At 39.5% G+C, this 60,250-nt stretch overlaps 2 protein-coding genes across 2 annotated transcripts; both read right to left on the reverse strand.

The window, feature by feature from the left end:
- Positions 1-18,738: 18,738 nt before the first annotated feature.
- Positions 18,739-36,461, reverse strand: LOC108680344 (integrin alpha-PS2-like; the record flags this gene model as incomplete). The annotated part of the gene is made up of 4 exons (XM_018169147.2): positions 35,898-36,461; positions 26,273-26,400; positions 19,979-20,056; positions 18,739-18,839 (listed from the first exon to the last, which is right to left on the reverse strand). Coding segments are annotated over exons 1-4 (498 nt in total), but the record flags the coding sequence as incomplete, so codon positions are not given.
- A 4,577-nt stretch (positions 36,462-41,038) lies between these two features.
- LOC108680343 (rRNA-processing protein FYV7) lies at positions 41,039-45,849 on the reverse strand. Its single transcript, XM_018169145.2, has 5 exons — positions 45,727-45,849; positions 43,218-43,388; positions 42,849-42,953; positions 41,744-41,852; positions 41,039-41,407 (listed from the first exon to the last, which is right to left on the reverse strand). The coding sequence occupies exons 2-5, from the start codon at positions 43,294-43,296 to the stop codon at positions 41,155-41,157; spliced, it is 546 nt and encodes a 181-aa protein (XP_018024634.1). The 5' UTR covers positions 43,297-43,388; positions 45,727-45,849; the 3' UTR covers positions 41,039-41,154.
- Positions 45,850-60,250: the final 14,401 nt, after the last annotated feature.

The following is a 60,250-nucleotide window of genomic DNA, read 5'->3' on the forward strand; positions in this document are numbered from 1 at the left end:
GTGACACGGTGTTTCTTTTCACGTGCCGATCGGCCACTGAAACGCCGGTACACTGTTAGAAAAAACGGTGAAAAAACGGTCCCACCGGCATCCTACCATGGCCTGTCGCCCCGTGAAAATAAACTTTCGCCGTTTTTATTACATGTTTTACAGATTTCTAGTGTAAAATTAGAATATAAACGGCGACACGGTGTTTCTTTTCACGTGCCGATCGGCCACTGAAACGCCGGTAATACCGTTAACGGTAATTTTTTTAACAGTGTAGTCTCCATGCCCATGAAACTACACTGACGTAGTGCAAAAAAAAAAGTTCAGAGAGTCAGAATGTGAGCGACGGACGGCACAGGAAACAGGGCCCGACAGAGCATGAGAAGCAGCATCGGTAGGGTGCCCAGGTTATGGAATAAAAACGGTGAAACAGTGTTTCTTTTCACGTGCCGACCGGCCACTGAAACGCCGGTAATACCGTTAACGGTAACTTTTCTAAAAGTATAGTCTCCATGCACATGAAACTACACTGACGTAGTGCAAAAAAAAGTTCCGAGAGCCAGAATGTGAGCGACGGACGGCACAGGAAACCGAGCCCGACGGAGCATGAGAAGCAGCATCGGTAGGGTGCCCAGGTTGACTCTGTACTATACCACCGGAAATGTCGCGGCAGACCGCGGACTTTCTCCTCATCTTTCACTAAAATTATGCGACCAATCAGTGCACGGTCTAGTGAATAATTAAGATTTACATGACCTTCTAATTACTAGTGTGATATAAGGTTAAATTTTCAGGTAAAGTTTAAGATTTTACTTAAGTTTACGTCGAATTCAAAGCTCATCACAAGTAAAAGTCTGTTCTAATTAAAACCATGTTATCATGGGAAATATATTCGAAATCACACGATAAATTTAATTAATGCTGGTAACTCAACTCAGACGGTTGCAGTTATGATTCGAATCTTCATCCCAAGACAGAAGTTGAACTGCATCGTGTGCAAGCAGTGAATTGCTTTGGCAACTGCATCGTGTGTTGCAGGAGGAATAGAAAGTATGGAAATAAAACCGTCTAATTTCCAATATAACTCGCAGCATTGAAGAATTTGCTAAAGCCGCCTAAGCTGTGCAGTGTACAACTGCGGTTGACAGTCATCCGGTGAAGCAATCGACGGCAACGGCTATGCAGAGCCTCGCTCTCTCGCCATGTAGTTGAGCGGTGACCGCGCTAAAAGCTTTGACCACTAAACTCGACTGCCAACAAACTGCCGAGCGTACGTACTGTGAAGCAGATACCCTGCCAAGGTCGAGATTTGGAGCTACAGCTATAAAAGAGTCGAGAGAAGCTACAATAAGGATACGAAATGCGCGATGGAAAAGTAATATGGGCCGAAATTCGTTGCTTTCGAGCCTTTAAATATTTCCTTGACCTGCGAATAAAAAATATGAGTTATTAATGTTGAACAGCTTTAAGTTCACGTACAAGTCAATAGAAGCCTTCCACTACGCCTCGGCCTTGCATCATGTGTGTCGAATGAAGTCTTATTTGCCCAAGAAAAAACTAATCAAGCAACTTGAACATGCAATGGCTGCAGGAAACAGAAGCAGATGGTCTATAGCAATGCTCTTTAGCGTCAGAGAGGAAACGCATCAAAAGCACAATAGCGGCGTGCCTGCGGGACCAATCCAAGCAGGAACCTCAAAGAAAAGATAAACATCGGACAGCGGGACAGTAGTTGCCAAAAAATAAATCTATTTATGCATAATTGTGTTCAACACCGGCTAACATTTAGGGTATTCAAGTATTTTTATGCTCCTGAAGGAATTACTCAATAATGTTTTAGCACAGATCTTCATGGGCCGAGTACCTATAGTGATGATAACCCTCGTATATTGAATTATATGGCAACCCTCTGTCTTCGTTCAATTGAAAAATAAATGAAATAGCAACTTCGAAGACTAATAGTGATGAAAATTCATCATCCAGTCACAACAATCAGACCATAATAAAAGTGTATAAAATATTCAAATGAAATCGCATTCAGTTGACTAGCAGCGGTAGTAGCACCAGCCGCAGCTTATCTTTGATATTAACAACAAAACTGGCATGAGCTGCGACCAGAACAGCTCGGTCATTGTGCTACTATCAACACCAGCCATCGCAGCCTGCCTCTGCCTCCTCTCTTTTCCCTCGTGTCTGAGCTTATATATTCTTTCCCCTCTGTTTTTACTCGGATCTTGGGATCTTGGCAAGGCAGTTGGTCTATTTCTGCTCTTCCGCTGCCCCTCGCCACTCTACTCATGCCGCCCCTCGTAACTCACCCCTCTCTCTTCACTGCTTCTTTTCTCCATACTCACTCTACTCATGCTACCTCTCGTAACTCACCCCTCTCTCTTCACGGCTTCATTTTCTCCATACTCACTCTACTTATGCTGCCATGTACCTTCTTCTCTTTACCCACTTTACCCACTGTACCTTCTTCTCTTTACTTCTCTTTACCCACTTACTTCTTAATTGTACCTTCTTCTCTTTGCCCACTTTACCCACAGTACCGTCTTCTCTTTACTTCTCTTTACCCACTCACTTCATCAGTAGGAGGATATCCCGTAAACTCAATCGCATCCCGTAGATAAAATCGTGTAATTTACTTAGTTTATTATTACGCTAAAAAACTGTAATGGGATAACAATTCGCAGCGGAGGTTTTTCAATCGTTATAATCCCAACTATTTAATTCAATCGTTCAAATGACCAAAATGTGATAACATGTTAGTAAATGTAATCACATAGATAAAATAGATTTGTGAAATAATAACCATTACCCTTATCAAAACTGAACTAGAAAAACACGCTATTTGCCTATTTCAAACTATTCATATCATAGATCCACAAGAATTAACCACAAGTCGAATTAACCATAAGTCGTATTTACCTATTATCGGAAACCAATCGAAAAAATCCGACGAAGTCATACAGAGCTCTGGGAAACGCTAGTGTTGGCCACGCGGTACAATGCATCACAATTCGCACAGCTTGGAGCTATAGAAACAAACAAAAGGGCTGGGGAGCAGGATGTCGGTCTGGTACATTCCTGAGTAGTTATAGGCAGAGAGACACGACATACTTGAGCAAGGCGCAATCAGGGAGAGGATGACCCCGCTGTTAGCAGGAGGGCAATTACAGAGAGTAAGAATCACTAGAGTTCAGTGAGGTGTTGCACGAGAGAGAAGATGCACGTGAGAAACAAGGAAAAACAAAATACCTTCAACAATAGTACGTCGACATGGCAAGAAACATGAGAAATAAATAAAAAAGTTGGTGGGAGAGATTACAAGGGTGAAAGTATATCATTTAAAGCAAGACAGACACCTATAGACAGAGGAAGAAGACCTATTGAGTGGGACGGAGACACAAGAGTTTTATCGGCACGTTTTACAGAGGGTTGAAGTGAGACACATGGTAAGAGATACACGACGACACATAAGAGCGTCTCTGTAGTGTTCGATGGCATGATTTAGTGCTGTCATCTACAGAAGTCCCAAGGAACGACTCATCGACATTGAGCCGGACAATGTGAATGCTTGCTTGTGAGCATATTTCGACCATTAAATCTTATAAAAAATGTATATGTATAGAATATTTCAACTCTAATGTAAATGAACACATGTTAGTCACGTAAACTTTCATGCAGAGTCGAGTTATGTTATTTCCGACAAGTCATACTCATACTTCAGCCCACTGCATCCACCGCTGCATTTTTCCCAAGACCCAATTTATATCCATGCAAATCAAAGACCGCAAGTATCTCACGAACTTCAAGCTAATAATGAATTAACACGACCAGCGTGAGGACCGTTCCGGCCAATTACACTGTTTAATACCCGAAGCCAAATGAGAGCTTCAAAACCACGCAATTCAAGACAATGAAACGGAAGCAGATTCTAGCACCATCAAGTATCGAGCTGAAGTGTAGGAAAAGCCTGCAGAATGGGCTTCACAGTTTTTGGCAGCTTGCATATGAGATTTGTCAGTTACTGTCTACGTTCTGTACGACGAGGGATTTAAAATTTTGTAATGGCTCGTAAGTGGAAAGAAAGTATGGAAATTCTTTCACGGCCTGATAGAAGCAAAATTTTTAACAAATTCTCAAGAAAATCATACACTAAGGAAGATAGGAATTTAAAATGATCTTGAGTAGAGGACTAATACAAGGGGTTAGTGAAACAATGTTCGAAAATATTTATTGTTATTTTTGGATTGGCAATTTCCTTCAAGCCGTGAATAGTGTGATTGCTTGATGGATATAAGATGCCATTTCTTCCCAAAACGCCGCAAGAGAAGCTTAGCGCAACCGTAAAGACGGTAGAGGTGCAATAAAGTTGCCCTGCGTCGACAAAGCGCCAACCTGGGGCCATTTATTGGGGAACAAGAAGCCTGATGGGCACTCGTAAAATACACTAATTGCTGCCAACAACCACACGCGCCTCTCTACCGCAACGACGCAAACTCCGAAAAATGCGACTACCATAAAAAAGTTATAAACATTAAATAAATATTTTTGAGATGTACAAAAAGTTTTACGTTAGCGAAATTGTTTTTTATCTCACATTGGTCACCGAAACTATGTGTCCAAGCAAAATTTTTACTTCGTATATTAGAATATGCGAGTGTTTCACTTCGTATTTAGGATTATTTTTTCCAATGTATATGTGCGTTTAAAAAGACAAATGCTATTTGGAATCAAAGACTAGACTTCGTTCTAAGCAGTGTTACATGACCAAGGGAAACCAAGTATTGTGATTATATTTTCAATTTCTGATCATAAAGCTTCTGCATTGTCTACATGTTCAATGAAGTCTGTAATGTAACAAGGCACAGAAACAAAAAAAGAAGAAACACCTGGCACCCACAATTCTGACTATATAAGAGCTGCAAATGAGCTAAGCTACCAAAAAAGTATTGCTCTAATCGGCGGCAAAGAGTTGTTTATATCATGGTACCCACACACGAGGTGTATAAAATGTAAAAAGTCGTTAGAGAATCTTGATTGCAGCAGCGAGAGTACAGAGGCTCCTACGCACATGAACATATAAGGCCAAATCCTTGGCTTTTGTATATTCAAATCAACTCTTTACCCCAACCTCCGCCCACGCTATCCACCCGATTTGGCCCAGATTCTGGCCCTGATTTGGTGACGCGATAGCCAGACGCGACCACAATCCTCGGGTGCACGCAGACCCTACATGTTAACGCGTGGGCGGCGCTTGTCGTCCCTCTGTTTCTCGTAAATGCACACTCTAAAATACCGAGTGAGTTAAGAAAAATATTCGCAAGCTTCAGGAAGAACGTCTACCGTTACCGCGTCTATCGAGTCAGGAGCATGGCGAGCAATGTTAGGTTTGAGAATGTAAATGCACACTCTAAAATACATAGGAAGTTTAGAAAAATATTCACAAGCTTTAGGAAGAACGTCTACCGTGACCGCGTCTATCGAGTCAGGAGCATGACGAACAATGTTAGGTTTGAGAATGAATAAATTGGTGACGCGATAGCCAGACGCGACCACAATCCTCGGGTGCACGCAGTCCCTACATGTTAACGCGTGGGCGGCGCTTGTCGTCCCTCTGTTTCTTGTAAATGCACACTCTAAAATACCTAGGGAGTTTAGAAAAATATTCGCAAGCTTTAGGAAGAACGTCTACCGTGACCGCGTCTACTGAGTCGGGAGCATGACGAGCAATGTTAGGTTTGAGAATGAATAAACTAATGAAATATAGTTCGCAAACCGTTATTACCTCCAATGATACGAAAGGATTTAATTCGAGAATCTACTACTGACTCTCGCATGTCACCAGAGCTTCAGGTTCTAATTTTCAAAGTATAAATAGGGAATAAAAATCTTCATTATTCTATTGCGAGATTAACGAATAACCCGCGACAAACGTTGCTTAATTAAATCATCACGTGGCGCCAGAGTGGCAATAAACACCGACTTGGACGTTAAGCGAGACGTCCAACTGGCTCGCCAGACGGAGATTTGCCATCAGAATAAATCCAGCTCACCACCGCGGAACTGACAGCTTCTGGACGAGGGCAGGCAGCCCAGCAGGTGGTTGAGCAAGCGAGTTGCCAGCAGCACAGCCGAGCTGGACCATGTTAGGGCTGAACAAAGTGCAGAAGCAGAACCAGCTGACATGGCCATTCAAGGAGCCTAACGCGCGACCAGTGTATCGCATTCTCTGCCTGCACTGCTATCTATAGATTACTAAAACAAATTACATTGAAGTCTGCATGAGAAGAGAATGGATCAGCCCCCGCCTGTGTCGCTCTGCAGACTCGGGCTTTGTTCTGCTAAAAGTTTGGAGGGCGGCACTAATCTAAACAAACGCCTCGCTTTTCTTCGCTGTATTAAAGGTAAGAACACGAGCAGCTTATCAGCGTCACTTGGATGCTCACGCATATTGAAGCACCATGGAACACCTACGATCGATGCGCGAACGTGATAGTTCATCTTAAAAGTCTACGCTATTTTTCCTTGGTGAGAGACCATACCTTTCGCAGTTGTGTAAACGGCGCTTTTTACTTAGCGAGGTTTCGCGAGGGTGTGCGGCATCGCTCGTACGATGCATGATCTCAAGAGAAGAGCAAACAATGGGGAAGGGCGCATGTCAGTCGCATGATGCATCATCGTCGCTTAAATAGGAAAGTTGCGTGTGCATTCGGCGATATCCGTAGACTAGCGAGCAAGACTAGGCACCACGAGCTCAAAGATACATTGTCATTAATGTTCATCTCCAAAAGATTGCGTTATATATGCAACGAAAAACGATAATGAAAGATACAAAAAATCGTGGATGCAAAATTTTATATGTTAATCGGTAATTATATGCGTTAAGTAAATTTATAAAAATTTTCACATGATGAATCAGCTAGGAAAAATAATGTAATGACTCGGTATATAAGGTTACATTCAGAGTGATCTACGTCACATATTCAGCCACATTATCTCAAATCTTATTCACAACTCTAAAAATAACTTTGTATATGAAACACTATTTGAAAACAAACCACAATGAAACTTTCCGAAACCGCAAAGAGAAACGGACGATTCTTTCATGAGTCTCGTAAAACCCAAGGGACCTGAGCTGTATAGTAAGTTGCTAAACTGGGGCTCGTACGCCATCATAAACGAAGGTTCAGAAACTGATACGGGGATTATGGTGGGACGGTAGCTCTGGTAACGTCTAAACAAGGATTGCCGTGCTAGGCCTAGAGTAGACCGACGCACTCCACAAGAGAGAGACAAGCGAGATCATTAGCAGGGCCCTCGGATCTAGAAAGTCGTAAAACATCTTCCGAATATATGATGAATAGCCAGAAAACTTGTGGTGCCGGGACTAAGACTGTAGAATTTGTTACAAGGAAGTGGATAGAAAATATTGAATCTTATAAATAAGGTTTATATATGTGAGAGAAAATATACTTGAACACAAGGGACCACAGAAAAAATTAGAGAGCGTCCATGAATTGATAAGCGGTTATTCATTCCTCCCAGGCGAGGGAACAAGTTGATATTCGTTATAATATTTTCCTCAAAATTTTCCCGAGTCAACACTACTTCTACTTGGCAGTTATTACTCGCACGATCGGCCATTCACGGCACGAGTCCTCGGAACAATCAAGCAAAATTCATACGTATTATTTCAAAAAATTTCAATATTTGTTCAATTATTAACCATTATCAATATTCTTTCAAAAATTCAATCAAGCAAAATTCATAACATATCCGTGGAATGAGGAATACAATGCACCGTCGACAAATTATTCTGCTAAAGTAAATTCATTGCGATACTGGATTATTGGACCACGTCGAGAAGCGATCATTTGGTTCCATATACTTTTAGGATTCGAGTCTATGATGTTTTTTGGAGACCTGGTCTGACCATTCTCATTAACCGGGGGTCTGATCGATTAGTATTAACTGCACAACGCAAATTTCATTTCAGTGCAATTTAAATTAATAAATTCTGAATAATACATTTCGTTCATATTGACGATCATCTGAGAGTCGTCGGATCAGTAATATTGATCTAATGACGGGCGCCACTTTCCCTGTAGCATATCTTGATGATATTTTAGGTAGAAAAGAAATAGATGAGGATCATACGCTAATAATTTGCAAGGTTTTTAGATAGAAAAGAAGAAGTCTTGAAAGAAAATTGCGGAGCGTAGCTTCGAATAGACCTTGAGGGTCATACAAAAACATTTGCCTCTTATCCATAATCCATTTTCTGTACGCCTTGTTTATTCAATCAGACAATAAAACAATGCCGATGAAAAAACGATTTAACGATTATAGAAACGAATTCCTCGCGTACACGGAGCCCACCTTAATAAGACCACCTTCTCCATTGACAGTCAAACAGACAGCAATTATAAAATCTTCTGAAGTAAATATTAATTCAGGCGATCAAGGGCACAGTATTTTGAGTCGCAGTTGATGCTGAACTTATTGTGGGCGAGACGGAATTCTCAAACCGACTGAAATGCAAGTTTTAACAATCGCCCTCAGAACAAATCATTTGGTGTTGACAAGTTCTTCGCATTTAAGATTCCATATGATAAAACATAGTATATTATACATTTTACATCTTCGAACATTCCCAGGAACCACGGAAATTTTTTCAAAACTATAAGCATTTCTATGATGGGTCACCCATGCGAAAGTAAGAGTCTCCTTCAAACTTCTACTGTAGCAAGAACTGCTTCCGTAATTGGCACGCGTGCGTACACAGGCAATGGCAGGGGCTAAAGAAGCGCGCGTAAACACAAGCTGGTGTGGCTCTGTTCACACCTTCAGCGCCAGAAGCCGAGTTCACGTCTTTCCCCTTCCGGAGTTTACGTTGGGGATCAGAAGAAGGACGAAAGTTAGCTGGGTCTGGTATGCATCATCGTACAAGACAGTGTGGTCATATAAAGGCATACCAAACGTTAGAACAGTTCGTGTAATCAAACTTTATGCATCATCGTACAAGACAGTCGACAGTCTGGTCATATAAAGGCCTACCAAACGTTAGACAGTCTATGTAAAAGGCAACAGTTCATGTAATCAAACTTGTAAATTAGGATGAACGTTAGTTCGGACCTTGGAAACATACCAAGTGACATACTCAACAAGTTACAATTAAGAAAAAGGTGAAGTAGGAGCAAAGAAATAACAAACTCCCTCGCAAGAATTCGGTGAGTTAAAGATGTTGGTCTGCAGTGAAGTGCTTGCTCAGAAGCACAGCAGCGGTGGGAACTTTAATTGTCCTAAACTGAGACTCCCATTGACTTCTTGAGAGCTGCGGCCATTAAGAGGGGAGGTAATGGTGCCTGCCCAGAGTGACAGATGAGATGCAAGGCTCACTAGCCATCAATTTTGCAGACGTCATGTGTGAGGGTTGTGAAGCTAAACAAATACTAAGATTGACACGGTGTTTTATCATAAGCATAATAAACTAGGCCTTATCCTTCCAGCATTTAAGATTCTTCACTGAAATTTATCTTTAGATTTGTTTTAGAGTGATTTCACTGAACACAAGGCCTTCGAAGAATTACAAATAGAAGCCACAAAAAATGGAGGTGACGGAAAAGCTGATAATGAAGTATTAGGAGCCTATTGTTCACGCTCAATCTCCGGCGCGGTGACCATACATTTTACAGTCACTTCTTCTCCCATGCCGGCCAAAATCATTTCGCACTCTCAAATATTTCCAAGACTTCCCTCCAAAAAACGCCAGCCCTTCGGAAAGACGGAGAGAAAAACCTATCTTCGTCAGCTGCGAAAAACCGAATCAGTGATGCGCAACTTCACAAGATTTGACATCCATGAAAGGCGCATCAAAAAATCTCCAGTGAGAGACTTTCAAGCAACGCACGACCCAGAACGACCCCACTCACAGGGACCTCACAAGTGCAGGGACGTTGCAATGCTATTATTTTCCTGCCATTAAACTTCCACAGCCACTGAAACTCAACAGGGAATAGAAATGAATACCTGTTGCACTCGTGGCGGGTGGGATCATCCTCACACTGATGTAATTTTTACTCTTATTTGAGTTAACAAATAGCCGAGCAAACTGAACTCAACCCATCACCTATATTCGCGTATAAACTTATTTAATAACTTTGCATACTTATTCCTCAAGATGGCAGAGATTCCATGTGATAAAAGCGCCAAGAATTCACAATTAGATAGCATAACTCTTTCTTCTCGGCTGGCGAATAGGCCACAATATTCTTTCTTCTCCACAGCAGGCGAGCGAGGACCACAGCGCTTTCTCGTCTCCGCCGAGTGTGAAAGGACCGCAACACTTCCTTCTCCGCCGAGTGTAAAAGGACCACAACACTTTCGTCTCCGATGCGAGTGAAAGGACCACATGACTTTCGTTCTGTTGCAGGTGAGAGGACCACAGACCTTTCGTCTCCACAGTAGGTTGGTGGGCCACAGCGACAGCCCTTCATGATCCGTTGCAGCAGTGTTGACCACAATCCTCCTACCTCTACATTAGGTGAGTGGGCCATTGCTCTTCCTCGCCGGCTGCTGGCGCGATCACCGCAACGATTTCTTCTCCGTCGAAACACGAAGGTCGTCAATATTTGACGGTCACAGCTCGAATGACAGACGAGGTTTCTGTCAATGTTTGACAGCGGCAGTTCGGTCGACAGGCCAGGTTTCTCTCAATATTTGCCGGAGGATAGGAGTGGCTGGCCGCTGCAGACTTCCTCATCGCGTTAATGAACAAGCCTCTTGCAATGACATCTATTGAGCTCCACAAATGATGGTATCTATTATTAAGTTTAGGCATTCAGATTCTATTTCAATTTTTGTTATCAGCTTTGCTATGGATGTGTTAATCATAAAAAAGGTATCCGTCATGTTTCAGCATTTAATTTCATAAAATTTTCGTTATCCGCAATTCATGAGCTTCAAATCTCATCCCCTAGGCAATGAGCAGCACCAAGAAACTTCAATTCACACATTCGTAATTGTGGAACGCAGTGTAGCATGCAAGCAGACAGGACGCCCGCCTGTTGGCATGACGGGATAAAGGCGCCTCGATCTGCATTGGTAGAGTGACGCAGACAGACAAAACTCCGTTGTCAAGGCCTGACGGTGTCGCAAGCACGGCATACCAGCATCTCGAAATCGACAGAGCGATGCAAGCAGACAGAACACCGGGGTGTGAGCATCGGCATTGATGCAGACAGAAAAAACTCCGTCGTCTATAGACATCAGCAGCGATACAGACACCCAGAACAAATGCTTGTCATCATCAGCAGCGATGTAAGTAGACAGAACAAAGGCGTGCCATCATCGATAGCGATGCCTTAAGATATAACACACGGAGTTGGTGAACATTGTTTACGATTTTGCCTAAATAACGGAGATGGTCTAGGGCTCTATGGGTACGCTAGCGATAGAGTTCGCGATTGTCGTCAGCTCGGAAGCAATGTTGCAATAAATAAAATTGGAAGAGTTCTGAATTTTTACTGCAGCACAACTCCTTAAAGAAATTTAATAGCTCAAAAGTGTTTATCCTTTTTCCGGTTCATTTTTTGATCAAGACTAAAACGCGTTACATAGTTTGAACTCAAGATGATAGCAAATAATCAATAAACAACATTCTCTGGAGCTATAATATAATACGTCTATCATCGCAATTTTAGCGGCTAAAAGGCGGTATATTTGAGCAACTTAAGCAAACAGCGGCAGAAGGGATACGCGGAGACGGATAAAGTTGCCGCGAGGGCGCCATGATTGCAGGTTGCGCGGTTGATGCATGAGGTGGCTGTAAGGGATGCGCCGAGTCTGAACTTCCGTTACTCTTCATCAAGAATAACTAATTTGCATCGCAGCGAGAAAAGTAGAATAGAATAACTCGGTAACTCTAGTCCACATTAATGTATTTTCTGAATTCAACAACATAAATTGATACATTCAAGTAAGAATAGACCTATAAAGCCTCATAGAGTTAATAAGTTGATAAATTCAAGTAAGAATAGACCTATAAAGCCTCATAGAGTTAATAAGTTGATACATTCAAGTAAGAATAGACCTATAAAGCCTCATAGAGTTAGAATACGAGAAGCTTTCGCCAGTGACAAATTAAATATTCGTATAGGTAGATTTAACATGGAAATAACGTTTTTAGCATAAATACGTACATCGTTTCTATAGCCGCAGCTATTACGCATACCGCGCAGCCTTTGTTACTTGGTTAACTATAGTTCCTTTTGCGTTGCTTCTACGCTATATTCTCCCCGAAAAAGATTTCTTCACACCGGCCAGTGCGGCGTGGAGTGAAGACGCCGGTCATTAATTGAGTTCGTCTTTTAACGTAGTTATTACTGTTGAATATCACTCTGTAATTATGCTCTGTTATCTCTTCCAGACCATTGTAAAATAATTTCAACCATCATAGCAAGCAGTACCTTGTATTTGTTTCAGCAGTACGGATTGATAATAAAAATATTCACTGTTCCCCTTACCGTTTCACTGGCTATTTGTATGAATTACACGTAGCAGTTAGTTCAACGTAAAGACCATTGTTAGAATGGTGCGTAACCACCTTAGACTGTTATTCAGCGGTTACAGCTACAGTGCCAAAAGACATTGGAGAGCTAAAAAACCAATCAATACGTTACGATTTGAAATGTTAGCTACAAATGAACAGAAATGCACAGGTCACTGGTACCGAAAAAAGCCGTACAGGAAATAATAACAATCGAGGTCTAATCCTGCATTTTCATTGTATTCAAAGCATGGATATTTAATGATTCGCAACAATGCCAAAAGACAATGGAAAGCTAAAATCAATCAATATGTTTCAATTTGAAATATTAGCTATACATACAGCTGAACACGAATGCACAGGTCTCTGCTACCGAAAAAAGCCGTACACCAAATAATAACGATCGAAGTCGAACTCTACATTTTCATTGTATTCAAAGCATGGTCTGGTACCGAAAAAAGCCGTACATCAAATAATAACGATCGAAGTCGAAATCTACATTTTCATTGTATTCAAATCATGGATATTCATTGATTCGCAACAATGTCAAAAGACATTGGAAATCTAAAAACAATCAATATGTTTTAATTTTAATTATTAGCTACAGCTGAACACGAATGCACAGGTCTCTGGTACCGAAAAAAGCCGTACAGGAAATAATAACGATCGAAGTCGAACTCTAAATTTTCATTATATTCGAAGCATGGATATTTAATGATTCGGAACCAGCAGCAACAGCCACGCAGCCACCGAGACCAATAAAGGGAAGTGAACGCTTATCGGGGATACACAAAAATTTCGATGACGTCCGAGCAGTCGAGTCTTTGTCGCACTCGCAGGGCTGATTGAGATGGATGAGAGTGGATCAGCATACTCGGTTAGAGTAACTTACATGGAGGAAAAAACCATAGAATTTTTCATTTGAATAATATCGGGAATTTAATGAACGAGTTAAAAAAAAAGGAAATTCAGCCGCTACTTATAAGATATAACGATAAATACCAAGTTTAGAAAATAATTCTTAAGGAATGATTTTCCGGTTAACAATTTTCGAACGTATCTTCTTCATGGAATAATGCCTAAGGCGCAAAATTTCCTTCTGACATGAGAACAGTTAGAGGTGTTCTCATTGAGTAATTCTGCAGTAGCAGCTATTTTTTCACGATTAAATTTGATCGGTACGCCTTAACACGCTTATAGTTGATAAAGTCAACGCAAAAATGACTACCCATCCCTTACGGCCAGGGGGCATACTTTCAAACTCGCTAAGTGAACGTAAGTACATACGCTCTAATTTCTTGTCTATGATTGGTGGATTTTGCTTGAAAGGCCGTCAATGATTGGCTGATGAACTAACAACTTAGCGATTTTTGAAATTATGGCCCCAGGTCTTCATTAAGAATATCCAGGTGACGCACTACGGCCACTGGCTTTCTGTTCCTCATTTGCCCATAACGTTCAGAAGGAGTGCGGTCGACGCGGGAGGGCTACATGGCAACAAGCGTGTCTCCGGCTACGAAACGATGCCGTGAGTGGCATATCCGAGCAAAAAGAAAAACGCGCGCTTCAGAAGCGAAAACGTTCGTTTTAATGATCGATCGTCCCCTCCAAATGAGCAGGAAGACGAGCATCAGTAAAAATGAAGACAAAAACATGGTGGTGACGGAAGCGCCTCGTTACAATGTTTGGCTCGCTACAAGGGGCTTGTATGCGAGTGAGAACGACAGCGTGACTCAATCAGACGACATAAGAGCGACATTTACAGCAGAACACACACAGGAATACAAACAATCCTTTGAAACTACACCAAGCAAAAACTTGTTAAGCTGATAACTCATTAACATAAAATCGTTTCAATACATGAATTTTGCATCGATTTATTTTGTACACTTCGACTAAAACATGAATATTAACCTTATAAGCGACTCGTGCAGTTTTAGTTTATAGAGAAAGATTCACAGAATACATTCATAAATTCCATATAATAGTACAGCTATTTTGGACTTTAATACATCTGAAACATTTCAAAGCATTACAAATCATTTAAATTGATAAATGAAGTTATAAAATTCAACTATGAAAAGAAGACAGTGTCTCAACATAGACGCTTGACAAAGCGTCTCTGTTGAGACATTGACAAAGTGACTGAACAAAAATCATATCGACAAAAACGAATAAAAGCGCACTTAGCGACTTGAGATGTAATGAAAGGAGGCATTTCGACAAAAATGCAAGGCAAATAGTAGTTTAAATGGCATTAATGTTGCCTGATAAACGTGTCCACAGAAATTCTTGTTGACTGGAAAGACGCGCTCTAAGTGAAGCGTATCCAAGAACCGGTAGCAATTCTGTAAGCTCAACGTCGGAAAGAAAAAAAACGGGAAGAAGAAGTTGAAAATTCTGGACCGTGGCGTTCCAGTGAGTGCATACCTAGAGACCTAGAACAGAACTGAGTATAGAATAACGTTGCTCGAGCTCAATGTTCGGCTCAGCGTATGTTACGAACGCTTGCGTTAAAATTAAAGGTGGCACAGGGGCTTTCTGTCAAATCGAGGCAGTACTATCAATTCCATGATTGCGAAATTAAACTGAAAATTATAATAATAAAAAAGTTAGACAATTAAAAAAAATTCAAAATACTAGAGCTAAAAAGATGAAAGCATAAATTAAATGAATTTTTGAGGTCACGTGGCAATAATAAAAGATGAGGAAAAAATTAATGCAGCAGAGTTGTAAATTCAAGAAAATGTCCACAAAAGACAGGCATGTAAACAAATTCCCTATGAATAGCAGGCAGATTAAATACCACGAGAACATTGCCTTTGATTGGAATGTTCAAGTCGTAAACGTTAGGATCGTCGTAACCGCCACTGGAGCTGCTATAAAAGCTGCGGTACCTCCCTTGGAGCGACACCACCCCTAACAAAATTTAGAGTCGCCCCAGCTTCTGGTAATCCAAATCAGACGTTGCCGCGTCTGAAAATTTTCACTGGGGTACAGAGCTCCTGGAACAATTGGCAAGGTCCAGGCCGTTCCAATTCACTTTATTGTTTTATGGTGAAACAAAAAGCGGTTACTTGCATGGTAGTAGAAGTCATCTATACAAGGAAGAATCAAATATTGAAAAGACTCAAATTGTGGAAATTTAAAACTGGAAAGATTTAAGTTAAGATACTATTTTACTATTAAACCAATGATTTCGCACTTGTTATCAAGCAATTTCAGCAGTGAACAATAGCAATAATGAACAACATTTTTTGGTGAAACTCATTGAACAAATGTTATCTAAAAATATTAAATTCAGGCAAATAGCATTAACAATCATGAAGAGAAATAAATAAAATAATTATTGAAAATCACGTCAATAACTATAACACCAAAAAATTGCATTAAAAAACGGTAATTGGAAATATTTTCAAAGCAACTTCATTTACTTGAATCATCAATCAATAATTTAACTGTGTGGTGTAAAACACAATAAAATATCATATTTTCGGTTGAAGGCTAGCGAGTCCGAGAAATTCGATGAAACTCTCCTCGCGGAGCAGCCTCCGGCACTCGATCAATTGGAAACCAGAACAAAATGATGAAAAGTCAATAAGTGTAAATGCAGCAGTTGACATCGATCAGATATAAAGTTTCTTACTCGACTATGCATTGAAATTGCTAGATTGTCAGAGCGACGGGAATCCCATTTTGCGCTTGTTTGCAGAGCTAAAATTTAGCTGATAAAAGGTCATATCCTAAAAGGTCATATCCTATTTTAATTAAAATATTTGTTGACTCTCTTTTGCTATTCTTCTACATTTATTTCGTATGTTTATTTTTATTTATGATAGCATTCATCGAGTGATTTGATAGAAATAGTGATCTCAAAAATAACTTCAAAGGTCAATGAATTATTTATTCCTCGATTCCGCACAGATCAAAACACCCTCGTCTGTCCGCACAGCATCGCATTGTTGTGGTCTCAGGACCGTCGAGTGCTGATGGCTTTGGTTCCGGAAAATTCGCACACGTACTTTTACCACCGTCCAGTCCCCTTTTCACCAGGGGGATTTTGCTGACTCCCATCCTTGTACGGGGTGGGGACGCTAGTGGTGAACGCTCTGGCGTCAAGCCATCCCCAGCCGAAGCGTAACGAGCGGGCGTCAGCCCAGTTGTGGTTTAGTTTCGCGACCGCAAAAACACGAAAATCAACACCAGCCCTGAACCGTGCAGTACATCGCTAACGCCAAGTGCTGTTCCAATCGTGACACCAGCTCTACAGCAGCAACAAATTTTTTTGGTATAATAGAAATGATAAGTTTATCATTGTTCATGGGACATTCCGCATAATATTAAGCATTGCGTTCTCATATGCTAGCTTTAATCACAACACTATAATCACATAGCCGGCAGATGCAACTCAGTTCAAACGAGCAAACTCCGATTGCAAATTGATTCATTGTACTTAAACCTTTGCGTCTCGCAATCGTTTTCTCTAAAAAAAACAGAAAGGAGGCGAGACGAGAAATTATGCAGGAAAAAGGTAAGGAGAAAGAGAAAAAAAATTAGGCGGAATAAAGTTTTAGATGTGAACAATAATTTTCAAATACAAATTAAAATGTATTTCCGGCAATTATGAAAAGATGCAAGACAGATATACCCATATGTTTAACAAGTTAACGCTTGATTATCATGGTAAATCACCGGTTAAAGCTTGAATCACCGGTTAACAGGTTGAAGCTTGATTATCACGGTTAACAAGTTAACATTTGATTATCACGGTTTAATAACACCATTTGGCAGTTTCATCAATGTGCAGACTTGATAATGCATGGCTGACAGAATAATCAGAATAATCTTCTTGTTAAACAATTCTCACATAATGCATCATATTCTGTGCACTTCAAATAATCGCGCCTGACGCTGACTGTATGAGTGCAGACTGCGTTCCTCGATCATCATTTCGCACTGGCGTCAGCTATATAGAGTCGCGGACGCCTTGTTTATGAGTAGCATTGGTCGGGCCTTCTATGGCCCTTCAAATCATTTGCAAGACATTAGCGAAATCATTTTAAATACTATAATCCTTGAAATTTTGAAAACTGTCGGAAAGTTGTTCATAAGTTTGAAAAAAATTATTATTGAAATTTCATACTCAGGATTACCAGGAATGTCTCGTTATTTATCGTTATTACGTAAAGAAATGGAAATTGCGGGAATTTGTTAATATTTAATTTTGTCAGACGTTTCGTATCTTCTCACTCTCGTCACGGGTTAACAATGATATTGTGTATTCTCCATTTTTATTGCTGGTCGGGACGTGTTTTTTGGATCCTATCGTCAGGAGTAAAAAAAAATAATCAAAGGCATATGCTGATTGTGATTCAGTTGTTTTCCACATAACATTGCCATCAACTAAAAAACGATTGCTCTTAAATTGTACTAGCAGCCCAATTAAACACGATTGCCTTTCTTCAACATAGTTGTTAAAGCCAGCATCTTAATTTGGGCTGAAGTGTGATGTATTTCCGAGATGGTGGCCTCAAGGGCTCGCAAATCTCGCAATGGAAGCTCATTTAGCAGCAGCGAGCCGGCGGGGGCACCTTTGATACAGAGATTTCTGCGTACCCACCGCGGGGGGCGAGCCTAGCGCGATCCTTCAACGTACGACGCGTCCTAATGGATAACTTACAGGATAGAAAGTGCGATGAATCCATCCTAATCGTGTGAAAGAAAGTTTTGGTAGTTCAACAGGAACATAAAGACAAAGTTTTAGATGAAAATATCAAACAAATAATTGTAAAAGATGATTTTTTTCCAGAGGATCGAATTAGTCCTCAATAGAAGATAAATAATCAAATTTAATCCCATCAATTGAGAACGGGAAGAAATGCAAGCAAATAAAAACATTATAAAATCGCACATACCAAACAATTTCAACAAGATATGCTCGAACTCATATTCAAGCGGTACAGATTACGGAATGGAACTTGAGAAGCACAATGCTAGGCATCGCTTTTTAAAGCACGATGGCAGTTGCTAAACGTTTAGCGTGCTAAAATTATTCAGAAATCACGCACAAAGTCAAGCCAGAACGTCAAGCCTGAACATCAAATAAATGTGCTGATCAAGCTGTACGTTAGTCAACTAATCTATCAAATAATAAATAATTTTCTATTCCTATTAGATGAGAACACATTTGTACTCACCACAACTGTGCCGCCTCGCGTTTTTGTGCTGAACAGCGTTGCGCCGAACCACTGCCGACTCTTCTCATCCAACACCTCGCCTATAGGATGCCTGTTATTGCCTGCACAAAAACACGGTGATATTTGTTATAGGAATAAGAGAAACAGAAAATAAATTCTAAATTAAGCATTTTTACAATTTATGAATTTGCTTCTAATCATAATAATCTCTTTTCATCAACAGCGATACATGCACACGGTATGCCACATCCCTGAGTCAAGTTATTCATTACCTCCACATTACCTGCATCACAAAACCCACAGTGGGACCTGAGTTCGTTTGTAAAATAAATATTCGTAGTTAATGTGCATTAACACAGCTAAATATATTAAGCACCGAACCGTTTCGTAAGCACCTAATAGTTTCTGAAATTTGGTTCGCAAAAACAGGGAAACGTTCGTAAGTGGAGGCAAAAAATCTCGAACCCCCGGTTCAGGGGCCATACTTTCAAAAAAAGTTAAGAGATCGTAAGTTCATCAGCCAATCATTGACGGCCTTTCAAGCAAAATCCACCAATCATAGACAAGAAAATAAAGCGTAAGTACTTACGTTCACTATACTTTCAAAAAAAGTTAAGAGATCGTAAGTTCATCAGCCAATCATTGACGGCCTTTCAAGCAAAATCCACCAATCATAGACAAGAAAATAGATCGTAAGTATTTACGTTCACTTGCGAGTTTTGAAAGTATGGCCCCGGATCAGGAAAAGTACGCAAGTGGAGGCGTTCGTAAGTCAAGGTATTACTGTAATACATATTCATTATAAAGAAACGTAAGTTCTGACTGACTATCACTGACATTAATGACAATGGATGACTAGGATTACAGTTCTGCAATAATGAAATATTCAATGGTGGGCACCGCGCTGTCCCTTCGGTGACTTAGTAATGACTTCTCAGTTACGGTTAACCATGCAATGGTTTGCAGGAAACTAAATTCTTATTTTGATTCATCAACAATGAACACGCGAGACCTATTACGGTCAAAATTCAAAAGCTTTCAAAAGAGTGAAAAAAGTGTTATAATATCAACAATAAAAATATTAGCTGCAATCGCAATAACGAGAACTATAAAACAGATAACGACCTTAATGCAGCGACATGAGACAGAAATCAACAGGTATTGCTGAGACGAGCTCCGAGAGTATATTCTCGCGTGATCAGGCATTCTACCAACACAACACAAGTCGTCAATAGCTTACCATTAGAAGAAGAACTGGACACATCAAAGCCATACTTCACGTCTGTGAGGTTGACCACATTCTCGAAGAGCTGGTTGCCTGCGCATTAATAACGAAACACGGGAAAGCGTTAGTTACAACACGGGTTAGGAGGCGACACGAAGCCAGTTCACATTATTTGGAGAATTAGAGCAAAGCTAATTAGAATGCGAATGAAATATATTAATTGTGCATGAAGCTATTACGTGACAGGGAAGGTGATAAGGGGAAGCTGTTAAATATCGACTTATCCAATAGTCTGACCGTGCGAGAGGTTTGTGAGAAAAACATTTACTGAACAGAATGCAAAACATTGGTCACACTCACAAATATATCATTTTGATAGGAATATTGGGAGATTCTTCCAGCCAATGTTGTGTTTTGCACCTCGATATTTGATTGTTACAATTGGCAATAATTTCAGATCTTTGCAAATAAATTGTGCAGACGAAAAGAAAAGAGGTGAATTAATGGCTGAAGCATTGAAAACAATTTTAGTGCTAAAATATCCTCTAGAATTGCTTCATTCAACAAGAAATGACAAAAAATCGTAAATAAATGTCATGAAGAATTTAAAATATCGATAAAATATAACAATGTATGCATATCATAATATGATATTAACTTCCTAAATGAAAGAAATAGATGTAAAAGAGATAACATAAACACTGAAATGGTCGAGAATGCATGGTGGTGACGACAGGTCTATTCCTAGTGGGCAAGTTGATCGCGTCTATAAGGTTTAGTGAAGCAACACAAAAAAGCTCTATACTCATTGCTATGAACTTTTGGATAAATATGCATTATGAATGCAATCAACTGATGTTATATATATTGTTCAACGTCACAAAGTATTATAAGGATGAAAATTGGAAATATTCGATGAAAACTGGAATTGAAGTAACTATAAATACGGTAATTTATGGGAAGTAGGAACATTAGATGTATAAACTTTGTAATTAGTCAGCGTGAAAATGCATTGGCTCAATTTTCATATATTTAAAAAGACGTAAATGTTAATATAATAGGTCATTAATAGGAAGAACAAAAATAATGTAATAGCAAACGAATGACACGTTGGAATTTTTTTATCCAAAGGGCTCGTTAGAAGCGCACAAACGTACAAGTTTTTATTAAACAAACAAAGGAACTACTTACCAGTTCTATTTACGGTAGCACATGCAATGTATTAGCCTTAAACTCTGAATACTTACGATTGTCTAAATAATTACATGTCTGAGATAAACAAAAGACTTGGAACCTTGTACACTGACTTGCTATAATAGGTTTACGACACTATTGTTACGGCGTTATAAATATTTCTGTCTTTATTACCCTAATAACCGAGAACTGCAGCATATAATTAAATAAGTGATGCAAAACTTCAGAGCAACTCGACGTGTTTCAGCTACAGATGGCAGATGACTGAATATACCTACACACGGCGGCCGTATCAGTGTTTGATTAGTTTCAATCTGAACGGTCCTCCAAATTGTTCAGGGAATATATGTTTCATGTGAAGAACCTTAATGCAATTTTTTTAAATCGGCAGTAAGAAACACACAGTTTTGTGAAGCTTACATATCGGTTTCTGAAAATTAATACAAGAAACATTTCTGGAAAACAATACAGTAAAGAAATTAACCAATAAAATCAATATGGTAAGAATATACATATCCAACGTGAATCAGCTATAAACAAAAGAATGAACACTTAAGTCGTACCAAATTACTGGTGGTTTGTCATTCGCAAATTACCGAGCTGACAGACAAATCAAAACTGATCGAGCTCGCACAGGTGAACTCTGTCTTTAAATGTCAATTTAGAATAGAAGTACTGTTGAAGGTTATGTTTTAATACTTCACATGAGTCAAGATAATTAACTTGCAAGCTCAAAAACACGATTTAATAAATAGAAGTTGTTAAGAAACCTCAGTAGTTTCTTACTGTGGAATCTACTACGCTTAAATATTCCCGTCACATAATAATTACAATTTTCAGTCATCGAGCAGCTCGAAAGAACATCCATGTAATTTGGCAATGAACCATTATATGCATTATACAAGCAGTTCGGTCAGTGCTTAAATTGGTTTAAGAGAAATAAGCAGCGCATATCTACGGGACTCAGATACGATGTACATTTTGAAAATAGAAAGTTTCTCGATGATCCAGAAAGCAGTCGTATACAAGTGGAGAAAGTGGTTGAAGATGTGAGGCGCTAGAATAACGTTTGATTTGAAAATTACAATTCCATTACTAAAACGATTTACTCGGGATAATACCAAGACATCATACGAGCCTGCCACTTGGATTATGCAGTATACTTTTGCACTAACTGCAGGCTTGAGATTTACAGAAGCCGTTAAGCTAATATAAAATTTCATCGTCACTCTTAACAATTTCAATTGGCGACATCTAAGAAACCTGGGGTGTTTAAGAGTAGCCAATATTTCCATCTGATGTGAATTGATAGCCACCATTTTGGTTTGTACATCGCACAGTTGCAGGATGCGGTAGCGCCAGATTCTCCTTGTAAGGACTTAGCGGCACAAATGAAGTCGTCAGTGAGATTTAAATACAACGTAAGATGCTATGTTTAGTACGGCAGTCAAGATTAAATTGGTCCCAACGATGACATTCACAAGGAGTAATTATTACCCGTTTTTTTTTTTGTTTTCCCCGCAATTATTCGTTTTTTAAAATCCTGTACATAATCACTGGTAAAGCGTATTTTTGCCGACTACTGATCCGACGATAGAAAATAAAATATAATAAAAGACGAGGGTATTTTTAAGGTTTTTTTGGAAGGCACCCATAATGGACACGCATTCAGGTTGTGTGTAACGGCTTTGGCAAGAAAATTATCGCTTATTATTTTCGTACGATAAATCATTGTCAACCAAATACGCACGATATTTACAAAAGTAATTTCTTGACAAGTAACCACTCGTAAATTATTTTTGGGACAGATGGTGGTGTAATTAATGTTGACAGCAGGCGGAGAGCGCCGGCTTTTTAAAACTTTTGAGGAGACAATTCGAGTTAAGTATTTACCACGCGTACAGGATTGCATTTAAAGGTGTCTACTGATCAGCCGATATATTGTAGAGAATAACGCACAATCTTAATGTAAAAACTGGCATTGGCTTGATTTCATGATTCCCACACAAATTGAGGCAATGACACTTCTGAGTCTATCTAACCATCCATTACGAGAATACTTTTGCCGAAAGCAAAATGAAAGCAAACAAGAGAAAAATGTAACCGGTACACTGAAAATAGACGGGATGTCGAAATCATGAACTGGGCGACATACGTGTTACCTTCCATTGTAACACATTCCAAACTATTCTCACTTAATTCCAAAACTGTTCATCGACAGAGCCTTAATAACTGCACCAAATGATGCAATGGTCACATCAGAGTCCGTTGCGGATGGCGTCCAGGCGCCTCAAAAAATGAGTTGAATTTAGAGTTAAGAATTGACACCCACAGATGGTGATGGATGAGCGATAATTACGATCGATTGGGCGGAAGAACTTCTTCATCGGCAATCCGACCACGTAATTTTAGAGCTCCTAAAAGGGCGCTCATAAAGCTATGTGACGTGTAGACCCGTGGAGATACTCAATGCTATACTGAAGGATACGGAGATTGGTTCCTGCAATAGTACGCTTCTTTAATGTGGTAATTAGTTTTCGAGTGAAAAATTACGTATTTCTTCTCCAGACACGAATAGCATTCAATTTTTAATATTTTACTACAAATTAGGACCGGATTGCAGATGGTTCGCTTCATATCGAAGCTTGAGAACCAATTATACTCATAGAATCTGAAATCGAGATGGTTGTCAAAATTTCATTAGAACCCAAAAGTTTCTTGGAAACATTCAAAATAAACACCAGCAGGACTGCGATTACCGCTGCAGAAATTTTTTTCCAGGGGCCATACTTTCAAAACTCGCTAAGTGAACGTAAGTACCGGTACTTACGCTCTATTTTCTTGTCTATGATTGGTGGATTTTGCTTGGAAGGCCGTCAATGATTGGCTGACGAACTTACGATTTCTTAACTTTGTTTGAAAGTATAGGCCCAGGACAGTAAACCATGCATGCATGGCCGTACATACCTCACCAGACAAATGAAGCTTATGCAACGCTTAATCAACCTTGATTTAAAGAAACAACACTTGATTCAACTTTTAATCCCACGTCAGTTGTCCGGTGGTCAGGCAGCATCGCCGAGCTCCGCAGCTGCGCATGCGCAGTGGCGCGTAACTATCGGCCGCGGCGGTTGACGCTCAATACGGCGCCAAGGAAGGCTTATCGCAAGGACCATCCAACGATGGCGACGTTAAATGCCAACCAACACAAACAATTAATAGCAGAGTTCGAGATAGTGCATGAAAGGTTAATAGAATGCAACCAATTAAAAACTTTCGTCTCCAGTCAAGCTTGAAGGTGCCGCTAACGTACGTGGTTTGGNACATCCACCAAGGAAGCTGACATTCAGAGATGTGTATAAGAGACAGATACCTATGTCGTCGGAATATAATCACACACTCTAAAACCGATCAAAAATACGAAAGAGCCTTTCGATACTTAGGGAAGATACTACTATCATAAATCATCATAATCAGTCGCATAGTTTAACTGTATGATTCGTGTGGGGAAAGTGCACAAGTACAAAAGCTGAAACTAATAACCCAACTTACCACGAACACAGGAGGGAGTGGAGGAGTCCTATCATGCAAACCTTCCATACTCGCAATATTTACAGTCTGTTCCCGAGACCATCAAGCCAACCTAACGTGCCCGAATTGTACTCACATAACAATAAAACTGGGCTCGATCTCAACGAAACCACATTGGGCTACAGCGAATTTATGGCCGCCTGCTTAGCCTGTATGAATCTGATGAGCAAACAAACGGAGCCACGCGAGCTCTCGTAAACCGCTTGTGGCCCTCGGGTCAACAAACACAGCTGCAGGCCGTACTACATCCTTCAACAACCTTACTATCCTGGACCTTCTATAAAGGATCTAACCCTGCATCCTTAGCTCTTATACTCAACCGAACCTCCCGTAACGAACCTAACCCAGCGTATCATAGCTCTTATAATCAAGCAAACCATCTATAACGAATCTAAACTCATATCCATTAATAATTACACTCAACCGAACAGTCTATAAAAAACGTAATTCTGCGTCATCAAACTACCATACACAAAAGAAACGTTAACAACGAATCCAACCCTGCGTCCCATAACTACTACCGGTATGTACAGTACACTGTATAGTTTAGTTGTACGCTCAACGTGAACAAATTATGCTGCAAAACGACAGAGCAAATGCAACAAGTGGTAAGTCATGAATATATTTTCGGACTTCAATGTAATAAGAGAAGCTCATCAATTAATTCTAAGCTCCTTTTGGCACATCTTGCAACAGGTCGACAAACTTAGTCAACAGTTCGGGGGTCTATGATATGAAACGTTTCTTCTCAAGATAATTTTTTTAAAAACTCAGCGCCCACAAATTACTTTTATAACGGGACCCCGACTGATCAAGAGAGGATTTAGTTTCCAGTCATCCACAGGAACGTTTCTCAAGCTGGCACAAAAAAAGGCTTGGAATTGACCTCTGCCCTATAAAAATGCCGATTACGTTTTTTGCGATGATTATGACTAATGCATAACATTGCAGCCGCGCCAATAAGAAACAGTATAGTAAGAAATACAAACAACTGTGCAATAAAAATCGTTATAGTTATGAATATCCCATTCAACACGTCAGAGCTTTAATAATGTTAAAAATGCTAACGAGTACTTCTTCGTAGAATAAAAAAAGGGATCCTTTACCTACGTCAGTCTAAGAGGCGCATCAATATTTATAGGATATTCAGGAAAAGAAATCACTAATATAATTTATTTACTATCTAATACTTGTGCAATGTGCATGCACAGCGGGAAATCGACTTACCGTGAATTTGAAATGATAGATCCTCAATTTTCGTCGGTCTGTTGAGGACCAATCGAAAGTTCGCCGCTGCTAAGTGCAGACGAAACAGATCCTATAATCCTGAATAGACTATAATCCTAAATAGAATAAACGACAGCACGGTACTCCCATACAGAACCTTAACAGAGATCAGCCTGAGAGGTGCTTTTGACACCTATAGTATCCTCGATACATGTTTAGGACACCATAAGTCTTTAATCCATATATATAAGAAAAACTCGCATACATGCATGTGAGGAGACACAGCAGAACACTTACCATGAATATCGAAGGGCACGTATTCACAGGAATCCTGTCGCTCAGTTGAGCACTTGAGTACAGCACCGCCCCTGTGCACCCCTGTTTGGTTGAAGGATGTATCGTAGCTCGGTGCTCCCACAAGCAAACTGAAGGAAATAACAACAATAAATTAATATTAATCTTGCCATAATTCAAAATACAAAACAGATTCTATTCTATTAGAAAAAGGCAGAAAACATGGTTTGTACCTTAACAAAATTTAGAGTCGCCCCAGCTCTGGTAATCCAAATAAGAAGCTGCCGCGACTGTAAATTTTCACCGGGTATTCTGATCAATTAAGGCCACAACACCTTGTAATGAGGCTAATTATTGAGTTGATATAAAACACTCATCCAATTATATATTTTAGCTTGTTTCAAAACCAACAATCGTTTTCAAATTGCTAAAATATCAAATTAAAAGCTTGAAAAAAAACTCCTGAAATTTTTCATTTGCGTCCGGGAAAGCAACAGTTATTATAAAAAACTGCAGTTCTCTGGAGGGCAAACATAGCCATCTTGAGGGCAGTGGTATGAACATTATCAGCTCACCGCCGTAACCAAGAAGTAGGATAAAACCTAAGAAAGAAGCATAGACCATATATACACTCGCTACTTGGTGGATTTATTGTAGGATGCTCGGAAATATCCCTTGCATGCCAATATTGACCGCATAAGTCGGGAAAATATTTGACAACGATGCAAATTTCTTCAATAATTTCAAGAAAACTTGCAGCTACCATTTAATAAAGTAAGGAAAAACGAATGACCACGGGAGTATGCCTGCAATAGGAAGTGTAGTTATTCTTTTAAACGGCGTTAATGTAACAAATGTGCAGTTGCGAACTGCATAGAACCAAATATCCCATTTGAATTTCAAAACAAACTCAGAGCTTTTGCGGATCATTTGTATGAACTTGAGTTAAAAAAAGCCGCACCATGCGAGAAACTACGGCAACTCATCAATGTCCGAACAAATGAATATTCATGCCTTGTTTTCACAACGAATTTCTGCCAAAACAAAGAACCGCTGTTCTATTTTCAGTTGCTGTTTGCGAGGAATTAGTTATGACAAAATAGCGGGTATCCCGACATTACGGTAGTAACTGTATTGCGGACCGGAACTTACTAGGGACGAGTTATTTTAGGTATTAAGGGTTGTTGACTTTACGCTCCCATCTTCGTCGGAAGTCTCCTTCTGATCGATATCTTATTTGTACATGCTGATTGCTGCTGCTCTAATGAAGTATTATGTGGGAGTGCGTCATCTGTCTCCCCTATGGATGTGCCAAAACTGATGTGGAGAACCCAAATGAAGTACTACACTGCTCGTAAAAATTTACTTGACTTAAAAAATTTCCTTATCCAAACCCATAATATAGTACAGAAAAAGGGCATTGTATACACAAAAGGGTGCCACAAAACCACCCGCACTATCACGGTAAGGCTAAAGATGGATATCAGCACTCAGGAACGCTAAAATAACAGGCCTATATACATGAACCGCGTTAAGCTCGCAAGCTGATGCGGCTTTCAGGTCGGTCGCAGATAAACTGTGCTTTCTTTGGTATAGAATATCGTCTCTAGCGTGACCAGCGCATACAATTAGGCCTCTCAAATGAGGCTAACAGTCAACACATTCTTTACGTGATAATAACAGGCTCATTCACTTTCATAATACACCAGTGTATTCATGCTTTGTTTCGATAACAGAAGAAGCAAAAAATATTTTCTTGTTCGTAAGCCGAGTGTTGTGAACTAACAACGATCTTTCCATAGAACAATGATAGTTGCGGTAAGACCTTCCCACAGCTTAACTTAAAAGCTAGTTAACAACTGAGCTTGAATAAGAGCATCTCAATTTACGTGGATATGCTAGAGCAGTGGACAATTAATTGGCTAATTGAACTTCGGTGCAAGACAAGCAAGGCAAGGGCTTGGCCGGCTGAAGTATTTGCGTCATCAGGGAAGACTAGACCTTCCCGTTCATCGATTTGACAATGTATTAACTGCAAATTAGGATAGGCTGACAGAAAAATGGAACTGTGAACGATAGATTTCGCAAAATTTCATAGGTACGACAAATATTGTTCAGGATCGGAGTTAATGGCACAGATGTTTTTACAGATAAAGTTCCAACTATTTTTTAGCTCAGATAGACTGTTCTCGAGATGGACCAGCACCGAAGAAAAACAACAATCCACACATCAGCGGCCAGAAACCGCAGCAGCCATCAATAACCATTAGAGAGATGACAGCCTGCACTAACGAGCCCTTCACAAATCACAAACATCTGAGTTGGTTATTAGTGTCAGTTAGGTTATTAGTGTCAGTGACGCCGTCAACAACCAGAGGCGCTCGTCATGTCAGCGGCTGTAGGTTGCAGTGCACGATTGTGCTTTTTGACAAAGACTACAATATTCAGCAGTGCAGTGAATCGTTCGAAAAACATGAACGTGAAATATTAAAGAAGACAAGTGGCCAAAGCTTTTGTCTTAAATGTTAAATGACAAAGCCACAATGTCTTCCTAGGTCTAAACGGGATATTCCGATAAATCTGAAAACCCCAATTTAAAATCGGACGAGCAAAAGTTTGTTCAAAATAATACAGTACAAAATTTTTACGCGGCATCCTACTCGGCGTAAATCATAATTTTACGATCATCGCAACATTCACACAGGTAGTCACTACTGACAGAAGTAAGCTCGGCCAAGATAACCAAAGAAATCAAGAAGCACACAGGATCCTCCGCCTCAACAGGACGCGCTAAGCGATGCGTTTAAAAGGCTGCAAATGAACAATCACGAAGAGGCATCCGCACTTCATGAAGCCTTGCGGTTTGCGGAGATACAAATGATGGGCAGCACAGCGTGCCAGCCACACAAGGCTGTTAAGAATAGAATAGAATAGAATAGAAGTGTCGGCGTTGAAGACATATAGGCCCATGGCCTGTTGCCGATTCTTGAACTTTTCGTGACTTGATTCACAAGGGAAGTTTCTAAATCTAGGAACTCGAAAGAGCGTCTGATCAGTCCAAGTCGTTGATTGGCTTTATTAACTTGACCTTCAATATGCTTAGAAAATTTGTTTTCATCAAGTTCTTGTTTTCATCAGTTCTTGATGAAAACAAAGCGAAGCGTCTTACGGCAGGCAACGATCTGCTAAACTAACATAATACGCTAATGTGAAGTGTAAACAGTCAGAACACGCCCCTCATGATGGTCTATGTGCGCTTCTCATAATAGTAGTTTTACGCTCCTCATCACAGTAACATGCTCGTCTCTATGACCGTGAAACGCTCCTCTATTAGGAGAGTCGTAACACCTTACTCAGAACTGGCTCTTCAGAACGAATACAACACACAGACTACCGTGCAATACTCTTTGCACAGTAACACGTCCTTGAAAACAACCATAAAACGAGCAACACCAATAACAAAAACAATTAAACGAGCATTGAAATGTCGTGTAGTTCTCTTTGGAACAGCCGTAACGATTTTAGAACGCTTTTAGAGGCAGCCGCAGGGTTTCCTGCAAATGTATGAAACCGTTTTAGTTCTCAGAACGGCTAAACTACGATTCAGGAAAAGGCCAATTTATTTTACAAAACTCCACGCGAGAAAGTTATCAACTGTGATTACTCGTGCATGATAGGCGTCGAGAGGGCGGCTTGAGCATGACCTTGGGTGGTGCCACACAAACGAATTCAAGGTACGTGTTACCTCGGGGCATCTTAGTCGAGCGCGTACTTAAAAAAACAAATATCAATAACCTGAGCGCAATCGGCTTCACAGTCGTTTAAGTCAAAGCCCTCTTGATTAATTTTTTTTCTTCATCGTCATCAGCGGACGCAGTTTCGTCGGTAGAATCGGCACGGCGGTGTAGCTTGACCGTAGCACGTACGTAATGCGACGACACGTCTGGCTCAGCGCTCTGACCTCTAACCTGTCACGCTGTCTGCATGCGTTCACGTCAACGAAACGCTCAAGTCTTGCATCGATCAGGCATTGCCAGTTGCTTCCGATCTTTTTCAATTGAAAAGCCTACTTATTAAATTTATTGGAGGAAATATAATTGAAAACTAAGGACGTCAGTAGCTATCAAATCTTACTCTGATTGCAGATTTAACATTGAACAATTACAAACGAATTTCAATGTTTGAGGCAAAGACGAATGAATAACTAGAGAATTTTTCTTGGACCAAATTTGTCGGCCTATACAAACAAACTCTAAGGAGAAAAAGATCTTGACTCCAGCTGAAATAATACTGATCCTATTACATGATAACCGTTCGCACTCAAATAAATCAGTGAGATATCAATTTTCAACATATTTTACGGCCTAACATAGAAATAATCCAAACTGCAATTAAGGTAACCTTATAGCTGAGAACGATTGCATTTTAGCAGCCAACAATAATTTATAAATTTCAATTCGAAGTCTACTGAAGACTAGATTGAACTCAAAGGAAGCGCACGTTCATTTAAAATTCAGGGCGCCGATCATCCGTTGAGCTACAAATGCACGCAAAATCGTCTCCCTCCCCTGAAGCATCGTCACTTCCCTCCACGTCTGCCTCCCCTGAAGCATAGTCACTTCCCTCCACGTCTGCCTCCCCTGAAGCATCGTCACTTCCCTCCACGTCTGCCTCCCCTGAAGCATCGTCACTTCCCTCCACGTCTCACTCGCTTGAAGCATCGTCACTTCCCTCCACTTCTGCCTCCCCTCAAGCATCGTCACTTCCCTCCACGTCTCACTCGCTTCAATCCCTCCCCTCCATTTCCGTCGCCGCTAGCACGCGTCTTCCGTCGCTAGTCTAGTCAAGGTGTTAAGAAGCCATGGCGTTAAAGTGATCCAAAAATGGCAGGGATCAAGTCGATCAGTGCAACGTTGTTATTCTAAAATCATCATAAATGAAACATGTTCATAAAATGTTTCCATCACGACCAGCGACATATGATGTATTTCTACTATAACAAAGGAAAATAAAAACAAGGTTTTAAGTATACAAGAGGTTGGTAGAGAAACATATTGTGGATCACGACGGTCGGCATAATGAAAGGTTACTCAGCAAGTCAAAGGTGATACTTTCAGCGTGACCTGCGAGGCAAGGAAAAAAATAACCCTGCAATAAACTAAGTAGAGGGTTGACTTTAATGAGCTCCTAACTACAGTAGATTGCAGAAAAAAATGCACAAAGTTTATTGTACCGTAAAACGTCCAGGTTGCGGCGCAGTGGTCAATACTTATATATAAGGGCAATAAGTATGGAACCACAAGAAATAAGGCTGGTTTTGCGTCGATAAAGCAGCGACGATTAACATCTAATTTGGAAAAAAATCTTTTAGATTTAACCAAACATCGATATTTCTTTCAGAGAATTATTTCTGTCTATGCTTCAACATGTGATACATATTGGAATTAGGTTTCATTTAAAATATAATTATTAAATTGTGTTTAATTAATCAATCTGCTCCCGATTTAAACATGATCGATGATAAAAATTATCGTTAGAAGCGTCATTTATTTTTCTCGAAGAATTTTACTCGTCTGTTTAATTTACAATTTTCAATCTAAAGGAATCTTTGGAAAATTACGCTCACAATATAACGGGACATATCACCTGAAACGCAAGTGATCGAATTTATCGCCAATAAATCGAAGACGGAATGCCCTGCATATTTGACTGGGTAGCGATTCGATGCAAATTCATATTATAATCCTGTAATTTACTTTGAATTGCCCAATACTCAACTAACGAGGAAAAACATCTTTCATAGAATTCTTAGTCAAAATTTCGAGATACACCAAAGTGAAACAATCGTGAGTGAAGATGTGGTTGAGCGCCGCATTCATAGCCTTTCTTGTTTACCGGAGTTCTCATTTCTCAGAATAAAGGGAACTGTAGGAGCTAAGAGGCGGATGTGGTGCTCATAAGACATACTCTCAGACCGAGGTAGCGCATCGAAAGGCCACAGCGTTTTAATGCTGCAATTAAGCCGCCATGAATTTGAGGTACACGGGAAAGAAACTTCCTTGCCAGCAACTAAAACAAAACAAGTGATGACTGAGAATCGTAATTACGTACGGCATTCGTGTGAAAAACATTCGACAAGTGAACATTTCTCGATGAGTCAAAGTCATCATGCAGTGATCACCAATCATTTAAATCTGTGAAGAAATTAGAAAAATTCAATACTCAATTGCTATTCGGTAGGTTTCGGTGCGTCTAGGTCCGAATAAATCAATGGCATACCGGAGTATAGCAGCCAGTATATGTTATCCGGTCGAATTGCACGGCATCAGATGGACTGCTTTTGACGTTTTTAGCGCCAGTTCCGCCCAGCCTCACCCGAGGCATGTTCAGGTATGGCTTAGCCAAAGCCGGTCTGCTGCACAGTAGCGGGATCATTGAGAAGCAATTACGAGCTGGCTCCAGGCGCGGTAATGAGGCAGGGAAGCGTTTGTTTTTGCCCAAAACTCCGACAGGAAAACGACTTTGGATAACATCAGAAGCCAGACATGCGTCCGATACGCATGCATGGATACATCCACCAAGGAAGCTGACATTCAGTAACCGTATCTGATAAGGGTGGTATATTTCTGTAAGCTGGCGTGGGCATGGATTGGAAGCTATGAGTTGTTCGAAGAATTTGCATTTGGATCCCTGATCTACTATGAATAAATCTTTAAAATTTTATGAAGGACTAATTCGACTCCACTCAACATGAAATACCCAAATATCATTATACCTAAATCGTATATATCAAATACCCAAATCGTAAATATCATTCCATGAATTTTGTCTAAGAACGATTGGAGATTGTAAATTTTAAAGACAGTTGTAAGAACAAAATGATGGAGAACCGGAGCACCTACGTTTCATTTCAACGGTAGTGGAGCTTACCTACATAAAAACTAAACTCGATTCAAGTCCATCTCAAATCCGCAGGCAACGCCTGAGTTCGATGCAGCTTCTGAATAAAATTAGCATAACTTGACATTGAAACATAACTGAGGAATCCTGCACGTATTCATAGTATTGGATACAATAGAAAATTTGCTATTTATTCCACCCTAGTCCCCGACACAGGTAATCATCTATAGACGCCTCATTCACTGATGATCTGCAATGCTTTAAATGACGGCATGTCAAGAAACTGTGCATATCGTAAATTGTCATAAAGACGATATAACAATAGGTTACGAGGAAGAGTCGCACGCTCCATGGCGGTGTCGTAATAATCCCACGCTGATGATTCAAGTTATTTTGCTACGTCATTAGTGAAATGCTGACGAGAGCTGCTCCTAAAGTGTTTTGGGGTGTGCGGCCCGTGACCGCTTACGAGGCAGGAACACGGAGCTTGTCCAGGACAAACACATCATCCGGCATCGCTCAGCTCTGCCCTGGAGGGAAATCTTAACGACACGTCGCACGATGGACACTCGAGACGCGTGAGGCCAAGACTTGAGATGCGTGATTGTAGGATTTGCGTCGCCCGATGCCAGGGCTAACGACGGGTGATGCCAGGAAATACGACGAATGATACCTGGACTTTCGACGGTTGATACCAGTAAATACAATGTGTGATACCAAAAAATGCAATGCGCGTGCTATTACTAGCGACGTCTGATAGCTCAACAAACGATCTGTCATACCATGACGTTAAACGCGTTTAAGGCATGCAACCTGCGAAGGCAGGATTAACGGCGTTTGGTGCCAGAGCTTACTAAGAGTGATGGCTGGACTTAATACGAGAGATGTCAAGATTTGCGACACCTAATGCCAGAATAAAGATGCGTAATGCGAGAATTACGACATATAATGCCAGAATAAAGATGCGTAATGCGAGAATTACGAATTACGACATATAATGCAAGAATTACGTAATTTAATTCGAGAATAATGACGTTTAATGCGAGAATGCGTGTTGTGTGAATAGTGAGGCGTAGTGCGAGGGAACGATGATTACGACTAGCGATGCGAAGACTACGACGAACGATTCGTGGGTTACGCCGCGAGAATATCGGCGTGTGATGCGATAACTGCATGGCGCGATGAGAGGATTAGGTTAGGACATGTGATGCGTGGATTACGACGCCTGATGTATAGATTGCATTTTACGATGCCAGGATAACGACACGTGATACGAAGATTACAACACGTGACGTGCGGATTACGACACGTGATGCGTGGATTACGACGCCGATTGCATGGATTGCATTAATTTATTTTTTTCAATGTCAAGATAACGACACGTGATGCCTGGATTACGTCATGTCATACGAAGATTCAATGCCTAATGTATAAATGGATTGCAACTGAAAACGATCATCCCCACTTGAATATTTTATTGCATTTTGGGACAATGTAGCATAGATCTACTTATACGGCTAGCATGGAGCTACGTACACGTTGGGTTCGAATAACTCCTGTAGTCCTGTAACTGTAAGTAGCATAGTTCAAACTTAGCATCATTAACAATGCTTCAAGTCAACCTTTTATAAGAACTACCGCAAGCATGTTCATTTGCATGGCAATGAACAACACTGCATGGGAATACAGGTTAATTGCAACCTTATGATATGAATGGTAATGGACGTCATCCAATCATAGCAATCGACTTCCTGTGAGTGTAGCAGCGTTACATGAACGGAATATCAATCGTAATTATGGAGATCACGACGAGCAACAGGGCGCGGGATGACCACAATAGCGTGAGAACACCACTCCCAGATGCACTGATGCATGCATGTCTCGCCAGCACAAGTCGGCGCTCTGAGAGTGAGACTCGCCGGAGAACCACTAAAATGTTTGCTAGTTGTAAAAATAAATGACCGTAACAGGAACCTTGAAGTATATAGATGAATGAATGAATGTATAGATAAGTTGTTACCTATGTTGTGGCTTCGAGAAATGTGAAATAGGTAACGGAGAATGTAATTTCATTGAGGCATAAATTGAATCTGTACACATACAGAGGCAGAGTTTGAACGCTGTGCGTCGAGCTACCTGGATCATACATGGTCAAAGTCATAACTACTCGATCTGACTGAATTAGTTCATGATGAAGAGTAGCGCCAAAAATTAAGCAAGTTCAATATACTCGTTAGAATAGGTAGAATATGTGGCAAAGTGCCAGGACTGTAGTAAGCCAGCGCAGCATTTTGCAAGATATTTTTTCTATATTGGTTGGGAGATATTTTTTCAGATTGGTTGGGATGTCGCACTGCTATCAATCCAAACCAGCTGCCCAAGTCTTGTCATTTTCAACCAAGTGTTAATTTATTGGTAAAAGTGCAGATGGAGTTTTTGTAGTTTGATTTACTCTCAATGATGGGCAGGAAGACTGAGAGCGAAAAATAATGAAAAATTAATAGCAGTTTTCCAACATTTGCTCCAGCGCACTAGAGATTTTCTCGGCCGGCCACAGCATGATACCTACACGTAATTTTATAATTTTTTACTTGTGCTGATATTTCTCTTATGGAAATTTTCATTGTACTGGCAGGAAGAGATATATGTTAAGTTAGGGAGAGGTTTACTACTAAAAAAATCTGGCGTATAATTTCTACTCCAGAGTACCTATTTCAACTCGGCTCACCGTTTGACTCCGTTGCTATCGCTGTGCAGCGCGACTGCGAAACCGAACATTGACTCGGGCTGGTCGCTCGTGTGTCGAATTCTTGAAGGCAGATCAACGTTGAAGGCAGCACATTGCCATATACAAGATAACGCCACTAAAAGAAATTGCATGCATCCCTTGGGATCCTGGACCGTGAGAATTCCCATCATAAATGAAGTATGGGTCAGCTATTTTAATTTTACGCGACGCAAGTACACTAAGCAGATCCGAAGAGCAGGTCTTGAGTCCGTCTCGTCTCGAGATTCAGTTCTATTACGTCCAGAAATTTGCGAGACGTTCGTGAACCCACGTGATTATTAACTGCTAGCTTTATAGCATGACACACAACACAAATGAATTTTTTTGACTTTAGATCCAAAAGAAGATGATAAAAAGATCGCTTGGAAATTCCACTTCATACTGGAACCATTTCAACTTCAAGTACTCTAGTAGCAGAAGTCTTTCGTCAAGACTACCTACACTACGCGATCACCAGTTATTCAGCATCGAGGTCACGCGCGCGCACACCCTCACTCTACTGCGCCAAACTCCATACTGCCAAATGATTAGGCTGGCAGTTGAGGCTTCTATGTTCTAGCAGAGGGAGGCTGTCAGGCTGACACAAATTTGGTAGAAGAAGGCCAGTAACATCGATGTCTGTCATCAAAACTGGTTTTAAAAATTACTCCTCGTAAAGTTGTCGCTAGATATTTAGGAATGTAATCCAGTAACTGAACTTTAAATTACCGGGTTTGAGCATACTTTCTCAAGCATTCATACCGATCGCAGAGAATGAGAAACATAAACCACGTCCTAAAGTAAACTAAGAAGGCATCGTCCGATTTTGAAACGCCTGCAAAGAAACAAAGTTCTTCCAAACATTCATGGTAGAAAATATAGAAACATATTAGAAGGTGTAATTAATTGAAAAATCAACATCAACTAAGCAAGGCTGTGAAAATGGTATTTAGCTTAACCGCAAGTTTCTTATATTTTACAAAATTACTAAAAAAGGGAATTTTTACCCCAATTTTGTCGGCTTACTTCTGCATGGTGCGAATAGAATATATTTTTACGTTAAATTAATATACATTTAATTTAAAACGCTTCACTTCATATCCATTGAAATTTATAAATTCTTTCAGCATCAGACTGGTAAATTAATTCATCTCGGACAATCCTCCCTTTTAAATAATTATTTGAGATTGAAAAACTTTGTACACGATATTTGAAGTTGAATTTAGATCTCGGCATGAAGAGCACGATGTACAGCAGTGCTTCCAAAACTTTTTTGTCCCTCGCAAATAAATTTAGATTTTATAACATAACATAACATAGTGATCTCGGCGCTGCAGTGTATGCTTGATGTGGCCTGTCACCGATTCTTTTCCTTTTCGTGCCTTGTTCACAGAAGATCTAAAACCGTGTCATTTGACCGGATCTTTTCACGACTGACGAAAGTTTGAAATAGCTACTCGACTTACACCGGGTTCGATATGGTGCTAGGCATTTCAAATCTGAACTTATATTTTTCCATAGTTTTATCTAGTCTGTTCTTGAACGCGTTCGTTCGATATCATCGGGGAGGCTGTGATTGTTTATGATACCAAAACAGAAAATCCCATTAGGTCAAAATGATTCAATATCTAAAACATCAAAAATATAAAGTTACTGAAGCGAAAATATAATCTTGATGCGCTTCCATCAATTGAGAAGAAAACAAGCAGATAGCTATAAATTCAATAAACAAGAAATAAAAGCGATTCATCAGCAATCTTCTTGAAAAAATTCAAAACAGAAATTATCACTGCGCAACTTCCCAACTGTTTAGCACTGCGCAACTTCCCAACACTTAATTGGCTGCTGCACTGAAACTGTCACTTAAAATCGTGTCCAGCTGGAACCTGTATTTTGGATTCAAAATTTCCACTGCTGAGGAGCTTTCTCACAGAGATACGATGTGGGAGTAAGGATGTCTGCCAAATAGTTGAAAACTTCCATTCCACTTTGAAACAAAAACCCACTTAATAAATGCACGTTAAAGTCAGGCCTCATGGTAGAAGACGACATATCTAAATAAGGTTTACTTCAACGCGGCTAACATTACCCGGTAGCCTCGATGGAATAAAAATATGATAAATTTAAATTTAATAATCATAGTGAATTCATTCTCTCACTGTAATTGTCGTCCACATTCGGGATAATCGTTCCAGCATCGCTTCTTACTTGATTGATTAGAAAATGTTTCTGCGTTTATCATTGAGATTTCCTCCCAAAACATTCATTCGATTGTTTAACATTATTCAGCATGGCAAAAGAAGCAACAGACAGGGAAGATCAGAGTTGGAGTTTAAAACTAATTGCAAATATGTAGCAGCGTGCTTCAAGGGAGCATACGTTCAAATCCGATAAATATTCAATTGTTCTCTATCGATGTAGTTCGGTATAAATGAATAGAAACCCATAACACCATGTAACAATTTTCCAAAACATTCCGTTTCCAGCAGTTAATTATACCTTAAATGAAACGAAAAGTTATTTCCCGTAAACTTTTCTTCAGTGGTCGGCACAATGTGATTTTTAAATTGATCATTTATACTTTATAGGGATAATCGCGGTATTTGATATTTCAGAAGCTAAAAAGCAATTGTAGCTTCTAATAACAGTTTTAAGAATTACCCCGAATTATGCAAAATTTTCTGGGAATGTACAAAATTGTAGGTATCAGTATAACTATAGTTAAATAAGGCATCTATAGCCCTCCTAGATAGTGATGATTAAACTCATGCGAGGAATTATTATGGATTTCTACGTCACTTCTTTTTCGATTACAACAAAAAAAAATTCATACGCAACAGCTCACAAGTCCCTCAGTTTTGAACGGATGTGCAGGAAATTTATAACGTATCTAATTAATAGCCAGACTCCGTGGTAAGAATCGACGCAAAATTTTGCGTTGCTTCGTTTTCATTTTTAAACTAGGGTCAGTAATATTCGTGACTAATTACCACAGGGCACAAGCTAGTGACCTCGTGTATACTGCCTGCTTCAGGGGTCAATAGGGAGCAGCGGCCAGTAGCTGCCCGTTGTAAGCCTATAGCTGCTTTCAGCCAGCAAGTTTTTACGAAATATCTGTCAGGGAAACAATTATACTACTTTTTTTAACAATCCATGGTGGAAAATAAAATGACCCAGAGGTCAAAAAAGCAAGTTCAGAAAGCGTTAGGTTATGAGTTTTCCCTTGGTTAGGTCAAATTACTCTCATCCGCGGTAGCTACAGGCAGTGAAGGCATTGCTTTTCTTGGGTATAAACTTTGGCTAACCGACAGCAAAACTTATGCCGCATACGTCTAATATTCTCCTGTAAGTATGAATTCAATATTCACCAAAAATTCAATGCAGCCTCATTCTATGAAGTGAAATTCGATGAAGCCTCATCTTCATTGCAGATATTCTCCAATTTGTCTAATGCTACATCAGAGTCTGTTTAGACCGGCATTATATTTCTAAGCCATTGAGCTAACCAGCGCCGGCACGTAAAAGATGTCTACTCACGCCCGTCGCCCAGTATGTTGCTATCATTGAACTTGTGAATATTGCCACAAAGTTTACGACGACAATTGGTTTGGTTAATACCTAGGCCATCATGGTTCTCACCTGTTCTTTACTCCTCAAAATATTTCTAGTCATCACTTCTGATTCGTGGCATCTTGCAGGGTTTGAGGAAGCCCATCCACATTCTACTAAGTGAGTGGTTGACCGATCGACACTACGTAAACGACTTACGATGAATTATTATTAAGCGTACAGATCTCGTACGTTTCTCGTCGCGCGCGATTAAAAGCTCAAGAGCAACATAATTCAATGAATATGCATTCACACATCGACGACATTATTCGCTCATCATACCTCACCCATACCAAAGGGAATTCTGATTGATCAGGCAAGATCAGCGATCATTTGTGGAGCTGCAAACAAATCGCTCTGATACAGAATCGTGAGCTTTGGTTAAGTGCTTCTTGCCTGACATTTAAACTCTTCATTGATTAACCTTTGCCTAATTTTGAGGCATATATATCAAAATATGGCAGTCATGCCCGCCTTTCCCAAAAATTCAAATGAACTTCTTGACGCAAGAGACGGCGGACTCAATTTAAAACCGTGCTCAGGAATCTTTGTTTGGAGTCCTTAGGAACTTATTAGTGAGACGGGTAGATGAGGCAGGTATAGCTACCAGCTTCCTTCTAAAGGGTTTCCAATATTAGTTTACACGAGTATGGTTCCAACTCCTTTCAAGTACTGATCAAGACTCAAGGCGCTTTTGACTTTGAGCGGTGCAGAACTGATCAGGCTTACGATGTTCCAGCGTAGTCTACGGCTTCTAACTTTGAAGTATAGTTATTGCCAGCGCTGGTTGGGCTTTGGCATCAGGGCTCTCGTTTGATGTGCTGCAGATTGTCACCGAAATGACAATTTATCTGGGTCACGAGTAACACCATCTCGGTGTCGTGCTTCATCCCCAGTAGCAGGTTGCATTCCTTTAAGAATCACCAGGTTAACAGTTCTGAAATTGTGTCGAGGTTATCAGTTCCATCAGCAACTATATGTACAATCCGATTCACGTAATACTAATGCGTCTACAAGAATATGTATCACTACTCGTGATGCACTAACAACTTTCCGATTTGTATCACTAACACCTTTCCGATTTCATTCTCAGCATGAATGAGTGCCTCCGTCACGGCTTGACTACTACCCAGTACTCGTCACAACTCACAATTTCCTTTACGTCTTCATTGTTACATAGAAGCAAAACTCGTCGTGGGGCCTCGTCTCCGCTGCTAATAGGATCTGATATGTCGACCTCCCTCTTCCAGTCTTAGATTTTTGAAGGAGCTTGGAGGTGTCTTGGTAAAAAAAAACTAATTTCTTGGCACATGAACTATTGTTCATTTGTGGGCAGAATCGTCTCATGAAACATTACGTACTGTTGAATTACTTTCAAAATGTTTTGTTTTTTGAGATATACCAAACAGTGAGGTTAGGTTGGGTAAACTTTAGAAATTTGCTTCAAAAATGCAAACAAAATTCTATGAGTAACGTGGAAGAAAAAAATCCAATGAGTTCAGACAATGAAAATTTAATTTAAGATTATCACAGTCTGCGTCAGCAACACCTTACCTCGTAATTCACGTTGATGCATAACTTATTAGAAAAATTCAAAGTGAGAGATCTGTCATAATTGTTTTTTATCGCCCCACTTGGAATTTATTTTTTCTATGAGGAGGTCCATGCGTGCGGACATCAGAGGTTGACCACGCTTCGTTTTCTGCGAGAAACATTTGTTACGTCTAAGCGCCTCTTCTTTCTTGGCTTTGAGTCGTGCTTGCTTCTCTTGCTGAAGGCGAGCTTGCTCTGCTTTTTGCTGCTGTCTTTCCGAGACATTCCTCTTGAACTCAAACTTCGCTCTCGTCAACTTGGAATATTTCCTGTAGAGAATACGTCCAGATATATCAGTCCCCCTCACAGTTCATATGACAATCAATATCTAGTTGCCACTTAGAACGCATCAAGCACGGTTTATTGGAATTAAAACAAGTAAATTTTAACAGCATGTCAACAATCTGTTATAGCTACGCACATTTATCAGTGCATATTGAAGGAGTAATGTAGCAAGAAGTAGAGCAAATGAAGTAAAGCAATCACAATAGAGGAACAAGTGTCATAATAAGAGCGAGTGCTGCTCTTGTTATGACACTGCTTCCTGCATGATGGCAGTACCCACATCATAATGCATAAAAAACGAGGTTTTGTGGCGTTCATACTTGCGTTTGTTTTGGTTGTCTTCATCCTGTTCTTCCTCCTTTTGCTCTGGGTCGTCTCGCACCATCGCGGGCAGGAACCGCAGCTCCGCTTCAGACACCTCCTGCTTCTCTGTGCCACGGACGAGCATCATTAGCAACTCGGAAATTGAATCACAACAAATCAGAGCTCAGAGCTGAAATATTCTACCTGCATTCAGATAACTAAATTATAATGGTTATGGTTAACTACTTAACTCGAAATTTTAGAAGGCTCTAATTGTATTAAAAGTCTCCGTTCAAATACAGTGTGAGGCTGCTGATTGTAGAAAAAATATAGGCAACTCAGTACTCACTGCAGTGAGAGACAGAGTGCGCATTTTCTCGTCGACGAAAACGTTAAGTCACGGACGGACAGACGGACGGACAGACGGACATGGCGAGCACAATAGTGCATTTTTTTCATAAATGAGAAAATGTGCTAAAAAGGCAAATTTAACCTTAAAGTTGGTAGACAAAGAAATTTGCAGAAATTCAATTACTATATAGTATGAGAAAATGCAATCAATTCTAAGAAGGTCTAAAGTACATTGATTACACTCAAAATATATGCCATTGTGAAATCTTCTATGAACAAATATTGCTCCAATATATATTGGATAATATATATATTCCAATATAAATATATATAAACTCCAATATATTCCAACATCATCAGTTAATGATAATAATTGAAGAAATTCAGTACATATATACTTCCTGGTAATAAAAAATTAGGAAATAGCATCCGCGTTTGGTGTCTGAGCCACCCGTCTGATGTTGGCAAGGCTGGTTATTGAATGATGGGAATATGATTTTAAAGGCAGATACAGTAGCCCCGAACACACGGCAGGAGATGTGGGGTTTAATTTTTTATTTATTATTATTTTTTGGAGGCTACAGAAAGTAACAATGTATGGTAACTTACCCTCAAAGAAATAAATCAGAACTGAAATTTTAAGACATCTTGGTAAAATTAGATTTAATACGGTACAAGTTAAATAAAAACGCTAGTAAAGTAAAAACTATTAACATTTTGAGCTAATTAAAACTTACCATTTCCATACTCTAAGTCAGAACACAAGCTAACCTGTTGCATAGTATTGCTGTTTTCTTTTTCTTAACTCTTCTTTATACTTTTGAAGCTCATACTTTTTCTTCAGAGCATCCTTTGCTATCAGAGCCTGGCCCCTTCCTGTTGGTAAAATGCAATTAGATGTTGAGTTCAAAAATACATTCTGTTGAATAGAAGTGAAACAAGGTTATTTGACTCTGACTAATCAAAGAATATTAATAAAATTGCAAATGAACAGCACAAGAAATTAAAGTCTTGAGGTAGATTAAAATTTATAATAGATGGAACAAGATGATATGTTCCACACAAAATTAACTATAAAATTTTAAATTAACCATCATAATCAGCATGCATAAATGATAGAATATATAACCATTTAATCACCTGCTTGGCGATTGCCATATGATGATTTGTAGGATGCCTTGATAGCAGCTTTCCGATCATATTTCTTGGGCGCCTCCATGTTGGTTCAAGTTGTAGCAATATGGCAGGCAGTGTTTGCACTGGATATTTATAACAGACCACTGCTTATTAACTGGCTCTTCTGGACAGTACCTAGTAAAGGAAAGCATACTGAAATGTGCAAATTAGTACCGTACTACATTAAGTTTTAAAACACATTTGAATATCTTGTTACTTGAATCACTCCATGCACAGAAATGTCATGGTACATAATGGCCACACTCAACAATATGAAGAATTTTGAAAAATTTTTGGCACAGAAGCAAATTCTTAACAGTTATCATAGTTCATGAAAGTTTTACAAATTGTCAAATAATACATCAGCCTAGAATTTGTGGAAAAATCTATGAGACCACTTACATCCAAAATTGAAAAAAAAAACATACAAAGACCAGCATATTGTAAGTGAAACATAATATCAAAGTGTGTTATTCTGCAGCCATTATTGTTAATTGATGCATCCATTTCCTGGTATAGGAACCCTACCATCACCCCTCATAATTAAAAGGTAATTCAAACAACAAATGCATTACCTAATTATTGAGAGACAGGGATTAATAAAGTTTGCTGAATTTGTGATTTTAAAAAGTATTAATTTTTTTAAAACACATGCTTCACCTTCACGTGAAAAAGATTATTCTCATTGTGAATTATTTCCAATAAAAGCAAAACCATCAACTGGGGTGACTTTGGCCACCGGGGGTGACTTTGGCCACACCTACAACAGAAACAAATGGCAGCAAAACAAAATAATAAACATTGACCAAAGTGACTGGGGAAACTTTGGCTACCGGGGTGACATTGGCCAACGTTTATTATTATTATTACTTTTTTTTGTTCTTTATAACAAAATAATGAATGTTGGCCAAAGTGACTGGGGAAACTTTGGCTACCGGGCTAACATTGGCCAACATTTATTATTTTGTTTAGCTGCCATTTGTTTCTGTTGTAAGTGTGACCAAAGTCACCCTAGTTGATGGTAGCAATTAAAGCCTGAACTTGAGAAACTTTTTGAGCACATGCAGTATTGATGGCAGACTGTAAAATGAAGCCTTTTAATCGAAATATTGACATCTTTCAAGCCTTCTATCAAGCCATCTCAACCAATGGTGGTGTCCTTGTGTAATGTGAAGTTTGATCAAAATTGAGAAATTTGCACTGAAAAGATGGGTATCTGTCAGCTACAACATTCTGTGTCTCTCACCCTCATGCTTTGGTCTATGACAATTTTTTCATTGCCCATATTGATTTTACATACTTAAATGGCAAAGTGTAGCAGGTAACCATTATTTGCCAAGACTGTAGGCTGATTTTATTGCCTTAAATACCTATGCCAAGCAGGATTGAGGCAGATGGAAATACATGCCATTTTTCTCAAATACACACCATTTGCCAATGGCAAATGATTGATATGAATGAAGTATGTTTCATTATCAATGCAGAATGTAGATATCAGTCTGTTTTGTGTTGGTCCATTAATCAACCACTTATGATCGAGATGACAACTAAGCTGAAAATTTTAGCAGAAGTCACCTGTGAATGAGATATAATGCTTGGGCTGGTAGACAATTTCACTACGTAGTTCCTATAGCCTACGACTAATTTTTCAAGGAAAATTTAAAAATTAGTTCATTTATGATTTTTGAAAATCACCTGAATCGTTTCTACTTCAATTTTTGGAAAATTCTCTACAGTAGTCCAGCCTGGACTAGTGATAGGTTAGTGAGGTAACTGAGGTTTCTGTTATATTGGAGGAGTTGCTGTTACTCTTTAGGCCTACAAGATTTCAGTGATTGCAGTATTAAGTAGGAAAATTCCAAACCTGTTCAGAATTTCACCAATATATTTAGTAGTGATATAAGAATTATGACTTTTTGCAGACCATCCATTTTGAGTCCTATAAGATGACCAGTATAATGGATACCAGGCTCAGCATAGCAACCAAGTTGGCAACAAACATCAAAATGCAGCAGGGTGGACCATAGCTCAGGAGAGATTTCAGACTTCTGAGCCTAGTTGAAAATAATGCGACTACAGACAGATTTGTATGCCTGTTAATGAACTCTGCAGATGGCTTAGGCTGCTAGTAGGAATTGACACTAATTCTGCAGGATGTACAAAATAAATAATGATTTAAAATCTAATTCTGCGGCACAATCCCATTAACATCGACACTCTTGCAAGAGGTTCTCTTATGCTTGTCATCACCACTCACGAAAGAGGTTCTCTTATGCATGTCATCTCTACTCAAAAACAAGCAACTCTTATAGGTACTTGCCATCTCTACTTGCACAAGAGGTTTTGTTACACTTGTACTCCTCCCTTTTTGTATGAGGTGCAGATAATTAATCTGTGGGAATAGTGAGTGAAGAATTCCGTTTTCAATGCTATGGTTACTACTGCTCATTGCATTGTAGTTCAGTTAAGTTACCTGTAAGATCACATGCCGCTGCTTTCCTCCGATGTTTAATCATAAGTCAAGTCTTTGTTTAACAGGGTAATAATTTGAATTAGCGTTAGTTTTCATGCATTGATGATGTTAACTGTGTCATTTTCATCTATAAAAACATAATTTGTGAGAGTATTAATTAAATAAATATCAATTATGTAAGGGATATGAATCTAATAAGAACATGGATTGTCCAATATGTTTAATCTAAATTTGAATGATAAGTCAATCAGTAAGACACATTTTTACTTACCTACTCTAGAAATTTCTAATAAAATAATTTTATTTATTGCAATTCAGTTGCTTAGAAAACTGAATACTATTTTTTTAGGTTTCCAGACACAACTTTTTAGGTTTCCAGACACAACCACTAGCTGAACACGATTCATTTTCAAATAAACTTGCAAAGACAAAATTAAATGTCCGCATGTTTGTCATGAGGTTGATTTAAAAAACATAATTCTTAGCATAGATGTCTTATTTTTTTGATTTATGTATTTTTAAATTTGTAAATTTAAATTCAAATTCATACCTCTACTAAAAAACATCATATATTATTCTAACGCATTTCAAGAACTCTTTACTGAAAGGTTTAATGTAGCTGCTTGTGTGTCTGCATTATAGGAGAAGCCGAGCCCGAGGCAGCAAGTGCTGCTTGAAGTGATTTTGTTTTTGGAAGAAGCTACTACAAATGCAGTACAGCAATACAGTTCTTGTATTGTCATCTATGCCTCATGATAAGGGCAATAAAAAGAGTAATCTCTGTTAGACTGAATGGAGATGTTATTCATTTAAATATTGAATCTTGAAAACATAGTACCTAATTCTGTGAGAATGTTCAAGATCTCTTACAAAAGTGAAGCTTGTCCAAAAATCATTTTTGATGATTCAGTGCATGGAGAGTAAGGGATATACTATCAAAGTTGTTAGCAGCATTTTCTTATTAAAAATTATCTGGCAATGCATCTTGAAACTGGCTGGCAACACTTTGGGCTAAAAATCCAAATATTGGCAATGCTGCTTGCAGTGTGGAATTCCAGAGGGGTAATATATTAATATTAACTGGTGAACATAACAAATCGGAAAGCAGGACCAACAAATCTGGAAAGGCCAGCATACCTCCATTTTCAGTCTATCATCACTGATGAGTCTCTGCAAGCTGCCACAGCTGTTTCATTGGAAAAAACAGCACTTGCATGATCACAGTAACAAGTATCCAATCAACACTTGTACCTGAGCAACATCAGTCACAAGAATCCAATCAGTATCAGAACAATGCAACATCACAGCGACTGGAATCCAATCAGCGTTAGAAAGTTAGAATGGACTGCCCCCAAATGCCGACAACATTAACGCACTGATGATGATATAATGCTACTCTAATTACAAACACCAGCAATTCTTGCGTTGCCAAAATAATTACAAACAAAGATACTGAAATTTTTTCTAATATCTAATTGAAGGGACAGCAATTGAAAATGAAATTGAAGGGATATCATTGAGGAACTGAGAGGCAATTAAATATTGAGACCACCTCTTTGAAGTACAACACGCTTGAATAAGTTTTTTCACTTCTTATTTCAAGTGCATAATACAATAATGTAGTTATGTCTTTATTGATGGAAATTGCAAAGAATAAAATCTGCATGAAAAATACATGAAAAACTGCCTATTATTCAATCCACAAATACAAGAATGATCGCTGCTGCACTCAGCTGAGACATGCAAACTCCTTCCATTTGCGATCACAAATACAAACCGAACAAAAACTATAACAAAGAAGGTAGCAGGGATACCAACAAATAGGACATCAATATACTCATGTGAAAAAATAAAAGATACAAATTCTTCTATATTACAAAATTTTCAGTAACTGATATTCAACAGAATGGTTTAATAACCTTCATAAATGCTGTACTAAATGCAGAATTAATTGTGTGCAACAAACAAGGTGGCAGGAAGACTTTTGACTCATTCTCCAATCTAATGATGGTTACTGGTTAATTCTCATTATGCAATTGGTGGGTGAGGCAACTACAGTGCATTAACTGCAGATAACACTCCCAAACTTCAATATGATAATTGAGTGAAAACTTTCGTGATATATTGTGAGCCGGCTAAAGTTCTAATAATGTAGAAATCACAAGGTTCACAGAATCTAAAGGCTTAAATGCTAAATTTTTGAGTACTCAAGTTTCATTTTGTCATTGTGCATTGCTTTTTCTTTGATAACTTTTTCCGCTTGCCAATGAGTTTCTCAATTTGAAGGCTGATGTAGGAGCATAACTAAGCAATAAATGTTTTTTATATTTAATTTGAAACATGTTAAGAGTAAATAGTATTTCATTCGATAGATTCCTCCAGCTCATCTGTGAGTGACATGCTCAATTAACAATCTTTTAAGCAGGTTTCATTGAAGACCAGATAATTTGTTTTATTGACAATTTTTTTGTTAGTTTTTTCACTGGTAAATAAAAAATCAGAGTACCAATAGACATTTTTATTTCTTTAACAATGTTTCGAATGTATCAAGCATTCATTTTCAACTTCAAGTTACAAGATGCATTGAGTGATGGAATTTGGATTGACATTAGTATAAAATCATGTAAATAGGATACTACTCAAAAATGTTAGAAATAATTACAAGATCAGCAAAATTTTGATATTATTTCTAACCTGCTTATATGTATTTTTTTATTTTGTATGTATTCATCTGGTGGAACATGTCTGCCTGAATATGTTTTGGCTAACGAGGCCAATAAGATGCAAGTCCATAATTATCTGATGCTACATTATTGTGAAATGGGTTCATGTAGGTCTGTAGCAACCATCCTTACTTCTTGATTTAGTATGCTAAAGAAACAGGCTCATTTTTTTCTACCTGGTTAGATAAATATTCTCCTGTTCAGTTCATCACTAGCTCTGTAAAATATGATAAAATAACAACCTTGGGAATCTCTGTGTTGCCTGACTTAATGTTNAGACTCACTGTATCCTGACCCATCTAACGTACCAGAAACCTTACTGTGTGCACTTGCGGTCTTTCAGATTTTCAACTACATTCTAAATAGTTGGGTGAAGACTAGCAAATATCTGAAATGCAATAATTTCAATTCAAATGTTTCAGCAAGATCTTTTCAAGGCATAAATTTTGCTGCTGATGCTTTGCCAAAGATCTTGCAATATTCACCAACCTTCTGCACCCTGGGCAGTAGCAGTAGGCACCAGCTCACTTGCAAGGCCACAGCCCACAAGGCACGAGTGAGTCAGAAAAAATAACCCAGGATAGGGATAAGGGATGCTTCACTTACAATGAGCTTCAGAGCGTGTAATGATATAATATAGCAATCAATTCAGCTGACAGGCTGCCATGTCTGGGCTTTAGCCTCCATGCAAGTTGATGCAACGGCTCTGGCATGTGCTGGACTGCTGGTAGGTATGTACATTATACATAACATACCACATGCTGTAGATGGATTGTCTGTCAAATGTCAATCTTGACCCCAGACCCATCACAGTAGATTGCCTTGTACCCAGGATAATGTTCCCTAACATGAGCAGAAAAGACAGGGCAGTCAGTTTAACAAGAGACAAAGCGGAAATCAAGACAAATGAGATGATCCACACCAATCCAAGTACCTAGGTGCTGAGGTGCACACTGCACCACTACCAGCGGGTGCGCAGCCGTAGACCAGCAAATTAACGCTCAAATCAGCCCTGGAGCCAACATGAACCTTCTAAATGCTATAGATATTGTCATCCTGGCACCTAAGCAGCTGTAGTCAATTGACCTATCTCACCACACGAACTTTAAACCAACACTGCTTCAGCACACAAGCTGCTACTCCACATAGTTAACGGTCAATACGTTGTTCTCCAATGCTTTATAACCCATACCATCACTTCTTACACATGCTGTTATCCTAAGTGTCCGCTGACCACACTGCATTGCCGCAAATGTGAACTGTACCAAACGGTAATGCGTCATCACCTTACTTACTCCGCAAGACGTTAACCCCGCGTCACTGTTTCCCTGCCTTACTATCCCCCAGCATCTTCTTCCCCCCACACTTACCCCGACTCTCCACCATTATCGCATGACTAACTGGAGGCTTTTCTCGCAGACCTTTGATGCTTATCCGAATTAGGTTAGGTTAGGTTAGGTTAGTTTACAACTCGTATAGATCCTCTTTTCATAGCGTAATGCAGTCAAGTGAGCAGAAACTAAGAAAAGCCGTCCGGCAGTCGGTGAAAAAAGGCGGGGAGACGGGGTAAGCGTGGAGGTAGAGTTATGCCGGGGGAAAACAGCTGCGACGAACGGACGGGCTGGAGTGCTGGCTGTGTATCAACAGCGGTATGGCGTAGGGAGTTGCTTACCGAAAATCGTGATTAGGTTAGACGGCATGGGATAGAGCTGTTGGATGGTTTTAAATACGACGTAGAGCGATTGTATTGGGGGCTTACTTCTCATTAGCTCGCTGGTTAATTTCCATGAAGGGGATTTGTACTATTGGCTTTTAACATATAATCCTTTAGTCTACTCTGCCCTTTAGCAGGCTCACGCACGGAAAGGAGGATGAAAGATATGCTGGTCTTGGGCAAGGCTGGCCTCTGGCATGCATCCCCCAACCAGCAACACCACAGAACATCTGAATTCTGGATCCAGGATTTTGAAGAAACCCGTTTTCACTTTTCACCACAAGGTCGCGGACCAAATAAACTTTCCGCAACAACTACCTAGTCTGTGTTCCCATTCATAAAATATTGCCAATCAATCTCGTGGTTGAACTAGTCTAAGGTTGACCCACGAGATGCCTATTTTGCAGATGTAGCTTGTTGTTCGTCTGTGACGTCAATGATCTCAGTGACGTCACGGGCATTGACCAATCACCGAAATGCGATAAAACCAGTCAACCCATAGTTGAACTAATATAAGGTTGACCCACGGCGATGACAATTTTTCGCCGTTCTGCGCATCTCTAGAGTCTAGACTCTAGATCTAGAGTGATGTCACTGTGGGCACAAACTGTAAATAGTGTAGATCAATACATTGTTTTTATGTCATCTTTGAAAGCATTAAAAAAATTGACCTCATCAAATGGCTCAAGAAAATTTATTTACTGCATGCAACTAGTCTTATTTTAAGCAAAACTGGTGTTACGAATCAATTTGACGTCACGAGGTGACGTCACAGTTGGAATAACAAATGACATCCGCAAAGCGCAGCTGCACTAGCGAAAACATTGTATTAGTTCAATCATGAAAAAATTGACTTCATTAAAATTGACAAAAAAAATTATTTACTGCAACTAGTGATATTTTAAGCAAAACAGTTGTTACAAATCAGTTTGAATCACACGGTGACATCACAAGGTGACGTCACAACGGCCAAGATGACGTCACAATGACCAAGGTGACATCACGAGTGGAATAACAAATGACATCCGCAAGGCGCAGCTGCGCGTGGGTCTTTAGTGATTACTAGAGATGTTGTAGGATTAAATATTTATTTTTATACAACGGAGGTAAAGCGGAACAAATAAGGATCTATGTAATCGACATATGAGCCAGTTAATCATGGCCAGTCTTATATCTATAAGATCTGATAATTTTGTAATAGCTTTAAGCTTTAGTAATAGCAAATATTTCATTTTATGATTTACGGGTAGTTCTAGAACAAAAGGAGAATTCATCCCAAGCCGCCTCGACAACACTGCCTCGCTCATTTTTCACTCGACTCTGCTTTAATTAACGCGCTGTTCGTTTCTTTCGCTCGTGTTTTATGATAAGTAATTGTCCTCTGGGTCTTACTACTGTACATGAAGAAGGAACACTTGAATAATAAATCGTCAATCTGAGTGCATCAATCTCCTGATTAACCTACATCTCGGGGATCCGTCAATCCGAAATCTACCAAATTGCCTCATTTAACTCCAGCACCAGAACTCCCTGTAGTACAAACCCCCTCCGGTCAGGTCAACCTTGAATTAGTTCAACAATGAGTCAACCAATCCGTCCTGGGAATGACGGGATTGTTTACGTTTTTAGATCTCAGTGACGTAACATGCAAGCTGAACTGAATGACGGATGTCCTCGTGGGTCAACCTTATATAGTTCAACCACGAATCAATCTAACTTTGAAAGATTTTTGTGTGAAAAATGGGGACATCATCTAATTATGATACTCCAATTAATTGACACTGTTTGAGATAAAGGTTGAATCGAGAGCTGATTTGATGCAAAGGCTGCTGAACCCTACAATAGCAAATCGCGTCCGTTCACGAAGCGGCCAATTGCTGATGGTTTTTATGAAATTGCTGGATTTAGCTGAAAAAAAAACTGTCAGTGATTGGCTGCCGGAACACTTAAACAAGGTTTCATTGTACGGCAACAGCCTCCTGGTCAGATGGAAGAATTCAATGGATATGTTTTTGGCTAACGAGGATTGTGGCCGATAACATCCAAGTCCATAATTATCGGACGCTACATTATTGTCAAATGGGTTCATGTAGGTCTGTAGCAACCGTCCTTACTTCTTGATTTAGTACGTTAAAGAAAGAGGCTCATTTTTTCAACCTGATTAGATAAATTTTCTCCTTTTCAGTTCATCACTAGCTCTGTAACCGAAAGCAATAAAACTGGATTGCCATATTTCAAATAAGCATCTCCCTATCCTTTGTGTATCTCGTCAGCTTCTGATCTGGCTTTAGCTACCTTGATCTTTACAGGACCAAGCTTTACCCGCCTGACCTAATATAATTCAGTGGTTCTATTTCTGTTATATAAATTTTAATCAAGCACTGAATCGTTATTGGAAATTGTCACAAGCGCGATGATTAACAAGTTTTAAATATGCTTAATATAAGTTAATTAATGTGCTGCATATACAGTAAGTTAATTTACTCATCAGCCGGCAGTTGCAATGGCCCAATTACAGCCTCAGCTCGTTGGTGTACAGGAAAGTTCTACATTTCAAAAGCGTTCATCAAATTAGAACTAAAATATCGCTTTAATATAGAGCATCAACATTGAGACACTTGTCAATGAAAGCAATAGAAACAACATTTGCTCTCTGGTACATACATACTCCCTACGAATGATATTCCACAGGGCTTTCAAATGGCATAGAGTTCAACAAAACGAAAAAAATATAAAGAATTATCCTCTCTTTTATAAATGATTTCTGGGTTACATTGATACCACGATTTAACGGTGTAATTAATACAATCGTAGTTACCACTTCACTGAAAACGAAATTAAAACATAACACTATTTAACGAAATTTACCGCCACTACAGAATGTCGTATACAATATACAAGATCCGGTCAGCCATATAATGTGGAATTGATTATAGAAGTAAAGTAAGATCGACCACGCAGTAATTTCCAAGAAAGACCGCAGAGAAGAAGGCGAGGTAACTGGAATAAAAATTTCGGAATTGACAAAACTACAAATTTTGCGGCAGATAGAGCCAAAATAAATATATTCTATAAATGCACCCATACCCCTTGCACGAAGATTAATAATGGGTTCCCGGCGGCAGATAACCAATGCCTCAAAGAGGGTCTCCATGTCTTAAAACGCGCCTAGGCTTGTGGCGCGTGCTCCTGTGAAGAATAGTAAAATTAAAAATATTGGCGCAAGGAATAAATGAATAGGAGTCTTCACTAGTAAGACAAACAGAAGGTACCGACGTAGGCTGTTGAGCATCACAAGAGAACTGAACTTCATCTTAGCTCGCAACAAAGTGAATAATAAGGAGCATATTCACCTTCTCAGTCTTCTTCAGCCCTTTCAAAACAGATTCAGCAAGGAGATCATGAAGTTAAGTAAAGTACTGCTGGTCAACACGTTGAGATGCAACCCATGCTCCTGCCAGAGGTGGATCGCCCTCGAGACAGCCACGACACCTCACCTGCAAGATAAAGGAAAAATCTATGGCACGTGATTGACTCTGAAGTCGTGGGTGTAGGTGACTTTTCTCAAGTCACACAATAGACAAGCGCATCTAAAGATTACAAATTGATTGAAACGTAGATGGTGGCTCCAAACAATTTACGAGAGGCAAACATCTGGACAACAGGAACATCTGGACGGAACATCTGGACTGAACATCATCACGGAACATCTGGACAACAGCCATTTGCAAGCAGTCCCGTGATTAATGAATACGAAGATTCAGCAAGCGGAAAAAATTATCCGGCCGTCGACAAACCGCCAATACCCCTTTCAACCGAAGTAAATTCCTCATCTTAGAATAAAAGAAGTGCACGAAAACGCGAGCAATAAAGTAGTTCACCCTTGCAATTCTCTCCCAATCCTTCATCGACCTCGTCGTCGGTCAAGACGCGCGCCAAGACTAAGGAAAAAAGCAAAAAGAGTAAGAGCCGGAGAAACGAAAGGAAAGTGAGTAAGACGTCTTCTTAACATAGTGAGAAAACGTCCTCAAGAAAGAAAAAGGAGCCCTCAAGGAAGATAAAGGAGCTGGTGCAGGGGAATGACTAGGAAGGAGTGTACGATCGAGAATCTCAGTAACCTGATGTTCCTGACCAAGACTAAGCGCCTATGCCAGAATAACAGGCGACGACAAATGTGGGGTCAGACGCGTAATCCTCATAAGAAAAGCAACCTCGGTTCCCCAGGATGCGCATCATCGTGAACTTTTGTTGTCATGGCATGGGGTGCCCACGCCTCATGCCAGGTGCAGTTGGCAACCAGCCACGAGTCAACGCTTGCCAGCCAGATGTGCCTCCAGGAGTAGCTACTAGAAAATCTGGTTGATTTGCTGTGCGTGACACTTTGTTGGGGTAGGAAAAGGGTTATTCAGACTGAAACATGAGATATAATGTGTTTTTTACTCCTCGAATACTATGTAAGTAATTTACTGAATGATACGTGATGAATAATCTGAATTTCCACATGTCTAAAAATGGGTGATTTAAAATAAATCGACACTACTGATTTGTAGAATTTATTGCCTGCAATGATAGAAAATAAATACTATTCACAATTTAACACGCTTTTAATAAACAAATGCATAACTTCTCGACTTTGGATAATAAAGAACTGGGATATTTGGAGTAATTTCTAAACTTTGCAATGATGCAAAAAAATGTATTCTGAGGCAGTGCAATTGAAGAAAACTGCAAGGTAGCAGGCATGCTAATGACCTGCTCAAGTTTCTCGGTCTACCAGAGTACATCTTTTGAGGACAATAGTGCAACGAGAGGAAGAGTTTCCGGTGAGATGTAATCTATGAGGCTCGCAGCGATGGCTAACAGCACTCGGGCAGTGCCGTATGAAATGTCTGTCAGTGACGTTCGTGCTGTTATAACAACATGGATAATGTACTGTTTTTAAATGAAGCGTACGATGTGCAAACGGCTAAATCAAACGCAAAGACTGGCTTTTTGTTATAAGCCTTTTTTTTATAAGTATGGGTCAGAAAGTTCATTTGAAATCTGGTGATGACCCTGATCTAGAAATAACCAGATTTTATATATATTTCTTACGACAATCCTTACTAGATAGTACGATTTTGTAGCGCCTCACAAACATTTTGGTGAGCATTTTGACTCAATCACGTGTTTTAATATGAACTTGATATATAGGTAACTATATAGAAATAACAATATAGAAATATAATGTTACCATATATAAAGGCCTGATAGCGATAATAACTATATGCATAGTGTCAACATCTAATTTCATTATAACAACCACCAACAATTAATATGAAACTATTTAATAATATTTTGACAAAATGTTAGTGAACAATCTGGAGCCGAGTTAAAATTTTTATGAAGTCGTCTCTACCCGAGTGTGAAGTCGAAGTTATTTAAATGCAAATATAACTATACGAAATTCTTCACTTTATGTATATTTCTTCACCTTCAGAAGATGAACGAATGTTCAGCTCGATATCTCAAAAGCAGTCACACTCCAGACCCTTCATTCTGCTCAATTTTTTGCGCTGCTGCTCTACAATACAAAATCCCAGGCCTGAGTCACCATACGGTTTGGTGGAGCTGAAATACTGAATGCGCAGTCCCATTACTAGACTCAATCGACAAAAAATACGTTTATTGGTTTTAATTAAAAAATAATTCATGTAAAAATCTGTAATAATTCTTGCGGCAGCGTATCGATAATTAATACTCACATTCCAAAATTCATACAGATCCGTTAAGTATTTAAGGAATTATGAGTGTCCCAGTTGCGCGAGTCCGCAGGCGGGTCCGTAGAATTGTCGATCGAGTCATTACTAGTATCATTTAAAAGCAGCGCTGTAGGCGCCATTACAACCCCGTTTACACTTTTCCCTATGTATGCGAGGACTAGGAAAGGCTGAGGGCGGATGTCTGGGTACAGTATTTTGCTGGCTGCAACTTTTTTCTGTAGATTCGGCTCCCAATAGGAACTTCAATAATATTTTAATTTTAAAGCAGGATTGATATCTAGCCACTCTATGATTTCCTGGTCAGAATTTCCTTCCAAGTTGTGCCGAAGAAAATGGGAGAGTAGAATTTCTATTTTGTATAAAGATTTACTCTGTTACCAGATATTTCTAATCTAAATGTTTCATTTCACAACTAAGCTAACAGTGACGTTTCGTTTCACAACTAACATTTAGTGACGGCTGCCACCTGCCAGTAGGCAGGTGTTACGTTGCCGCGTGGATTTTTTCGTTTGGTATGTTGAATTCATCATTTGTATCATCACTTTAACAGGCTGACAAATGACTCGTACGTCAGCCTGTAAGCTATGTCTGATACGAGCCCTTTAAACAGGGTGATTAACGGAAATTTCCTGACGTGAAAGCTCAATAAAAAAAAATATAGTAAAGCTATTATTGCAATATAAGTTTTATTGCAAAAGAAATTACCTGAATTTTTGCATCACTTACTTTTAAAGATGACATCGGAAAAACGACGGCCCACATTGTCGACGCATTCGGTGAGTCTGACGAGTATATTGCATGGCAATGTAAATTGACGGGTATGTTGGCGATGGCTTGGCGTATGTTTTTCTTCAAATGAGGTAGGGTCTTTGAACATTTATTGTAAACAATCGATTTAAGATAACCTCATAAAAAATCACAAGGAGCCAAATCGGCAGATTGGCCTGCCAAAAAAGGTCACCTCTCAAAGAAATGAGGCTCTCTGCAAAATTTTGTCTCAGAAGAGCAATTGAACACCGCGCTGTGTTGGCCGTGGCTCCATCCTGTTGAAACCAGACATCCCAGACATTTATTTCAGGCAGTTTTGGCAAAAAATGTGTCAATAATTAGTGTGAAAGGAGCTGCAGTCACCGTTACCATCGTTCGTTTTCCTCAATGGAACCCGACCTGATGAACGAATGCGGAACAGAGCACAGAATGCTAGTCGAGCAACGATAATTGAACTGCCAATAGAAAAGTATGCCTCTACAGCAAATGCATGCTGCTCATTTGTACAATAAATAGGGGCAACTGACTAGGTGGAACACAAAACTTTATGACGCGGAGACGTACTATCAACATTGTTACGAGTTCATTACTCCATCATCACTGATGGCTTTCCAAGCTAAAACCGCCAGTTGCAGACGAAAAATTGCCCGCTAAGAGTACTTAGGCCAATATGTGTGGTTAAGCGAGTTTTGAAAGTACGGTCCATTGTCTTTAATATGAAATACTCCCCGCCTTTTTCCTACAACATCTGGCTGCTTGGCGCGAAATTCAAAACAGGAAGTTTCCGCGAATCACCCTGTAATCTGTGTGACGAAATTCATATCAGAAATTCCAACGAAGCTAGCCTTAAAAACTGTTTTTTATGTTCGTGACTAAAAAACAGATATTTAGGGTAAACTTGTATAATTTCCCCAATGCAAAAGAGATGCGTAAATAAATTTGTACGTTGTCATACGGTTGATATAACCAGCAAATTAGAAATATTACCGTATACTAAACTTCAGCATTTATTTAATATAGATTTTATTAAATGTTTCTATTCTGACTTGAAAAAAAACGAACTATTAAACCACACATAACCATAAAAATTAGCATTTTTAAAGAGAGAAGTGTAATTATAAAGCAATGCAAAAAATAAGTATTATGACATAATGAAATGTTTGCCCATTGCGATTATGAAACAGTTACTTATATAGCGACTTCCCAGCATCAACAATACTGCTCACTTTCATGCTCCTGAATTGCAATCCTGGAAATTAGAAAACGCAGGAGAAGTAACAATACGTCTCTGCGTGGAGGCGCAAAGGCGTTCCTGGCATCGCATGCGGACACTTCGTTTCATTATTAAGTGTCGATGGCGATCAAAACGAGCATGATGAGGAATTTGTGCAAGGCGAGAGCCTGGACAGCTGCGCTACTATGTTTGATAAATGAGTACCTGGCTTGTCCAGGGTGTTGTGTAATGCAAAAATGGTTCTGGCAATCTGGCGGGTCAGCAAGCCAGTGATGGTCGTGGGACTACCAGTGGCACCAAGTGCCCGGAAAAACAGACCATCACCCCCTCCCTTACCTAGTCGCCACTACCAGGATGGTCAACTACAACAACAACAGCTGCGCTACTCGCCAGGTTTTTGCCTGTTTGTATCCATTTCCTGACATGATAAGAAACCCGCTTGTATAAATGAAAGTAAACTCACTTTGTAGATAAGTTTTTGACGTTGTTAAATAGAAAGCCATTTGTATACGAGAAAATGCATGCATAGCAGTTATTTCCAGAATTAGAATCGAGGCTGGCCTATACCACATATTCGCTTTGATTGTTGTTACATTTCTGCTAATCCACAAACTATGTCTTTCGATGCCTTCCATGAATGCTCCGTTATATTCTGAAACTCGACAAGACTGCATATAAAGGTCTATGTCGACGTTGATGTAAAAACTACATAGGACTCATCAGGTCGAGCTGGAACAGCCTGCTTCTAAAAGTCTATGTCGTCGTTGATGTCAAAATTTCTTAAGAATAGAATAGAAGTGTCGGCACTGAAGAAATAGACCCATGGTCTGTTGTCGATTCTTGTACTTTTCGTGACAGTAAGGTGCTAGGCATTTCGCATTTCAAGACTGAAAATTTGCAATTGCATAGTTTCGTCTAGTCTGTTCTTGAAGGCGTTCGGAACGTCATACTCGTTCACTACGCCTCATTAGGCCGAGTTGGACCAGCCTGCTTATAAATGTCTATGTCGACGTTGATGTCAACAGACATCAACGCCAACAGACATCAACGCCAACAGACATCAACGTCGTTGTCGACGTTGATGCTTATAAATGTCTATGTCGACTCTTGAGGCCGTGCTGGACCAGCCTGCTCATGACGGCACATGTCGACGTTGCGGAGGGAGGATGCATTTGAGGGCTGAGGCGCGGCGCGTGTGTTCGTGTGTACATGGCGAGGTCCGCGCCTGGCCGGGCCGAATTGCTTGCCTCGCAGTCGAGCGCGTCTTCCGTGAGGGTGTGGTGGTCATCATGCAACGCTCTTATTAATTATTACCGATGATCAAAAGTTTAAAATCATTTGTGTGATGGCTTAACACCAGGAGTACTTTTGAAGGCCAAACTTTTGTTGTAAAATACTTGAAAGTTTTGCTATAGTCGGACACAAGTGGCATCAAAATTACAAAGGTGGAACATCCACTGATCCACGTTCATTATTCTACAAAACGTAAAATTCGGTGAATGCCTCATTCTTTCTTTAATCAGAAAACCAGTGTTGGAGGAGGGAAACTGTTATGTGTGGGACTCGATATTCATTGTTGAGATTAAGACACTATCGTTACGATAGGCATGGGTTTGCTATAGCAGAAAACTCGTGGTGGTATGGAAGAGAGCTGCAGTCATTACCAACATGACAGAGAAGTGTTTTGTGAAGCTAGAGGTGTCATCTTGAGGTCTCACCTTTAGCTCGATTGTTTCTTTTAATGTGTCACCTCAGTTGGAACCATATACTACTGGGATTTTCTAGTCCCAAATATATAATTTATACCAGTTAATTTCAGTTATGGAAAGATCGGGTTCCAAAGGCCGGATCCCTTGTGAATCAAGTCACGAAAAGTTCAAGAATCGGCAACAGGCCATGGGCCTATTTCTTCAACGCCGACACTTCTATTCTATTCTATTCTACCATTAACATATGTTTAATTATTTTTTACGGAGATGCAATATTCAGTCCAAGTTCATGATGATTCTGTAGAAAAATAGGAATAAAAAGTTGTAGAACAGATTGCCGTCACGAAAGGGTTAACATGTTATTCTATTTTATGTTATAATTTCGTTAAGTTTCAAGGGCACTCTAAATTTAAACTAAATTAACTCTAACAGCAACCAAACAAGCTTTCATGCGTTTATGTTTTCTGTTAGTATAATTATTATTTTGATCGAAATTGTTTACATGCACAAAAGAAATTTTCTGTATTTGAAGGAACCAAGTGCAAATTTTATTCGTACGATACNCATTTCAAAAATCAGTTATTAGAAATTTAAAAGACACATAACTGTGAGAA

This window comes from Hyalella azteca, unplaced genomic scaffold (genome assembly GCF_000764305.2).
Source record: "Hyalella azteca isolate HAZT.00-mixed unplaced genomic scaffold, Hazt_2.0.2 contig16209, whole genome shotgun sequence".
Taxonomy (NCBI): domain Eukaryota; kingdom Metazoa; phylum Arthropoda; class Malacostraca; order Amphipoda; family Hyalellidae; genus Hyalella; species Hyalella azteca.

Bases quoted from the DNA above. Each gene is read 5' to 3' on its own strand.
- LOC108680343 (XM_018169145.2), bottom strand. From the start codon at position 43,296: ATGGAGGCGCCCAAGAAATATGATCGGAAAGCTGCTATCAAGGCATCC. The intron at 42,954-43,217 runs GTGATTAAATGG...TTTTACCAACAG, and splicing joins ATATGGCAATCGCCAAGCAG to GAAGGGGCCAGGCTCTGATA. The intron at 41,408-41,743 runs GTATGAACGCCA...TATTCTCTACAG, and splicing joins GACAACCAAAACAAACGCAA to GAAATATTCCAAGTTGACGA.